The following is a 72089-nucleotide window of genomic DNA, read 5'->3' on the forward strand; positions in this document are numbered from 1 at the left end:
GTCTTCTGTATCTTCTCCTCCCGTACCCTCATCTGATGTTAGCCGGACCTCAAATCGATCTTGGAAAACCAAGATGCGCCCTGAAGTTGGTCAAAAAGATCATCAATCCTCGCCAAAGGGTAACGGTTTTTCACCGTCAGCTTATTCAGTTCCCGATAATCAGTGCACATCCGACGCGAACCATCCCTCTTCCTGACAAAAAGGATCGGGGCTCCCCAGGGAGAACTACTCGGCCTAATGAACCCCTTTCCCAACAGCTTCTACAGCTAAGAGGATAACTCTTGCATCTCATGAGGTGCAAGACGGTACGGTGCCATGGCAATCGGCGCCGCACCCGGAATCAGATCGATCAGGAACTCTACCTGCCTCTCAGGAGGCACACCCGATAACTCCTCGGGAAAAACATCAGGAAAGTCACATACCACCAGTACATCAGAAACAGAGGTCGATCCCTTCTTCTTAACCCGAGTATCCACTACATATGCCAGATAACCCATACACCCATGCTATAAACTCTGTCTTGCCCTGGTGGAAGAACAGAAAGTTGATCCCGATCTAGTACCCTCTCCATAGATAGTCAGCACTCCCCCAATAGGATCCCGAACTGTCACTATCTGACGTTCACAGTGAATTAGAGCCCTAAACCGACTCAACCAATCCATACCCGCGATCACACAAACATCTCCCATCGTGATGGGGTTGAGGTCTATCGGATATCCAACACCGAAGATCTCTAATACACAACCCCGATAGACATCAACAGTGATGGGACCCTCGTCAGGTATCGAGACACTCAAGGTCCTGCTCAAAGTCTCTCGCGAAATACTAAACCGAGAAAAAATGATGATGACACAAATGAACGACTCGCACCCAAGTCAAACAACACAAGCACAGTGTAACAGCCCAAATTTCCAATAAAATTTTTCATTTTTTATTAACCAAATCATTTTCATAAGATATAAAATTCCAATCACATTTGTTTTCAAAATCTATCACATCAAACAAATTATTCATAATATTAGAGTGTCCCAAATAAAACGCCAGAGAGTGTATGTCGCGCCATCACGCCGGGCCCTTGCCCTTAGATCCTGAAGTACCTAAAACAACCAACAAACTGTAAGCTAATGCTTAGTGAGCTCCTCAGAGCATACCCCGCATAATCATATAATCCATATCAATCACATAAACCATGCATATAACATATAGGGATGTCATGGGCTCCCCCCAGGGTCTTACTCCAGGATGTCGTGGGCTCCCCCCCAGGGTCTTACACCTATGTGTCATGGGCTCCCCCATGGTCTTTACCTGGAAAGCCATGGGCTCCCCCACATGGTCTGATATCTAAGTGTCATGGGCTCCCCCATGGTCTTTACCTGGAATGCCATGGGCTTCCCCACATGGTCTGATATACAAGTGCCATGGGCTCCCCCCATGGTCTTTCATGCAAATATCATAGAGACAACTAGCATACCACATAGAACATAACCAACTAGTATACCACATATCACTAAATCAACTAGTGTACCACATATCACAAAATGGGTCGGCCTTGGTGCCTTCGACCCATTGGTATGGTGAGGAGACTCACCTCTCAAGGAATGCTGAACTGATACGATCAAATCCTGACTCACAGCTCCGAAATCAACTGCCTACAACCACCATGTAACTAACTTTGTCAAAATTCCGAAATACGAAAGATACCCTTAAAGTCAAACGTGGTCAACCATGGTCAAAGTCAACAGTCAACAGTCAAGGTCAACAGTCCATGTTGACCCAACTCATCGAGTGCACTTGCTGACTCGTCGCGTTCCTTCAGTTCTCAGAAAACCGAGAAAAACCCTAGTAAACTCGCCGAGTTGACAGGACAACTCGTCGAGTTCGCATAGTGACCAGAGGATCGGGGAAACCCGAGTCAACTCGTCGAGTTGGTAGGGCAACTCGTCGAGTTTTCCTAGTCTTAACACATTCAACCACTTTTCCAGCGAGTCCAAAGCCCCAAACTATAGATCTGATCCCCTTGGGTGAAGATACCACGTAAAGTTGCTAACTTTACGTCCATGAATGGCATTAAGGGGGCTAAAACACTCAATCCTAGCTTATTAAGGGGTTTAGGGCATGAAGGAGGGCCAAGACTATATAAAGATGGCAACTTTAAGTCAATATAGGCCATGAGATGTCCAGATCTGAAGTGATACCTTCATGAGATGCTCAAATCCAAGAATAACCCCAAGATAAGCTAAAAAATGACCATATACTTTCATAGGAGAAGATCTAAGCAATAAAAAGCGAATGTATCGACTTTATACCTTAAAATGGTTGCCACAACAGAGTAAACACCGGATCTACAACCTCTCCCTTCAGTTATGCACCAATCACTTCAAGCTTCTTCACATAAACACCAAAAAGGCACTCCTTAAGCTCTCACACACTCAAAATGGTAGGAAAATCACGAACTAGGGTTTCTCTGGACAAAGGGGGCGATAAGGGAGGCTAACAATGAAGCTTAAGGCCTTTAAATAGGGTGTAAACCCTAAAAATTAAGGTTTTCCTTTCCAGCGTCTACTCGTCGAGTTGGGGCTGCCCAACTCATCGAGTCGAGTCCATACACGACGAGTTGGAGCTCGCCAACTCGTTGAGTTCCATCCCAAAACCCTAAAATGTTGAGACATAAATGATACATGGACCAAGCGTTACACACAGACACAAAATTCATTACAAAAGTACCTACACAATTAATAATATAAGCAGCATAAATAAATCAACAATAATATAAGCAGCATAAATAAATCAAGAGAAATATAAAGAACACATACTAGCCATGATGTCTGGAACTGTGTAGGTCTCCTCTGCTCTCAACTGAAATGCTCTGGCCCGAGGCCTCGGTGCCTCGGCCTTCCCCTGCCGGCCATCAGTGATATGCAGGGTCGCTGGGGGAGGAGTCTGAACCGCCTTAGATGCAAGTCGAGGACAATCTGCCTTCACGTGGCCTGTCTGGTTGCAGCTGAAACAAACCCAAAATCCCTTGGGGCAATCCCTAGCCATATACCCCTCCTTGCCACACAGGTAGCAAGCCGACCTAGACCGACATGGTCCCTCGTGCCCTTTGCCGCACTTTCCACAAGTGCGGACCTTCTGGCCTCCAGCTCTCTGATCAGCGGGCGTGGCCCGTATAGTCACTGGTTGCGATTGCACTGGCCTCCTGTCTCTCCCCTTGGTCTCCCTCTCCTCCCTAGCCTGGGTCTCCAGATCGATCTCTCTCCTCCTGGCATTGGTCTATAGCTTAGTCAATGTCCTATATGTGGTGTCGCCACAAACTCCCTGATATCCCTCCTCAGAATACTCAAATATCGAGTCACATGAGCTTGCTCCGTGGATACCTGCTCACGGCAGAACAAAGCCCTGTCATGAAACATCATGGTGATCTTAATCACCGTCTCAGTCTTATGCTTGAGAAATAGGAACTCCTGGGCTAACCTTTCCCGCTCAACTGCAGTTGCAAACTCATCTCTGAACATCATAACAAACCTCTCCTAAGTCATCGCAGCATGCTCGGCAAGCGTGTAGTCAGCCGTCACAAATTTCCACCAGTCCTTTGCTCCCAAGCGAAGTAGTTTCAATGTGAATCGAACCCTCAGATTCTCCGGACAGGAGAAGGTTTAGAAACACCCCTCAAATTCTCCTTAGAACCACAACCATACGTCTAGACACTAGCCCTAGACTGCTCCCAGCACTGCTCTGCCTCACGAGATCTCCGCTGCCCTCGCTATTTGCTTCGTGTATGCCAATTGTACATAATACGAGACTCGATAGACACTCTAATAAATGATCCTACCTCAAATCCACAACCAAACAAGGAACAAGAAGAAAGGCTAACTCAGACATTCTAAGGCTATAAAATCCTAACTATGTATAACTATGTAGCATACACTAAGCAAATAATAAAGACAAATGTAATCTCATAAGGGATGGACTCCTAAGCTAAGGCATCATAAATCAGGCAACATTTTCACACTAACTCCGCAAGATTCCTTAGCCTACCCCTAGCTGCAATTATATCAGCTCATAATATAAACATGTCTGCTCTACACTATTCAAAATGTAAATTGAGGTATTTTAGGAAACTGCCGCTCGAGCGCTGGTCGATTGTACACACTTCTTCTCTGGGTTTTTCCTCCTGTAAAAGTCTTCATTTCTTGTTAAGTTCTTAAACATGTTTAGATCCTTAGTTTGAGTTTGGAATCACCCAGAGGTTCATCCAAATCCCTCAAACCAGGGCTCTGATACCAAATTGTAACACCTCAAATTTTAGACCAAAATTTTCATTTTTAAATTACCAAAAATCATAGTTTCACAACCAAGTTATCAAACATAGGATCATCCCAAAACAACAAATATCATAATTATCAAAGTATATAAAACATGTCCCAATAGTAAATTCCCTAGCGCATGTGTACAATCAGACCTTTGCCTTCCCACGGTCCAACGAAGTATCTGTCACATATAACTCAACAACTGTAAGCACAAAGCTTAGTAAGTTCCCCAAGATACCACATATAACACAACATAAATAAACCACCATGGGTTATCCACAACCCTAGGGCTATCAACAGTCCCGGTGAGCTAACAACATGCTCGATGGGTTATCAGCAACCCTGGTTGGCTATCAGCAGCCTCAGTCACATATAATTATCATAACGTAACATAACATAGCAGCTAGACCTATCTGGTCATCATAATACAGCTATCCTACCATACAGGTAAGAGTTAGTGAGGAGACTCACCTGATACTGATGACACGAAAAACCTAACACCAGAACTGTCGGATCTAGACTCCGCCTAGTCAAAAAAATAATTAACCCTAATTAATAATTAAGGTTCAAAACTCACTCGCGATCCCAAATCCCTCATCTAAATCTTCTAAGGGCAAAAGGACCACTTTTCCCTTCCCATGGTCCAAAACCCTAAAACTTGACCAAGGGTCAAAGTCAATGAAAGTCAACCCTCAGCGTGTACGCTGAGCGTACCACTCCATACGCCAGGGATACAACTAGGTCAGCATGCATCAAGGAGGAATCATGCTACGCTACACGTAGCCATGAGTACGCCCGACGTACTCCATCAGTCTCCAAATCCACTAAGTTTGTGTCTTAATCCTTTAAGACAACCAACCTAAATACAAATCTGACTAATATATATGGCCTCTTAATCCATAAATTCGTGGGATTTAAGCCATTGCATGGCTAGGAAAGGCTCAAAGCATCACTTCATCCATTCTAATCTACTTTACTCATGCATGAGACAAAGGGGAAGATCAAGCAAGCATTTTTATCAATCTAGATGTCTTAATATGCATGAAAAGACAGCTTAAACCATCTGCAGAGTCCCAAACTCAAAAAGGTCCAAACTTGGGGACTATTAGCTCATAAATCTTAAACCAAAGATATCTACAAGAACACTAGACAAGGTATAAGCTTTATACCTGGAAATGATGCACAAAGGTGGGAAGTTTCTAGATCTTCAAGCTTGCTAGCACCTTCTTCTTCTTCTCTAACCTTCTTCTTCAACTACAAGAGCCAAGAACACTCAAAACTTGCAATAACACACACACAATCCACACACACAAGATAAGGGTTTATGGGAGGGTTGCAGGTTGATAAGGGTGGCTAGAAATGAAGCCATAATGTTCCTTAAATAGGGCAACCCTTAAAATTAGGGTTTTACACCTGAGTTAGTACGCCCAACGTACCACATGTGCGCCCAACGTACTAGCTGGCTCTCCGCGATCATGCAGGTTGCATGAGTACGCTAAGCGTACTCATATGTACCCCCCGTGTAACGCCCGTAGATCCGGGCTAGTCAATTTAGAGATAATAGGGGTCGAAAATGACTTTTCGACCAAAGATTATTTAGAATAAATAATCTTAACCAAGTTGTAGAATATGTCTCAAGGTTTCCGTACATATAAATAACGCCGAAATCCGAGTTATAACGAAGAAGTTATGGCCCGTCGAAGTTTTTCGGCAAAACCGGCACGGCACCGGGAGACGTAAATAGTGAATTTACAATAGAGGACTTTTTAGCCTTAGTAATCTAAACAAAAGTTGTAGTATATGTTAAACCGAGAACATCCATAAAAAGAACGCCCAAATCTGACTTCGTATGAGGAAGTTATGAATTTTCTAAGATTTGGCATAGCAGTGCACGGTCCGAAACTCGAATTTTAGTTCGAGAGGTTTTTGGCTTACGCGACCTAAATGAGAGTTGAATATCTCATTAATAGGAACTCAACGGTAAAAATACAGACGAAAACGGAGTCCGTATGAAGGAGTTACGAATTCTTCGTGGTCATTTAACAGTCTAATCTCATCCTACTGTTAAATTTAAGATCGGTCGAGAATTAGCCGATGGAGTCTAAATGAAAGTTGTAGATCTTGTTTTTACCTACACGTGGATATAAAGAACGTCGAAAACGGAGCTTGTATGCGAAAGTTATGAATTTTTGAAAATCGGCTGATTTCCACCATGTGTGCGATGCCACGTGTCAGCACCAGGCTGTGACTTGGTGCCCAAGTTGGCTCACGACGTGAGCATCATAAAACTCACGACGTGAGTGACCCTCCAGCCTCCTATAAATAAGAGGTGAAGCCTCCATTCTTCCTCACACCTCCCATCACTTCCCTCTCTTTCTAGAACTTCTCTCTAGCCCCGAAACCCCCCGAAAAGCCTAGGGAACCTCCCTAGCACGAGGCGGAAGCCCCGGAGCGCCCGACGGCTCCGAGAAGAAGAGACTTTCGGCTCGGGAACGCTGCTCCAACGGAGCCCGGTTTTGAGAAAAACACGCTGTAAGTGAGCTACGCCTAACCTATCTTTAGTATAACTTATGTTTTAATATAGTAATGTTATTAGGACCTTAAAATAATTATTTGGGCTATTATTATGAGTTATATAAGAGTGTTGCATAATGCTTATATAATAGTAATAATAGCTAGACTATTAATTAGTCGCGGTTAACGTTAGACTAAACCCTAGTGGTATTGGTACTAGGTTTTGTCGAATGAAATTGTTTTAAGAGTAACGAAGTCGTGTCCGAGTGCCAAGTCACCACCTAATCAGGTGAGTGCATAGTCTCTTTCATCTTACACATAGATATGAAGTATTTAATATAAATTACGTGATGTGAGTGCATAGTTACTTTCATCTTACACATAGATATGAAGTATTTAATATAAATTACGTGTTATGTGTGCATATTGTCTGTATACTTGCTGTCTATGCTGGGTGAAAGATTTTTATACATGCTTTAAATGATTTAAAATGTATATATATTTTATATCTACAAAATATGTTGGGTAAAACATGGGTAGATGAAATATGAGTCGGATGATGAGGTGAGAGGTGGAATAGACCATGAGGCGAGGGTGAGAGGTGGACGATGTAAGAAGCCTTGTACCCAAATGTTGGCCCCGTCATCTAGCAGAGTATAGATGACAACCACAGACTATTCTAGACAGTCCAGTGGAACACTAGCAGGCTCGCAACCTGTAGGTGTTGTGAACGATGTGTTCACCGGTGTACTCTAAAAACCCATTGACATGCATTGTGAGTGGATTCTCGGAAACGATACTGTCGATAAACGAGATAACCCTGGCAGCTGCGCCTAAAGGACAATACCGATAGATGCGCCTCGTAGAGAATGTCACAATTTTGGCAGATGCGCCTAAGTGATAGAACTAGCAGCTGTGCTTGATAGATGTGTCATTGACAACGATGAAATTCGTACCTATTCCTTAGGATAATCCTTAGGAATGAATGAACAAGAAATAGCTAATTCTTAGGGTAGATCCTTAAGAATAAAGAAGATAATGGGGATGGGTAATTGGGTTAACTGTTTGATGATTAAACATAATAATTATATTATTGTGGGTTGAAAACCCTATGTACTCACCAGGTTTCCCAACCTGACCCACTCAGTTTATTTGTATCACAGTTGTCGATATGAATTTACATTACACTGAGAGATTAAGGAGATATAAATCACTAGTGATAATGAATGTAAGTTCTGTTTATGCTTATGTTTCTGTATTGACGATGACATCCCAAATGTTTTAAAATGAATAAAAATACATTTATTCAGAAATGCTTTAATAACGTATTTATCATGTTTTACTGTGAACAAATTCCGCAACATTTTTATTAAAAAAAAGTACTTTGATTTTTATAAAGCATAAACAAAATCGGTCTTTTCTGGCCGTGAAAATGGGGATGTCACAGTTGGTATCAGAGCATTAGTTTAAGCGAACTAGGAATATGGATTTATTTCTAGACTTAAACTTAGAATGCTAAGCGATGATTGTGAGATGAGTGTCTGCTATATTTTAGACACGAGCACTAGTTTATTTTAGGAAAGATGCCTAAAATGTTTTATGTGCTAAATGTTTTATGTTATAGCTATAAAGATGCCTTATATGTTATTATTGGTTCGGATCTATGGTCTATTGCCGACCGGATCTGGAAATTTTATGTGTTCAGATTTCTAAACGTTTAATTACGATATTAGAACTGGCATGTAACTTTTCGGAGTAATAGGGAGATTTATACGTCTATCGTAAATAAAACTTTCCTATCTTAAATTCTCGCCTCGGTACACCGAATGTCTGCTTTGGTGTACAAAACGTCATGGTGAAGACAGACTAGGAAATATCCGAGGAAGATAACAACCTGAGCCAAAGAATGTGATGGGTCATGCATCGGTCGTTGCGCCTGCACCCGAACCTATCACAATGGCAGAAGTTCAGGAAGTGATGCGAACCATGATAGAATGATAAAATAGAGGAAATAATAAGGCTTACGATAGTGAATGATACCTATCAGAAGATATCATAAGAGAGGTATCTTGCCTTTAGAATGCGTCTAATAAATAATACGTCCAGTATGGGAGAAGTACACTTTCGATTGGCAGAAAGAAAGAATTTTTGGTATAATCCATAAAGTTATCCCATGGTCTTGAATTTCCAATACCAACCAAGTTGAAGCAGAATTGATGATTGAAGATGTGCATGGAAGAAGTCCTAGTAGAGTCTAGGGAATTTTTTTTTATTTGGACACACTCGTATGTGTTAAATTGTTTTGTGATTTTAGGACTTGGGGACTGCGAGACAATACTTGGGACGAGTATGAGTAGGTGTGAAAGGTAGTAGATGCATATACTACCGGAAGCACAGGACTCACGCATGGATCAGGGAAAGTCACAAGGTTACCAAGGAGCTAGTAATTCATTTCGTTTTATTCAAGTATGTCGTTACCATCGTTTCGGTAATGAATAAGAAGATGATTGTTATTCCGACCCTAGTGGTCATATCAAATTGAGTCCGACTACGCTGAGTATGTTATGTGGTTCACAGAATCAAGTTCGATGTAGCATCTGACTTAAGACGGAAGATTGAAATAAAAAGCGATCAGTAGAGGTATCACGATAGTTTCTTGTAGCTAGAAATGCTACCTTTTAAGATGTGATTATATCCCATTAGAACAATAAGGAAGGTATAGTCTGTTCTGGAATTTGACTCTAAGAGACCTGAGTCTAAGCGTTGCAACATACGATGATATGTCATTAGAATATGACACATCGGTCCATTGTAGTAATAAAAGAACTTATCTTAAGTTCGTGTCCAGTGAGGATCGAGATTGTGACTTGAAGGTCATAATTTGGAGTATAACATGAGATAGGGAGCAAGTGCAAGATCGAGCACCACCTGCAGACAAGGAGTCCAAGAGTTAGATACTCATTCGAAGGAACATAGAAGTTACGATTATGAAGAGATGACGTATGGAGTCATTATACAGCCCTGTTTTGTTGATGATTCCGGGACGTAATCATCCTAAGGGGGAGATAATTGTAACGCCCGTAGATCCGGGCTAGTCAATTTAGAGATAATAGGGGTCGAAAATGACTTTTCGACCAAAGATTATTTAGAATAAATAATCTTTACTAAGTTGTAGAATATGTCTCAAGGGTTCCGTACATATAAAGAACACCGAAATCCGAGTTATAACGAATAAGTTATGGCCCGTCAAAGTTTTTCGGCAAAACCGGCACGGCACCGGGAGACGTAAATAGTGAATTTACAATAGAGGACTTTTTAGCCTTAGTGATCTAAACAAAAGTTGTAGTATATGTTAAACCGAGAACATCCATAAAAAGAACGCCCAAATCTGACTTCGTATGAGGAAGTTATGAATTTTCTAAGATTTGGCATATCAATGCACGGTCCAAAACTCGAATTTTAGTTCGAGCGGTTTTTGGCTTACGCGACCTAAATGAGAGTTGAATATCTCATTAATAGGAACTCAACGGTAAAAAGACAGACGAAAACGGAGTCCGTATGAAGGAGTTACGAATTCTTCGTGGTCATTTAACAGTCTAATCTCATCATACTGTTAAATTTAAGATCAGTCGAGAATTAGCCGACGGAGTCTAAATGAAAGTTGTAGATCTTGTTTTTACCTACGCGTGGATATAAAGAACGTCGAAAACGAAGCTCGTATGCGAAAGTTATGAATTTTTGAAAATCGGCTGATTTCCACCCTGTGTGCGATGCCACGTGTCAGCACCAGGCTGTGACTTGGTGCCCAAGTTGGCTCACGACGTGAGCATCATAAAACTCACGACGTGAGTGACCCTCCAGCCTCCTATAAATAAGAGATGAAGCCTCCATTCTTCCTCACACCTCCCATCACTTCCCTCTCTCTCTAGAACTTCTCTCTAGCCCCGAAACCCCCCGAAAAGCCTAGGGAACCTCCCTAGCACGAGGTGGAAGCCCCGGAGCGCCCGAAGGCTCCGAGAAGAAGAGACTTTCGGCTCGGGAACGCTGCTCTAGCGGAGCCCGGTTTTGAGAAAAACCCGCTGTAAGTGAGCTACGCCTAACCTATCTTTAGTATAACTTATGTTTTAATATAGTAATGTTATTAGGACCTTAAAATAATTATTTGGGCTATTATTATGAGTTATATAAGAGTGTTGCATAACGCTTATATAATAGTAATAATAGCTAGACTATTAATTAGTCGCGGTTAACGTTAGACTAAACCCTAGTGGTATTGGTACTAGGTTTTGTCGAATGAAATTGTTTTAAGAGTAACGAAGTGCTGTCCGAGTGCCAAGTCACCACCTAATCAGGTGAGTGCATAGTCCCTTTCATCTTACACATAGATATGAAGTATTTAATATAAATTACGTGATGTGAGTGCATAGTTACTTTCATCTTACACATAGATATGAAGTATTTAATATAAATTACGTGTTATGTGTGCATATTGTCTGTATACTTGCTGTCTATGCTGGGTGAAAGATTTTTATACATGCTTTAAATGATTTAAACTGTATATATATTTTATATCTACAAAATATGTTGGGTAAAACATGGGTAGATGAAATATGAGTCGGGTGATGAGGTGAGAGGTGGAATAGACCATGAGGTGAGGGTGAGAGGTGGACGATGTAAGAAGCCTTGTACCCAAATGCTGGCCCCGTCATCTAGCAGAGTATAGATGACAACCACGGACTATTCTAGACAGTCCAGTGGAACACTAGCAGGCTCGCAACCTGTAGGTGTTGTGAACGATGTGTTCACCGGTGTACTCTAAAAACCCATTGACATGCATTGCGAGCGGATTCTCGAAAACGATACTGTCGATAAACGAGATAACCCTGGCAGCTGCACCTAAAGGACAATACCGATAGATGCGCCTCGTAGAGAATGTCACAATTTTGGCAGATGCGCCTAAGTGATAGAACTAGCAGCTGTGCTTGATAGATGTGTCATTGACAACGATGAAATTCGTACCTATTCCTTAGGATAATCCTTAGGAATGAATGAACAAGAAATAGCTAATTCTTAGGGTAGATCCTTAAGAATAAAGAAGATAATGGGGATGGGTAATTGGGTTAACTGTTTGATGATTAAACATAATAATTATATTATTGTGGGTTGAAAACCCTATGTACTCACCAGGTTTCCCAACCTGACCCACTCAGTTTATTTGTATCACAGTTGTCGATATGAATTTACATTACACTGAGAGATTAAGGAGATATAAATCACTAGTGATAATGAATGTAAGTTCTGTTTATGCTTATGTTTCTGTATTGACGATGACATCCCAAATGTTTTAAAATGAATAAAAATACATTTATTCAGAAATGCTTTAATAACGTATTTATCATGTTTTACTGTGAACAAATTCCGCAACATTTTTATTAAAAAAAAGTACTCTGATTTTTATAAAGCATAAACAAAATCGGTCTTTTATGGCCGTGAAAATGGGGATGTTACACCCCGCGTACAACCACTTTTGCCAACTTTTTCTATTAGGGACCAAATGCGACACTTTTGATAAAGATTCAAAGAATGATAAAATGTACCTTATTTCCGGATGTTGCATAGAAAAAACATGAATTAGGAAAAAAAATAAAGGACAAACAACTAAAACTACAAAGAGAGATAGATATGTTTGGTGGTCGTGACCCGATGAAAGTCTCTGCAATGTTTGTGATCCTTTGGTATGAGCTTATGAATGCATGACCAAAGTGGTTCGTGATCCTTTGGTTGGTGCTCATGAATGCATGACCAAACATTGTGTGTAACACCACTTCTAGTCCATTCGATCCAATTTCTAGACTAATGTCAGTTATAAATTTTGCATTTCTTTCTTAGCGTCTAGGACATTAATGAGATTTTTTTACTCCTTTACTATGAATCATAGTAGTTGTACTAGTAAGAGCATCTCCAGTGAGAACTCGTTTTCAGAAGTGAAATATTAATAATCAATCTAAAAATTTAGCTTTTTATCATTAAATTGAATTGCTTTTTTGGTTAATAATACAAAAAAGTTTTTTTTTTCTTATTTTGAAAGAGATTATTGAGATTTAATCAGAGGAATAATGCAACATCCGGATTCTTGGAGGTACTTAGTTCTAATATATTTCAACTTTGGAGGTGAACACGTCGTGGTGAAGGCATCCCACGACGTGGCAATACGAGAAGATTCACGGATCATTTAATGATCCCCACGACATGACATCTATTGGCCACGATGTGGCGACCTTGTGTCATGATAACCCTAATTTTTTTGGGTATTTAAAGGAAAATGGGGAGGCTAGGGTTGCCCATCTTCAGCCTCCATCACACTCAACCCAGAGACCCTAACCCTAACCCTAACCCTCCTTGGTGCTCTTGTGCTCATTTTAGTAAACTTGTGGTGGTTTTGAAGGTAGAAGAAGAATTAGTGCTTGGTTCAGTATGTAATTCTTTCCTCTATGTGTGTGCATCTTCAGGACTCCTTGTAAATCCTTAAGCTTCAACCTTTTGGTGTTCTTCTTCATAAATCTGGGTTTTGGAGCATGTTTGGTCCTTTTTTTGGAGTCGCCTGAGTGATATTAAGAGATAAAGTATGCAACTTCATGGTTTCTCTATGTCGCTTGAATGTCATATCTTATAGATCTGTAATTTTGTAGTAAGATGAGATCCATGCATGGATTTTGGGTCATTTTGTTCCTTTTTGACCTAGTTTGAAGAAGGACATGCATAGGTCATGCATGCCTATAAAGTTTGGATTTTTATGCACCATTAGGAGTCCTAGAAGCATTCTGGAGAAGTTGGACTAAGGACTTTCGGGATTAAGTGCTTAATGGTTGAGTCCTTGCCATTTTTAGCCTTTCGGACAAAAGACTTGTGATCTAGACCTCTTGGCGGGTCTCAAGGGATAAAGGTGGAAAATTTATCCATTTGGACAGTAGGAATGATCATATCTGGACCTTGGAACCTTTGGAATTGGAGTATTCGGCTTAACCTATTAAGACATTTTGAACCTAGTACCCACGGTGTGGCCTAGGTTTCCACGACGTGGCGATTGGGGAAAGTGCATCTGTTTTTTAGTTTGAAGGCCTCGACGTGGAGGGTTAACCTTGACCGTTGACTTTTTCTTTTGACTTGTGTTGACTTTTGGTCAAACGCCTAGTTTTGGATAGGAAACTAAGGTTACTTTGAATGGCTGTATATGTGGTTTGTAGCATCTGTACTCGCGTCAGTAGGAGCAGTAGTAGTTGATCATCGATTGCTAGGTGAATCTCTTCTCTATACATGTGGGTAAAAGACACCAATGTAAGCCCACTGGATTATGTTTGTAGGATGATAGTTGTCTTTATGACACTTGCTGATATGTCTGTATGTGCTCGTTGTCTTTGTGACTCTTATTGATATGATTATATGCTTAGCTGTAGGGGTGAAATAGACCCAGTACCTGTTGAAAGAGACCGAAAGGGGTGAAATAGACCCAATACCAGTTGAAAGATACTGAAGGGGGGTGAAATAGACCCAATATCGGTTGAAAGATATCAAAGGGGGTGAAATAGACTCAATTTAGTTTTGAACTGTTATGTATGCATGGTATGTGGTATTCTGCGGAAACTCACTAAGTTTTGTGCTTATAGTGTTATGTTTATGGTATCAGGTACTTCCAGTTTGAAAGGGAAGAGTCCGGCATGATCGCACTGCATCCACCAACATTTCGTATTTTATGACATGATTTGTACTCTAATAACTATTTTATACATCATCATGTTTTGATGGGTTTTTGAAACGAATGAATGATGCTTCTGTTGGTTTTAAAATGAAATTTCACTTAGTAATTTTTGGGACATTACAAATAATTATACCAAAAAAGTTAGATTCTACTAAATGTTTTTTTTGATGTTTTTTTTGACCGCTAAAACCCACTTTGATTAATAGGAATATTGACTTTTTTGAACATGGAAGTCTTAAAATTGTCATCATTTGGCCACTAAAAGTTATAATTGTCGTCACAATCTAACAATTGAGACATGCTATAACAAATTTATAGGTTTCTCCGTTTATGTGGCATGTCACATAAACAATTTTGACCCACCATTAACCACATGATGCTACATAACCACATGACGTGCGTCCACGTTGATTTTTAGATTTTTTTAAACATTTACACTATGTGTGTCTACTTCCCTCCCCCTCCTTCCTCTCTCTTTCTCTCATGAGTTACAACCTCCACAATTAATACTTAACGGAAGGTGCAAAAGAGATGAAAAAATATATTCTTTATATTAGAAATTGCTCAAATTACTATCTTTTTGACTTGTATCAACATTATGTAATGGAGTAGTGACGATCCACATAAAATGTAAGTGAATGATACAAAAACAAGTTGAGATCAATTAGAGTTTATGACAAATAGTTATCCCGGTTCAAACACTCAATCCTAAAGCAAACCATGTAAATATAACTTACTTTCAAAATTCCTAACTTAAAAACACAGTGTGATAAAAAAGGAATATCAATCAATTCAAAACACTAAATTGATCCATCGAGAGGGATTTTAAAATCGCCTTCACCAATCTCTTTTTATATATCATTTGGATCCTGTTCATGAACGGTACATCCACTCGAAATGCAAGTTTTGAGGAATTCTTTCACTGTCCATGTCAACTTCATTGTCATTGACCTCAATCTCATTACTTTCGCAATCTCAATGACATTGTCTAGGGATATGTCGCCATAATGCTTGATGTTTTTCACATTCTTACGGTCACATTCCGACTCGTTCAAGGTTATGATGACTAAAGCGGTGGTGGAGGGGACAACAAAAACTTTAGCCTTGCGATTTCGAATAATGAGATTGCGTTAGCAAACCCTCAAATCCTTGGTTGCTTCTTTGGATATGTCTTCTCTGATATTCTCACGGGAGAGACCTAGTGGTCCGATTTTGGGGGCGAGTGAAGAAGCTGCACCGATATTAAAAATCGATGTAGATGCCACATCAACGCCACATGGATAAGGGTGAGTCAATCTGTCGATGTTGCATGCCACATAAACATGAAAACTTATAAAACTACTATAGAATATTTCAATATTTAAATGATAACAAAATTGAAAGTTAAAGATTTAATTAGGACGAGTAAAATTTTAATGGTAAAATAATAACAATACTCCTAATTAACTTTAATGGTAAAATTCATACTTTCATAGTAAAAAAATAATACTCCTAATTAACAATGTTTCATTTTACCTTTATTTTATTTAACCTTCAAAATATTATTATTTTAACTGTTTAGTTTTTATCATTTGAATTTTTAGTATTAAATGTTAAATTCGTAAATGATCGTATGATAAAAAAAAATTGTATGAAAATAAGTATAATATAACCGATAAACAACTTATGTATTATCAAATATTTTTAGTTTGCTTAATACTTTTATATAAATAAAATTTTATATAAATTAAAACTATGATTTTTAGTTTAAACACCAACAACCAACTGAACACATGTCAACAAAAACTTTAGCTTTTCTTATAAATTAAAATATAATCAACCAACTTGTATTAGGATCGATGTTTTGTGTAAATTTTGTTGTTGTATTAGGATCGATGTTTTGTATATATTTTGTTGTGTAATTTTGTAATTGGAGTTAGAGATGATATATGCGTACAAATCAGCAATCGGAGTTGCAAGAATGAAGAAACCGAGTAAAAAAAAAGCCTGTCTATTCAACATTCTCTCCACTCCCTTTAATCTTTCATTGGGACCCTCATTGTCTTTATCTGCTTCTTCACTGGCCTCTTTATTACATCTTCTCCCCCCATCATCCATTTCACTCACTCCGTCCCTTTCAACCCGCCGGCATCTCCTCTCCTCCGACATGGATAAAGAAAACCTCGCTTTTCCCCATCACTTCGCCTCTCCGTACTCCACCGAGTCTGAAAGCGACGATGAAGATGTCGTCGCCTTAACCCGTCGCTTCTCTCGATCTGCCTCCTTTACAGAACCCCTTTACAATAATCTCAAGGTTTGTAACTTGTAAGTACTAGTGGTGTAAAGATGGTGCGTAACATAACCAGTATTTTATTTTTCTGATTTGTTTTTTTGATGGATTTTAGGAGAAGAGGGTTTTCTCTGGCTCGCCGGAATCCACTCTTGGATGGTTGGGTTCTGTTCATTCTCAGGCACCTTCGCTACCACAGTTTGTGAGAAGTGATGAAGATGCTTGGAATATGATCTATGCTGCTGCGGGTCAAGTTGCACGAATGAAGATGAGAATGAGCTTGAGCAACAGAGGTTTACCTGGAGTTGTTCCTTACTGTGACGGAGAAGAGTTTTTCCGGCATCAGCAAAGTTGTCGGAACAGATGTGTTTCGGGAAGCGAAAGCGTCGGAGGTGGATGTGGTGGTCGACCACCGAGTTTTCCTCAGACTGCATGGCCTCCGCCCCAACAACGCCTCCAACATCGTTCAAATCAACAAAAACCATGCAATGCGCCGGTCATGAAAGGAGTTGTTATCGGTGGATCTGGGGGCGGTTGTGACGGTGGTGGTGCTACGGCGGCGAAGAGGGAATGTCCCGGAACTGGTGTGTTTTTGCCCCGCAGATACTGTAATAACCCACCTGAATCTCGAAAAAGACAAGGTAAATTTGTCGTATTCATCTTCGCGTCAGAAATTGCAGAGTCAAACTGATTATGTATTCAAAATTTCTTCATAATTCCAGATCTTTGGTTGTTTCTATTCGATCGAAACTAATCACACAATTAATTAATTTTACAAATATTCCTTTAATCGATTCTTCTTGCAGCATGTTCACCTGCTAATCTGCCAGCTAAAACGATTCAATATTCCAATAACACCCTTGTCCCCATTACCGGGCAGCCTCAAACTCAAGCACGCATCAATGTCGGCCTCGTTCCTCATTATGGTAAACTAATCCCACCAGATCTTATTCTCCCAACATTAGAATTTATATTATTAATGTAAGATTCTTCACAAAAACATGATTAATTTTCAGAAATGTTAATGGGTCGGAGGAATGCCATGAGTCTAGCTGCTCAGCAGCTGCGAAGCAACATCCATGGCCACGGCGGCGTAATGGACTCACCGGTGAATAACCCGGAAATGCTCCTCCCTCAAGAATGGACCTACTGAAACTCCGTTTTTTGGAGAGTAGATAGAAGAAAAGGTCTATAAGTATAAGTAGTAGTGGTGGAGATATGATTTTGTTTGATGTTGATTATCTAAGTACAGTGATGAAAATAAATGAGAAGGGTATCCGAAGACTTTTTAGGATTTTTTGTTGGAGAATTTGAAAATTCCATTTGTTTCGAGATTTTAATAGATATGAATATATAACGACCAGTATTTTATACATAAAAAGTTTACCTTATGTTCAAAAAGCCAAAAGGGCCGGTTAAATAAAAGGTATAATGGTAAAAAATAAAAACAAATAAAAAGGGCTAAATGCAGAAAAATCCAACTATTTATATATTTTGTTTATATTAGAAAAATCATTATATTTTTATTTACTTTTCAGATTTATCTTATTTTTTTTATATATATAGAAAAACCATTATATTTTTATTTATCTTTCAGATTTATCTAAATATTTTTTTAAGAAGTCAGTTGTTTTGTGTCATAGCTATCTTGTTTTTTTAGGTTGACATAGAAAAAAATAAATAAGTGATGTCATTTATTTTTGGTTGAATAAATGGTCTTGAGCAAATGACTAAATGGTATATTTGTAACGTTTTAAAAACCATAGTAAACACTTTTTATTTTAAAAAAAAATAAAAGTTGTTCGCCATAAAACCAAAAGTCCTCCGAACAATTCTTTCACCACATGACATAAAATCAGCTTTCGTCTTGTCCCCGATTCTCAGAAGTAGCTGAAACATTTAAATACATAATTGTAAGTCAAAGCTTAATAAGTTTCCCAAAATACCACACAACAATATACATACAATGCATGCACCCAATGCCTACATCAGACAATTGGATCGCCACCGAGGCCTTCAACACAAAGTTGGATCGCCCTCTTGGCCTTTAGTACAAAATCGGTCCGCCTTCCGGAGCCTACAATATCAAGTTGGACTGCTCCCCTTGGGCCTATAATAGTGAACTGGACTGCTCGGGTCTCTTGGCCAACAACACACAACTGGACTGCCTCAACCCAACCATAATATGTCGACATGCAAATAATAATAACAAGAAAACACATATAATCATATCAGATCTACCAGTCTAATAGATTACTACAACATATCAACATCCAAACATACAAATGATATATATTGTAGTATAAAATATAGTGAGAAAACTCATTTCACAGACGAAACAGAAATCCCTACAACCCGTCACACGCAATAAACCCATACCACACCTACCTAGCCAAATAACGATAAATAATCAATCTAAGACCTAAATCCTAAAGTTTGACCTCAAGTCAAACTTGGTCAAAAAGTCAACAGTCAAAAGTCAACAGTCGAGTCACCATGCCGTGGCCAACGCCATGACCGCGTTGTGGTGGCTAAACGCCAAAACAGTCGCGAACTCCCTCGTCACCACGCCGTGGCAGCAACATTGCCACGTCGTAGAATAAAACCTAACTAGCTTAATTCATTAAGCTCTTAATCCTTATTTTCAGATCTCCAAAGCTCAGATCTGGATCGATTAAGGCCATACATGGATTAAGTTTCCAACTTTATCTCTTCTCTAACCTCAAGAAGCCTAGATCTAAAACCCTAACTCAAAAATGGACCAAATGACCTAGAAAACTCATACATGGTTGATTTATGATCAAGATACAAACTTAATGGGATCATAAGGTCCAAGAACTAGCATAAATCTTATCCAAGGTCATGGAGTTACTTCAAACTCCAAGTATTCATTTTCAAAAGCCAAAAATGGACTTAATCACATCATAAGCAACCCATATAATGGAACGTGTGAATTTTATACCTTATGGAGCCTAAGGATAGATGTAGAAGTAACCCTTAACAACAACAAGTCACACCACAAGCTTGAATCACCCTCACCTTCTTCAATGAACCTTGAAAGGCCAAGAACACACATTTTTTCACCAAGAACACACACACACACACACTAAGGTATCTCTTAAAGGGATGAAAGCTGGAGTTGAGAGCAAACCCTAGCCATGAAGTTGTTTAAATAAGGCTCAAGACCCAAACTTAAGGTTTCTCATTCTGTTGCCGTCACGTCGTGACCATTACACGACCACGTTGTAGTGAATGAACGATGTGAGTTCCTTTTCTATTGTGACAACGTCGTGGTCACCAAAAATCTCACATTTTGAGAGTCTAAAATGATATAATTCCCAAAAGAAATGTACCTGGAATGGGTGTTACAATATTTCTCACGTTTTACCTTAGATAAGAGGCAAATCACTTATTTTATTTTTAATGTTAACCTAAAAACGAAAAAGATAAATATTATGTCATAAAACAACCAGTAATTTCTTTAAAAAAAACTAGATATGTGGGTTAATGTGAAAGGTAACTGAAAATGAAGGGTTTTTCTGCATATAAACAAAATGTAAGGATTTTTCTAAAAGTTAGAAGATAAATAATTGTGATTTTCTGCATTTTACGCAAAGAAAAAAGAGTAAATTATAGGAATGGTTTATGTGGTTTAGGGTAGCCTAAATGTTTGTTTTTATTTTTTTTTTAAACTCTGACCATTGATGTGGTTTGGTTTTGATGTGAGTTTTGTTCTGTTAGATCGAAAACGACTAATTATCATTACTGAATTTTTTAACTATATTATTATTATTTTTTACAAGAAATTTATAAATATTCATGTGGGTCCCATAACAAGCCTACTCAACATACCCAATCCTAACCTTCAATTTCATATTCAAACTTTTAAGAATACGCTTCGTACAGAGAAATGGAATTACAATAGATAATGAAAATATTTTCTAACTATATTATTATTATTTTGTTATAGAAATTTATAAATATTCATGTGGGTCCCACAAACCCACCCATCATATGCATTCCTAACCTTTAATTTCTACGTCAAACATATATGGACACATTTGATACAGAAGAATAGAATAATCACAAAAAATGAAAATATAAAGAAAGAGAATTATGATGGGAAAGAAATTTGATTCTACAGTTTAGTAAAACAAAAAATTCAATAAAGAAATGCTTTTTAGAATTATTTCATTTGTTTGGTTGTATTAAATAATGACATAAAATGAGTTTTTTTATTATGTTTATTCATTTTTAAGCAACATTTTTTTTTATAAAAATACATTATGATGTACATCTTAATTTGTCAAAATATAAATAATCGAAACAAATAGATCGAAACATAAAGAAATATTAAAATCACACTATTTAAAAACTATGTCTAATATGTCCAATAATGGATGTGCAAAAGATCAAATTTAATATCCGTAACAACTGTAAAAGATAACTTGAAATAGCCTACTTATACTATCGAGCCATCCGCAATCATTTCCACGTAACAAATCTTTTCATTTTCAGCCATCTAAAAAAACTACCGAGTGCGAAAATGATCTTTGTTAAATATGTCAATCGCCTTCATTACTGTTTGACATTAATATTCAACATACGTTGTATATCTTCGATAACTTTATGTATCATATCGAACACTTCTTTATTTTCTTGCCTTCCTATATCGTTTATTGTCTCAGTAAGTTTATCACCAACCTCTTTTATAGTCCTTTTCATTTTTTTGCCGCTTCCTTATAATAGCTTTCTTCTTCATCAATTTTAAGCTTTTTACGTTTACTATTGTCGCTAGCAGTTGGTTGTGTCTCTTCAATGATATCTTCAGACCCTTCCACAATAAGTGAGTTTCTTTGTGTCTCTTGTTACATATTCTTTTCCAAGAGCAATAGCTCTATCCTTTCTAAAAATTTTACACTGGTTATCAAATTGCAAAAATGGTTAATTGCGGAAACATGCAACACCTTTATGAGTCTACAAGAAAAATACAAAATTAATTCTATTCATGTTTAACAAACATTTTTATATTTATTTTACAAAAAATGTTTATGAAAAGATTTACAAAAATAATAATTGTACAACCTTATATGGGTTATATATTTAAATATTTGTGTTAAAAAAATAATAATTATATAACCTCATCTATATTAAAAGAATAAAAAATAAGGAATATATGATTGTAAATGAATTAAGTTACGAACTATGATTACAACGACCATGAAATCTTTAACAAATATAAACAAACAAAACGTAAAAAAGAATTAAAATATATTCAAACAAAACATCAAAAAAACTTAGAAAAATATAATCGAAAAAAACATTAGTTAATGTATTCGAACAAAACATCAAAAATATTAGAAAAAAATTATTCAAACAAAACATCAAAACATGTAAGCGAAAATATTAAAAAAACATTAAACAATTCATATAAACAAAACGCCAAAAAAATTAAAATGTAAAAAATATAAATAAAGTAATTAAAAATGATAATAAATAATAGACAAAATTACATAAATGGTCCTTATGACATGAACAAATTACATAAATGGTTACATGAGACTTAATTAGAAAACTTAACACCGTTAGAAAAGTATACTCGACGTCGTTCATTACAACCCTACTGATCTCGATTTGTCCCCAACTAAATCAAAGCCACCGCCGCCATAGTTATGGTTTGCAGAACGGAGTTAGGGTTTGCAAAATGAAAACGATGACGACAATGTTAGGGTTAGGGTTCAACGATTGATTTTCTCTCGCTCCTTCTCAATCAAAAAATTCATTTGTCCACTATTTCTTCACAATCGATACCACTCAATGAGAAATCCAACCCGTCCGTTGCTTTGCTAGGATCTTTTTTCGGTGAACATCTCCAACATAATCACACCTAAATTGTACACGTCGATTTTCTTGTTTGATTTCTTTATCTTTGAAATCGATTCATATGTATGGGTAAAGATGATGAACATAGGATCCAAGTTGATTGAAATCAACATATTGAGCCACACCGACATCGACTAATTGATTGAAAGAGTCAAATAGGTCAGGTTGATAGAAGACGTATTGTGTAGCTACAATTTCTAGAGTTTCTTCATGTTGATGTTGGTGGTGGGGTTTGGGGTGGATAATTGGAGGTGAGTCTTGTTGGGATATATGGGGGTATAAATTGAAATATATGATATGGTTGAGGATGGAGGGAGATATGGAAAGTTTGGACTGAATCACATCGTTTTGGGACTTCTCCTTTTTGATCTTCTAGTTTATTGTGGTTGGGTAAGTTGTTAGTGAAGGGAATGGTTTCAATCACGAGATTCAGGAAGACGAAGAGGACAGTGGGAGTGAATGTGGAGATTTGGGAAGTCTAAAAGAGTGGGATGGACTGATGGAGGATGAATGAGTTCATATGGCTATGTTTATTTGTGTATGAAACGGGAGATAAAGAGAGTGGGAGAGAGAGAGAGATAGCCCTACCGGTGTGTAAAATTTAATTCTACTTCATAAAAAAAACAAAAAATTCATTAACGGTGTATTGGTAATTTCACATAGGTTTAACTAGACAATTTTAACAGAGTTAATTAAAAGGACCATTATTGGGATAAATTTAAAACTAAAAAGAGGACATTTGTATACAAAGTTTGCTCTATAAGGACCATCCATACAAAAAGAGTTTCATAAGGACCATTTTAGGGACAAACTGAAAACCTTAAGGACGATTTGTGAAATTTTGTCTAAAAATAAGATGAAATAAAGAATAAGAAAAAGTTAAATGACAAAATCTCAAATATGGTCCTTAAGCTTTTAAGTTTGTCCCTAAAATAGTCCCTACACAACCTTTTTTGCATAGATGGTCCCTACAAAGCAAACATTGCACACAAATGGTCCTTATCGTGAATGTCAGTTAGATTGATCCGTTAAATTGAAAGAACTTTGTATAAGGACAATTTCTGTGATTTTGTGATACTTGCCTAAGGACCATTTGTGAAATATTATCCAAGGACCATTTGTCTATTTTAAATAAGTTTGTTAAATCTTGTATTAATTACCATAAATCAAATAAAAACCCCATTAAAAACAAAAACATAGAAAACGTAATATTTATATAGATAAAAAATTAAAACTTACAAATTTTAATTATCATGCAAATATATATTATATAATTAATAAAAAACTTTTGTTGTATAGATTTTATCTAAAATATTCAAACTACAATGTATCATTGAATATTTTCGTTTTCTACTTTTTATCTAAAAATATTTGAAGTATAAAACATCATTTTATTACTTTTTAATTTTTACATGATGTAATTTTTAAAATTTATCTTTATTTTTCTTATACAAATATATTTAATTTTATGAAAAAATATGATGTGTTATTATAAAATAATACAAAATAATAGTACTGCTATTTTCTTTTAGAAATATAAGTATGCATTTTTGAGTAAAATATTAAAATATGTTTAGGTTTTTGTTTTCATAATATAAGTACGATAAATTTTATATTGATTAGATATAAATTTTTGATATTAAGTTTTAAAAAATTATTTAGTTTTATCAAATTTTGAATATATACCTTAATAAATACATAAACATTTCAAAGAAAAATAAAAAAAACATTTGTTTTCTAATAATTAACCACGTTCCTACATATGCTAAAATAACTAACCATATGAATAATATGACATTAGTTCCTGTTTAATTCATTTTATTTGATGGAGGTAAAAATATTTTATATGTTTAAAAAATTCGTGTTTCAGAGAGAGAGAGAGAGAGAGAGAGAGAGAGAGAGAGAGAGAGAGCCACCATTGCCATCGCCACCGCCACCGCCACCACTTCTTCCGATACCAACTACCACTACCAACACCACCAACAAATCACCACCGTCGCCACCGTTGGCCTCCACCATCGTCAGCATAATTGCTACCAACAACCAACACCGTCGCCACCGTTGGCCTCCACCATCGTCAACATAATCGCCACCAACATCCGCCATCCACCTGCCCGTACCACTACCGCCACCACCATCAACACCTCTGCCACCTTTACCACAACCATTTCCGCCAACGCTACCACCACCACCATCACCACCGCTAACCCTGCTACCATCACCAATTAGTATAAGCATATATTAATAATTACTTGTGAATAGACACATATGAATAATCATATGTGAATTTCTACGTAATATTCATATATGAATATATATACTTATTCATATATAAATATTATCTTTTCTGTCGTCCCGATACACTCGAGCGCTTAAACGGCAAATGATGAAAAGTATGGCCCAAATTAATTCTTGCATTATCAATGTTTTTCTTCCTTAATTGGACATTCCTCTCTCACACACACACTCTCTCTCTCTCTCTCTCTCTCTCTATATATATATATATATATATATATATATATATATATATATATATATATATATATATATATATATATTACGTAACGTTATTAATTTAGACCTTATTTGGTAAAAACTAGTAAAGAACCCGCGGCTATGCCGCTTTTGGGGTAATATGGAAAAAATCGGCAAACTTTAAAAGATATGTGCTGAAATTGTAAATCACCATAAATAGGGAAGAAAGTCGACAACTCCTAAAATTAGATATCAAAAGTGTACAACGAAAAAAAAGGACACTGGTGGAGAAAATCCAAAATGTTGTGGCAATAATATTAAAGTTATTAACGTTGGGAAAATATGTTGGCAAAATTTTAAAGGAGGTTTTTTTGTGTTTTTTATGTCAAAATATAAAACTTTTGACTACAAGGACAAAAAGTGTCAAATTCATTAAAGAATTGTGGCAAAAATACCAAAATATAATACCTTTGAATATAAGGACTAAAAGTGTCAAAGTCATTAAAGATTTGTGGCAAAAACCTTAAGGCACAAAAACTTAATCAAAAGGCAAAAATGTAAATTTTTTGACTTTAGGGACTAAAAGTGTCAAGTTCAGCAAACTTATGTGGTAAAATCCTAAAGGCTAAAAGAATACTATTCCTAAGCTCCTTTGGATTTAATATATATATATATATATATATATATATATATATATATATATATATATATATATATATATATATATATATATATATATATATAATAAGTTAGTTTCTAAAGTTATTGTAATTTAATATTTAACTAGATTGGTAACCCCCGCTTCGCGGGGGCAGAGGGACCAGATGTGTTCCTATGATATCGGTTGTAACCTTTGTTCAAGATATTTCGTATCTATTTAAGAATCTGTTAATAGAGCAGATAATTATATTAGGGAATAAGGATCAAAAAATATCATTCATTAGAATTAGTGGTAACAGATAAATATATTAGGTGATAAGGATCAAAAGATATCATTCATTAGTTGATATTCGATTACAAAAGTGTCCATTCATTAAGGGATGACTACTGGACATTTGATTACAAAAGAGTTGGTGTGGTATGCTTCGTCATGGGGCTTGGTGGCCGTGAATGATTTTCTTGCAGATGTCTGTTGCTGCACTCATGTTCTCCTGCATCGCTTGGAACATGTCGAGCATGAGCACGGTGTCTTGGTCGAGGTTGTTGATGAAGGATTCGGTGATGACAACGTGCCTGTATGGCATTTCCACTGGAGCTTCTTTTATCATATTCTGCCTTGCTTCGTTGATGTTGGTGTATGTGTTTTGGACCATGGCCAATGATTCCTTCATTGTCTCCAGCTGGTTTTGCAGAAAGAACCACACTGCCAGCTCTACAGCAATGAGTGTACCTTGCATGAGCAGCTGTAGAAATATTAAGAGCCCTCTCCACATACCAGAAAAACGCACCACAATACTCACATATCCAACTACAATCACCACAATCAACGTACTGGGGAAGCACAGAGAGTCCATCAAGACGCCGCCACTTCCGTCGACCACCAATAGGAACAACAGCAGACGACGAAGCACCGTCATCACGGGTCCGCTTCGACGGAACCGACATGACATAGATACACGACGACACAACGGAAATAAAGCAAGCAAAAAAACTACAATAGAGGAAAGATAAGAAGAACAAAAGACTAATTTTACCTTACAGAAACGAAGAGTGAGGTCGAGAAACGAAAGCAGATGACCACCAAGAAAGAGCAAAAGGAAGTTCAGCAATTGAAAACCAAATTAACACGAAGAAGACACATGCAAATCGGTAGAAATTGACACGTAACTGGGAACACATTAAAAAAACAATAAATTGACCACTCTTCACCGATTACGAAGAACATAAAGAAGAGAGTCGATGCAGGAAGAAAATAAGAAAAGTGACTAAAGTGGGAAATTAAGCAAAATAGAGGGACACAAAGTTAATATAACTTGAGGGACCGCTTTTGACAAAATAAGGGAACGAATACTGTTACAATCTTTCATAATGTATTTTGGTTTTTTGGTAATGAAATTAGAAGAAATTGCAAAAAAAAAGGGAAAAAATAGTTATAAATGCAAACTGCATTGCTATTTAGTGCATTTTACCCCTAAAAATGGAAAATACACCTAATGGCAATGTAGTTGGGTTTTTGGAAAACAAAAATCAAAAGAAATAATACGAATAGCAGGGAAAGAAACGTTTAAATTCAAAGTACACTATCATTCACTACACTTACCATCTAAATATGGAAAATGCACCAAAATGGCAAAGAAACAATAAAATCGAGATATTTGAGCCCAACTTTAGCTCATATGAAATATTACAAAAAAAATAAAGAAAAAAAAAACTGATTATGATACTCTAATGAAGACAAAAATCATTTATTTATATTTTTCTTCCCAAAAAATAAAGAAAATGATACTTACAGATACATCTTAAGACTTGTAGTGTGTGTCAGTTTCTAAAATAGTGGACCGGGAGTCTGCCAAAAAATTAAAAAAAAAAAACATGTTTAAAATGGGATTTATGTCGTAATTTGGCAACCAAAAAGAAAAGTATTTAGTTTAAAATGAAAATATTAGGAAATCATAATATTTGGAAAGGAAAATGATAATAATCATGAAGAAAAATAGAATATAACCTCAAGAATTAATTAAATCTTCTTTATACCGGTCGAATTATAGTTGTGGTGATTGCATGCCAACTGTACCAGCATAAAATTGCATCGACAACATAAAACGCAACATGTATGAGATCATATATTCCTGAAATAATCATAGAAATGCAGTAAGAATATAGATGCTCTGTTGCGGCCCTTGGTCAGATGAAGAAGAGGTACACCAGCCTTACAATTCTTAGCTTCTTCGCAGTTGCCCATACTCGAACAACCAACTAAATCATTATGGCAAACCCTCCCTTCCCTTGCAACTGCTTCAAAATCTAACATGATTGCCACAGGAGCAGTTGTTGACACCAGAATATTAGACGATAGATTTCTCATCCAACACGCTAGATCACAAATTGGCTGGTAAAAACAAACCTTTTAAGGATAAGAAAACAAACTTGTTAAATTTTCAGAAAAACTGACACAGATACTTGGGAAAAAATAGCATACATCTATAAAAACTTTCTTGCTTCTTGCTTTCAAAAGACTGTTTGAGGGAGGTGGGGGGGTCAATTTCAAAGAGGAACATATTAACAAAAAAAATAAAAAATAAAAAAAAAGATTTTGGTCCTATATTTTCCTGTCAAATGGACCATTTCCCTTAACTACAGACCTGAAAGCCTTCAATGAAGTCAAAATACCATGAATACTTATGTTATCTGTTACCATTGGCAACAGATGTGTGAAAATGTTTTATCGATGATATAACATTTTAATAAATTCCTAGTACCAATCATATAAGTTGAAAATAAGTCTTATACCCCTTACAATTATATGGGGGAAGCGTAATATCAGGTTAGGGTAATAGCATTTTTTGTGACCTGCTCAAAATCAACTTTTTTTTGTTTATGTTAATGACAATCTTCGCCCATATATTATCGAATACCTGCAGAAATGGTAGACGGTCCCTATATTATTAGTTATAACTTATAAATGTCCACAAATGCAAGACTCAACAGAAAATGATTTTTAAGATTAAGAAAGAAGCAATATGTTACCTGAAAAGTATGAAAAGTAAGAAAAAGATGAAGCTTCTGCAGTTGTGCTTCACTGTTATATGTTTTTAAACTTGAAACCTAACTAAATTGTTTAAAAAATATGCTAACATTGAATAAAACGGAATAAAAATTCAAATTTTATAATAAAATGAAAAAAGTGGAGTAAACATTTACCTTCATGCATCGACAATCACCAACAACCCCTTCAAATTGGGTGATGGAGAAATCAATCGTTCATTGTGGGGAAATCATCAACAAAGGCCATGTCACAATTAGAAAAATTAACTTCAGTAAAATGGATGTCGATGTACGAAAGAGCAAAACGATGCAGTAGAAATTCCATGAAATCTTAGATCGAGGAAGCGATGTTATTTTGATGATACCTTGCGGAAGAACTGGCAGGTGAAGGTTGACAAAAGAGAACTCGGAGGTCTTTCAGATTCTTGGATAATTGTCCGATCCATGCCATTTTCAATCTCCGGTTTAACTGGAAACAGTGGTTGCGTCGCAAGAGTAGATTTTGTGTATACCTTTGTTTAAGTGAGCAGCTTTATCAAAAGCACAAAGTAGCATGTTGAATTGAATTGAGATAATCTAGTAAAGGAAGATAAACAATGTCATCTAATTACATAAGTAAAGAAATCTAAATAATTATTTCTTACAATAAATGAGGAAAATAAAGAAATGGTGTCACAAATTGAACTTTATTTCCATGTATGGCAGCGGCCGGAAAACCAATCCGGAAAATATAGACCATTGCTTTTTGTCCGTTAATGTGAGGGTAATTTGGTCTTTTCAGGTAGTAGGGACTGAATTTGTGACCACGGGTAAACCATATGGACCATTTATGTAATTTTGGCGGTGGCGGTGGTCGTGATGGCAGATGATGGGTGGCTTTATGGTATTGGGCTAATAATGATATTAGTAATGTCAATTGACACCCAAGAGTCTCTATTCTTTTTCTGGTCAGATGTAGAAACATCAACACACCCTACTTCATAGGAATCTTGGGACGTACAGCTCCTTGTCATTGTTATGACATTACAAATTTACCTCTTGTTTTCCATATGAATGTCCCACCAGCCACTGACACCCGCATTTGTTTACAAAAAAACAATTGGTTCATTTATTTGTGCATATTACACCATTCTACTTTAAAAAATCTACCTTATAAAATTTACACTCATATAAATTGGTAGATTTTTCAAAATATCCAAAGCAAGGGTATGTGGGGGCTGTAGTCTAGCATACCCTTCCCCACAAATTTTTTTTAACCAAAGTTAACCTTAGTGTGAAATCTACAATACAAATGATTTGTTAATAACTTGTATGAATTTATTTAAAACACCTAGTAAATCAGCAATTTACTTTGGGTTCCGCATCTTCTACTACATATTCATCTTCAATATCAGCATCATCGTTAAATTCCTCTAAATTGCATGATAAGATGAGAAAAGAATGAAATGATGCCTCAATACGAAAAAGAATAAAACTATAGTATTATAATAGAAACAATGAAAGTAAGATGCTATTATAGTAGAGACAATGAAAGTAAGATGCCGAATAACTACATGTTTTGAAATTTGAACTACAATCACTATAAGTTAATCAAAAGCCAAATTCAATGAAATACGTTTCATATTTTTAAGTAGATCAACTTCTTTTGGTTTGCAATAACTTACTTGTAATCATGCCTGCCCATCAAATTGGTTCTCGTAGGTAAGTGTAACCTCTATGTCCTAAATATTGTGGAGATTAGGGTTAGTTAAATGCATGAAAGAGCAATGTAGTTTCTTTGAGTTGCTTATCGTAGTCATATAAATATACCTCAAAATATCATTCACCAAAGTTGCCATCTTAAGTATTTCTAAGGGTTAGTAGTCTCCATATTACTTCCCTCTGCAATAACAAATTTTATGACAGAATTAGATATGGAATATAACAAATTTGCATTTGAAAATTTGTACGATAAAAGAGGCTGAGCTAAAACTGTTTTTCAATATATATATATATATATATATATATATATATATATATATATATATATATATATATATATATATATATATATATTAAAAATCTGAAGCAGACTCTAACTACTTATGGGAACCGTAAAAAGAATAAGCATCTTAAATTCACAAAACACCACTTTCATGACAGCTATATAACTAATTCATATGTACACGCGTCGTTAATTTCTTCTTCTGTTATTGGCGCTATATTTTTGCACTATTGTCCACCATAATAAGAAATGGAAATTAAAAAGCAATACTTCTTCATTTGAGGAAGCTACAAAAGGTTTAGCTTATTGTAGGTAACTATAAACTTTATCACTTCTTAGCTACACACAAATTTTATTCAGCATGTAAAAATGAAAATCCAACATTAATTAATTAATAAAATCATATATCATAGTCAACAAATGTATCTATATTTTATTTTTGTTGTTAGAATTATTTTTGTGTTCAATAGTAAAGTATCTTGTAATAATTATAAACTCATAATATGTTTTTATTTTTAGTATTTATTTTGCAAAGAGCATGTAAATGTTGATGTTGATGGTGTATTGAAGATATTATTTTTTCAATATTTTGAGATTGAAAACATTTTTTCAGTTTTGCAAGCAATTATTGTTATATTAGGGAGCGGGTTCAAGCATTCAACAGATCAACATATGTTTTCTTATTTTTACACATCTTTAATTTATGTTTACTCCTCTTACTTTGAGTTATGTTTATTATAGACTTAAGTGTCGATATTTATAGGAAAAGATTTGAGTGAAGTAAAATATAGATGTTTGCTATTTGGATTTAACAGAAATTTAATCCAATTAAACAGAAAACTGATTAAACCGAACCTTATTCGGTTCGGTTTTGGTTAATAACCAAAAAACAATAATATACAAAAATTTCTTGAGATGTATTAAATAAAGGATGTTCATTGGTAGTACACAAAACACCCTGGATAGAAGTTCTTTGTAGTTAAAGAACTTCAACATATTTCAAAATTGTCATATATGGTTTAGAAGTTACCTTCACATGTTAGCCAAAAAATAAAATCAGAAGTTGGCCTTGACCTCAATGTGCACCTGTAATGGTTAAAGGGAAGAGGAATATCAACAATTTGAAGAATATCCCCATCTTTATGTTTGCATGTAGTATATTCAAGTATTCAATCCTTGTCAATCAGTGTTTTCTTACAGTCGATGGTAACACCAAAAGAGGTCGTTGGAACCCATTGAAGCTCGAATACCCGCATGATTTCATACACATCACCACTTGAGTCATAAATTGAGTTAGAAAATGTAACTGAAATTGGATTTGAAATAAAAACCGACACAATAGTTTGTTTACTAAAAGGTTGTTTACTAATTCTCATTCTAATCACCCGAATACAGTATCGTCAATCTTTGGACTTTCTATAACTCTTCTTGTTATTCAAACTATCTGATTATACACAAATGACGTATCTTGAATTTTAAAACCCTTGACCAGAAGCTCTTCCTTGTCCTCAATATCGAGCAATCGAAACATTTAAAAAATCTAATTTAAAATATAAAATTATTAAGTATACCATCCCACCTAAATTGAGAATTGAATAGCATGATCAACCGATAACCAAAAGCAAGCTGTACGGTTGCAAGTTTTGGCACCGCGCTCCGTCAATGTCTATTTTCCATGTAAAGGTGAAGGAGACGTATGGGTTCGTCCTGACCTTGAGGAAGTATCGATGAGGTTGGTTTCATGGATTTGAGAGGCAATAAAGTGACGGTGAGTGGCGGCAACAGGAGTCTATCCAGTAGTTGAGGCGGTGGAATAACTCTGAAATTCGATCCAAGTCTTGCATTTTAGAACATAATAGAATCAGGAAGAAGGCAGAGAAGAATGAATGATAAAATGGGATGCATACATCCAACTTCCTACAAAAGAGAAAACAGAGTTTAAATATAATCAAAAACCAAATACTAATCGTTCATTTTTAGGTTGTATTATGATGGCAGAAACTTAACCAAATAAAGTCACTAAATTGAAACTAACCATTTAACTAATAAATAGCCAGACCATTCTATTCAAGTACTTGCACGGATGTTGATCATCATGAACAGTAAATAAAGATTATAGGGAAGACCTTCCCTGATACATTAACATATTACATATACAATACCAAAAGTCAAAACACATTAATGAAGGAAATATTTGAATGATATAAGAATCAATACTCACCTAAAACACCAGCACACACTTGTATGGATCCGACCTTTTCCAAAATCTGATTCACATACTGGTCCCTACCAATGAAAAATGTAAAAAAAAACCTAAAATTTCAGTGTTGGATTCTAAGCATTTTAACAAACAGTTGGCGGGTATAGGAAGTAACCAAAGTTAATTTACCTCAGCAAGCCGTAGGAATCTTCTTTGGGTTCGAAATTACAAAAAATATGTTGTCTTCTTTCTGTGGCTGTGAAATATAAACAAAGACAAAGAATCGTAGGTATGTGCATCTGATAACGCAAAGAAAAGAAAGAGATAAAGACAAAGCACGAAACCTAAAAGAGGATAAGTTAAAGCGGAGCAACCCAATACAAACCTAAACCACGGGAAATACGACAAAATAGAAGAACATAAAACAAAGAAAAGAAGAAAGTCGGAAGAAGACCTACGAAGATGGTTGCCGTCGACGCCGCCAGCTGCGTCGCACGCCCTTGAATGATGGCACAATTTTGTTTCGTCCTGCTTCAGTTCAATCGACTGCACAGAAAAGGAAACTAATTTTAGAAGGCATATTATTTGGAAATTAAATGGTAGATGGAGAAAGGCGTCGACAAAATTGAAGCAGGTGTGGAGGGGATCGTGTATGGCACCGATTGATGTTTTTGCGGGTTCATCTGGGTCAACCACGACGGGACCAACAGTTTTTCCCACCTCCCCTTCGCGATCCGCTACCGGAGCAGCCACTTTCTTCCATCACAGTTGACGAAAGCTCCTGCTGAAGCCTTCGGAAGCAGCAATGGACAACGGATGGCTGAAGATATTTGATAAGGATGCGGTCGGAAGGATCGAGATATAAGAATCTAAATATTTCCATAAAATGCCCAGTAAAACTGTGACGAACGTATGTTTATAGTTCAGGGACCATTTATGCCAACATCTTAGGAACTTTACTGCTCCTTTTCTTCATAACTTTAATATATATATAATAATAAGACTATATAAATAGTTGATGGTATAAGCTAGTTTGCAAACGTGTTCTCTTGATGATTTGATTTGTACTCTCCTTTGCTTTAGGGAATTCATGCCATAGTGATTTGTACTTTGATGCATATGAAAATGCCAAAATGGTGATAAACTGATATTTAGGCTAGGAGTAGTGGACTCACCATACACCCTCGCTAAGGCTCACCATGGACACAGAACACCGCCCCCTAGCACTCGCTAGGGGACTCACCAAGGAGAAGACGATGTGGAGGTAGCGAGAGGAGAGAGAAGCGGGAGCTTGGCTGTGACTGGAGAAAGGCGCTGACTTGATTTTCTTCAAGAGGTTGTTGAAGGTTTTGTTTTCTATAAATACCTTACCTTAAACGTTATTTCAACTTAAACTGAGCTTGGAGCCCTAGATTCACCATTTTCTCAGCCGCCCGCCTCCGGTTTCAACATTGACCGATTCAATTCGAGGCTTTAAACAGTTGAACTTGTTTCTTTCATAGTTGTTTGTCTCTAAATTGTTAATCTACTATATTGATTTTTATTTTTTTTGATTTGTGATTTGTGATCGGGATGTTTAAAGGAGAAGATGATTGATTGCTTATTCTGACACCTCTTGTATGAGAATGGTCTTTAAATGTTGTTCATTGAGCACATAAAGCAACCTTCTTATCCGAACTTTAAACATGTATGAATTGTTGGTTTTATAAAATTCAGGTTTTGACTGTAATGATGGTTGGAACCTCACTACTATATAGAATGGCCATAGTGCAGCCTTACTTTGTTATGATGCACATAGTATGAAAAATATGGAAATGACTCTGATTATGAAAATTACATTGGATTTTACATAATGCATCCTTGATGTTCTAAGATTAAATGGGTTTCAATGAGATAAAATTGCTTAAAAGTATATGTGTCAATATGCCCACCAAGTGTTTGGTAAAATGCCTAATTGACAAAATCATTCTTTTGATACTTCTTTCAACACTTTTAAATGATATAGATTGAAGTTCCTCTCTAGCCCATTGCATCATCTTATAAATGGTTTGATGGTTGTAATATTTAATTAAATTTGAAAAAAAATAAAGTGCTAGGAGTGTTACCATTCCCTACCACATGCTAAGAATAAGATGCTAAGAGAGAAAAATGACATGACACCCAAAAAAGGTAATGTGACAAGGTGTTAGGAGTATTACCACTCCCTCCAGCCTTAGTAGCACCGAACTCATTATATATTGTTTGTTGGGTTAATTTCAATGGAACGAATTGTTTAATCTCATAAACGACAGAAAACGATTTGTACCAGTATACAAAATATAAAGTTTCTATTGTATAAGTTATGTTCATTTGAGACCATAAGTATTTTGTGAGACATGAGGACACAATCCTAAACATTAATTTTAGAAATAAAAAAAAAATTAAAAAGCAAAATAAATGAAGATTTTTGAGTTTTTTTATCTTTTTATTTTTAAATTGTAATTTAGATTATCCAAAAAAATTAAAAAATAACGTTTTTTTTATGTATACATGAAATATTCTAAAAGAATATTACAATATAAATATTAAAAGAAAATTGTTAGAATATGCAAATATTCTCTTAAAATATTAGAATATAAATATTCAAAAAATTCTAACAGAATATTAGAACATTCAAACAATTCTAGTAAAATATTAAAATATTTTAACATATATAACAATTTTAGTCGAATATTAAAATAATTTAACAAATTAAAAATTTTATTTGAATATTTACAATTTAATATTCTGTTAGAATATTTTATGTACATTTGAAAAAAGGTAGTTTTTTTTATTTCTTTTAATTTTTTTGAGCAAATTAAATGACCAAATGATATTTTTTTTTAGAATTTTCCTTTTATTTCGCATTTTAGATTTTTTTTTATTTAGTTTTTGATCTTCAAGATGAGTGGCTAGAATCGCGTCCCCATATCTCACAAAATTAACATGGTTTCAAGACAAACTCTATATATATATACACACACACACACACATACGTTAAGTTTTTGTAAAAACTTAAAGATTTGTGAGAACTCGAAAACTCCTAAATCGTTTATCATTTATCAAAAACTAAGGCCTATCATTTTTCTTCAAAATCAGTAACTAAGCCATATTCAGGCTAAAAAAAGATTTTACTATTTATTTAGAAATGTGTATGTATGCACATTTTAATATATATATATATATATATATATATATATATATATATATATATATATATATATATATATATATATATATATATATTAACCATTTTCAAAACCAACACAACAATTGAGATTCTAATACTTTGAAAACATAAAAAAAGATAGAAAACAAAAATATGCATGCATGCATATTTAGATGTGTATATATGCACATTTCAAAATAAATAAAAAATTGTCAAATCATTTTTTTTGACCTTGGATATTTCTTAGTTGTTGGTCTAGGAGCCTAAGTGTGTTTTCGGTTCTGAAAAATGATGTGAGGATTAAGAGTTCTCGCAAATCTTTAAGTCCTCAAAAGAACTTTTATATATATATATATATATATATATATATATATATATATATATATATATATATATATATATATGGCTTAGGTTATTCTATTCTAACTAATTATTGTGCGGCCGTATTCTATCAGAATGAAAATGAGTGAAAAATGATGTGTGAGTGAAAAACGATGCGTGAGAACAAAAATAAATAATAATTAGCGAGAATGCATGAAAATGACGATAGTTTTGTAAGGTTGAACGTATTCGCATTGTTAAACAACTTATTATCTTAGTAATTTTCATAGAATAACATTGTCCACACATCTGCACAATAATTAGTTAGAATACTTGAACCTAGCTCATATATATATATATATATATATATATATATATATATATATATATATATATATATATATATATATATATAGTTATGGTGAGGTTCAATAAAGAATCATTATTAGCAACGAACCAAAGAACCAATCGTGAGCGTCATAAATTAAAACGATCAATGGCCAAAGAAAGGGTTGTAGATTTTTATATTGGACTCGCATGCAGCAGATTATATCAAAAAATCCACTTCATTTTTTCGTTTAACTTTTTTGGACAATGTTTGTTATTGAAAAAAAAAATCCGAAAAAAGTTCACTTCTTGTTTCTTTAGACATCATATTGATATATAATTTTTTTTTTTTTTTCGAATAAAAACCCAATGATTTTGTTTTTTTCCCAATGTTCAGCCGTTCAGGTTTATTTTTTTTCAAATAAAAAATACTAAATATTCAAAAATTCTCAATTTTTTGTCTTCAATAAATAGACATTAACTCTTTCGTTTGCACCTGCATAAACCTGAATCTTTAGGTTTAGGTACTGGCCACAGATGTGACCCATCTGTTTACAATGATAACAGACCTATTCAGGGCTACTACAATCCACCAGTTTGTGGCTTGGTTTGCCACAACGCCTACAAGTGACAGTAATTCTACTACACAACCCTTCGTGCGAGAGTGACACTTCTAAAAGAAGATCGAGTTGTCACTCTTCAAAACCTGATGACCATTTTTCTTTTTCTTCTTCTTCTTCTTCTTCTTCTTCTTCTTCTTCTTCTTCTTTGAGGAATCAGATTGGCCCTCTACCTTTAGTTTTCTCACACCATGTGTGACGTCACGGTTCCAAGCTAAGAGATCAACCTCGGAATTGTGCGCTTCAAGTTTCACAGTGTCCTTTGTAGTTTCAACCTCATCAGAAAGCAGACCTGCAATTCATAGGACCTATTACATCTCCTCTCTGAGCACCCTGAAACTTATTCTTTTCCTCTAGTTTCTCAAGGCATGTAACCATGGATGAAATATGAGCTCCCATAAGCGGTCATACTTGAGGTTCTCGATCTAGCTGAAGCATTTGGGACACATACCCTACCTGGTAGCTTTGGTCGCTATGACCGTCTCTGGTACCGATGTTCTTTCGCGACAAAGACATACTTATGAATGACAAAATGAATTGAAATTTGCTAGATAACAAAAGGAATGATTCTAATAAAATAATGAAGGATAAACGGTCTGAGGGTGATTAAGCTACTAAGCACATAAAACACTCATCACACACTCTTCCCCCTTAAGAGTCTAAAGCAACCTAATTATCTATACTGTGAGTCTTAACATTTTCCTCTGTATTCATTTCGCTCAAACCATGACTCTTATACCAACTTGTAACATTGTGATTTTTCACCAAAAAGTTTTTATATTTTTAAAACGTCATATAACCACATAATGCAACAGAAGCCTTATTAAAAGTTTATTTGAAAATCACCAATGTTACTTTATTACGAAAAACAACCTTCATCAAAATTAAAGTTCATAAAACCAACCCAAAACAAATTCTCAAAAACCGAATTAATTAAACTCAACGACATGTACAAATGGTATCATCACAAAAGAGTAATGCATAACTACCCAAAAGATAAATTCTCCCAATCTCACATGGATATCAAATCAAGCTACTTATACCGATGCAACGCACAAGGAACAAGCAAAGAAACAAGTGTTAGCATATGCTAAGTGAGTCAATCATAAGTACAGTGTTATGGAACGTACATATACAAAATGGATCAAACGAAACATCATAAAACACACATTCAAACATTCACATAGCATGACATAAGATGCATCATATAAACATGTACTTAAACAATCACATGGCATGGAATCAAATAAATCATAAAAACATGCATTCGAACACTCACATAGCATGACATCAAATACATCATAAAAACATCACAATAGTGCTCAAATATCATTCTTCTTTAGATCCTTTACATTTATTTACACTTCATTATTCATCTTTGTAGCTAGTTATTACTTTATTCATAATTATAATATTATATGATAATATTATTCCTCATTTTCATCATTAATAATTACTTTCCTTTAATCACCTTTGTAACTATTATCATAATACTTCCTACTTACGGGTCTATATATTCATCAGTAACCCCAAGGTAAGTATCCCTTTCACTACTAACATGATCTGCACAACCCAATGCACTAAGTGATGCACGACTCTCACCCGTAATATTGCCTTCGATTCGTTGTGTTCGCTACTCCGATGTTGCATATACACGTACACGCGTTATCGTTAAGGATTGGTACAAGCGGTGCCAATTCCATCATGTTACACCTCCTAAATCCTATGTGATGTTTGCGTCGACGTTCCAACACTCATCACCACCACTCCAGTCTTGGCAACCGTGGACCATGCCCCGAGTGGTTGTCTAGAAAAACCACCCGCCATCTCTTTGGCTTAATATTTTATCCTATAGGCATGTTCCAACCTATTAGGCCACCTCACAATCCAGATAGGGTACACACCTATGTCTAGGTTGCTACCCTTAACCCCGCTAAATGTATTCCCTTTTTATTAATATATTAATAATTCTTCACTCAAGGAAATACATTTTAAACCACACTAAGTAACCATGCTCATTGTAATTATATTTAAATTCATATTACTTACCAAGTTACTTCTTATGTAAACACGCAAACTAGTAAATACAAGTAAAACATTTTACATCAACATGCAAATTCATACACATACCAGCAAATCGTTATTATGGTTTATCACATCACTAACATGCTTTGTCCTAAACATCAGAGACAAATATTTACAAGTAACTATAACATGCATACATCACATATAAACAACATAAAACTCTCTTTCTATCATGGACCTAACACACATCTCACATCAAAAATAAGAATCTAGCATATAATGCATCCTAAATTCTCATAGATAGAAATTATTCATTGTTACCAATAAGATATCATTCACAATAGGGGTACATGCAACTTATAAAACCTAGGTTCATTCCAATCCCTCTAAGATATGGAATTTTATAACAAAGTGCTTAAATTTCCTTAAAATTGACTCATATTTGTCACAAAAAAGTGGAATGTTACAAGTTGGTATCAGAGCATTGGTTTGAGGGATTCGGGCATACTCTCGGGTGTGTTTGAACTCAAACTGAGGGTTTGGTAGATTTTTCATAAAATAAATGTTTTATTAAAGGATTTTCTAATAAAAGAAAGGGGCAGTGCGTTGTGACAACCCGGAATTTCGATTCTGTACAACCACTCACTTCAATAGAAGTCAGAATTGTTTCTGCTAACTTTTAAGCTTTTTGGAGTCAGTTTGAGTGTTCTAAAGCCTAGTACTGCAAGAGATAACTGGAGAGAGGATACCCTAGGGTTTATTGTGCATCAATAAAGTCTCAAAACTCCAAGAGTTTGGAGTTTACGGCCCAAACATGGTGTTTACGGCCGTAAACTCTAAGGAGTATAAATATGACACTTAGCCATTTTTATCACTTTTTCACCATTTCAAGCCTAGAAAACTCATTTCTCTCTCAAGTATCATCCGACTTTTCTTCAAGATCTTCAAGAAAGTAAGTGTTTCTTGCCTTGTTTAGTTGATCTCTTCCTTAATCTAGTGATCTTACATGATTTTATCCATGAAATCATTCCATTTGTGTAGATCTTCAAGTGTTCTTCATTTCACCAAGAACACCAAGAACACACACTAGTGTTCTTGGACTTTAATCACCCTTACAAGCTTCTATATAGTAAGTACTCTTACCTTGGATTGTTAGAGGCTTGATACACTTGTTAAACAACTAGAAAACAACAAAGAAACACAAGATCAAAGGTGTTTACGGTCAAGACATGTTCTTGGACCGTAAACCCTAATGAAAGGGCCATTGTGAGCCCTAGTCCCTTACCAAGCCTTGGATACTAGTCTAGATCACATCCTTGAAGTGTTAAGGACCTTAAACATCAAAAAGATCAAGAACCATTAGAGTTTACGGCCGTAAACTCATGGAGAAATGGTCCATGGGCCGTAAACTCTATAATGTGGTGCAATGGTGCCACAATCACTCCCTAAGGCTTAGACTTGAAGTTAGGATACTTCTTTATGACTTAGAAGACCTTAAAACACAAAATGGTAGAAGTTACCATGGGTTTACGACCGTAAACCCATTGGGACCGTAAACCCAAAACTGTAAACTCCAAAAGAGTTTACCCTTGGACCTTAAACTCAAAAGCAAGGCCCTACAACCCTTAGATGCAATCCTTGGTACTTATAACACTTGAATCAAGTGTTTTTCATGTCCTAGGATGTCTTAACTTGGTTAATTAGTTGTTTAATGACTAATTGGATACATATATGTGTTATTATATGTTAACTAGGATCCTTGTGTGTGCTCAAGTATTCACTTGACACTTAGCATTCTATAACATCCGTTCATCCAAATCACTCACTACATGTGAGTTCATACCCCTTAATCAACCTTTTAAATGATTTTAAATGCTTTTATGGGGGGATACAAGTTGAACTATTATAGTTATTATATCAATCACATGTGATTAATAACTACCAAATAAGTGGATTTCTTACTTTTCAAATTGTGTTATCAAACAAACTACTCCAAACTGTTTTACAAACTCTTTTACATGATTAAATACTTTTATTAAACTATTTTAAACTTATATTCTGTTAAATGTGTATCTGTATAGATGTACTTATATAAGTAGGATTGAAAGGACTTAGGACTGATAGCTCACCTTACCTCCTGTTCCTTGTTTGGTTGTGGACTTAGGGTATCGGTTGTTTGTCCGAAAGTCGTTTGAATCCTAGTTATATATTATGTATATGTATATAGATATAAAAGTTCCTTCTTTCTATTCAATACCTTTGGGTAGCAAGGGTATACAAACATGTTCATACATACAAACAACACTACTAGTAAACTATAATAGGTATAGTTTAGGAAGTTACAATACTATTACTAGAACAGTGAAACATACAATGAGTCAGTTCATACATGAGTCAATACATACAGATAGAGAATACTATGACGAGAAACAAACAATAACATACAGAGAGAACATACATACATACTAGACAGAGAGAGAACATACAATACAACTAGTACATACTATACATTATACAAGAGAACATACTATTACGAGAAACAGAGAGAACATACATACATACTAGACAGAGAGAACATACAATACAGCTAGTACACACAATACATATACAAGAACACTACTACAGTTATGTGAGCCACGTAACGGGGCATGGCATCACCTGTCATGGCTCGTTTTGTATCCAGAATCTCCTTAAGTGGAGAGCGTTGAGTTTATGTATAGATCTATACTGGATTCACTATCCTACACCTTGCTGCTCACTACAGTGGGACTTGCAAGTCTACGGGTGCCAAACGTCATTTCTTCCGACGTCTTACATCGTCGTGTTTCTAGTCGGTAGTATGGTATAGGCCGATCACATGGTACTTTAAATAACAATTGGTTTAAGGTAGTTAGTACAACAATAGTTACTTAATACAACACTACAGTACTATTTTATTTCCCCATTGCATTCACTTTGTGATCTTCACACAAGGAACAGTAATGTAAAAACTATATTTTTGGTTAATGATAGTCAGATTTGGGAAAATACATACTCTTACAAGAGTCTTACATACAAACACTTGATGCCTTGGTAGAAGGCTACTTTTGGTAGAAAACATAGGGTTTTCTAGGAAAGTTCAAACACTTACAAACCTTTACAAACATTTACAAACTTGTACATCACATACTTACAAACACTTGATGCCTTGGTAGAAGGCTACTTTTAGTAGAAAACATAGGGTTTTCTAGGAAAGTTCAAACACTTACAAACCTTTACAAACATTTACAAACTTGTACATCACATACTTACAAACACTTTCATACAAACACAGACACTAAAATACTTATGATCTCACCAGCTTTAAAGCTGATAAACTCTTTCAAAATAACTTGTATTCTCAGGCCACCAGTAGACAGGTACCGGTGCCAGGTTTTGAGAAGTTGGAGCTTGTTGAAGACTCATCTTTTATTTTGATTCATATTTTTGGTGTCTATTAACTTGACAGAACACACTTGTATTAAATTATATTATTAATTAAATGGATGATGTTGTTGCTTGTTTACTACTATTCATTGTTGTGATACTGAACATGACGTCCTCCACCCCCGAACGATTCCGCCGTTCCGGTTTTGGGGTGTGACAGATTGGTATAAGAGAATTGTTTATAGTGAATCGAGTATATCAACCCATAAAAGATATACGAACTATAAACACAGCGGGATTTAAAAATACTCTGATAAAGAGTTTATACTTTTAAATAATAAAATATTTAACCAAGTATACATACCTGCATTCATACTAAAATCAGTGTCACTAGGACAGAAAAAAAGTATTAAGATTGTTGGGCAGCACAAGTAGACTTAGAGACATATAGTCAAATCTGGGAAGATATAGCTTGATCAACTATATTATCCGAGGATTGACTAGCATGTGCCTAAGTGTGGTTGTGAGGTTGCAACAAGTCTAAAAACTTACCAACACTACTACAATGAAAACATTAGAACAGAACATAAACCTAAAATACTATAGGAGTATTTTGTGTTACTATAAATTACTTATGTGCTTATTTCTTATACCCCCTTTTCTCGCATAGATATCATGGTTGGATTCCATCTTCCCGCAGACCCGTACTATCCCAACCACGGCAATGCTGGATGGCTCGGAGAAGAGCCAGAGGATGATCATCCCATCCCTTTGGATGATCACTATGCTGAGGGTTTTTCTGATGGTTCTGACTCAGAGCCAGAAGTCAACAACCTACCCCCATCTGCTCAAGACCCAAACCCGAACCTTCGTCCAGCATTTCAAGGACTCACACCTTTGTTGGCCACAAACTTGAACAGATGGAGTCAGGAACAGGGTCAACCCATGCCCTACAATGGAGACAGAAGCTTTTAAAACCTCACCGAGGGAGGTTCAGCTGATCGTGTCCTGCCCATCATGGTCCGTAGGATTTCTCGGAACGCCGAGCAAGGTCGAGCAGCTATCGACCGAGTCGTGGAGATTGACGCCAACTCTGGCGTTAACACAGTTCGCATTCGTCAGCTAGAGTCTGCTCATGAAAGGACTCAAGTCCACAATGCAGCTCTGCAGAGAGAACTTGCTGAAACCCAAGCTGAAGTCAGGGAACTTCGATCTCAGCAAGTAAGATCCGAAAGGCGCATGAGGGACATAGAACGCCTTCTATCAGAGTCAAGAACCCACTCTAGTAGTTCTCGTCGCTGATAGAGTCTCCTCGACTTCTCTTTTGGATATAACCTAGTTTATGTAAAAACTCTAGTCTAATTTCCTACCTTTGCTAGAACTTGGAGATGTTAGGTCTTGATTAGGTCGTAGATCTGTCAAAATTTTCCCATCTTGGTTTGATGTAAGACCTACTTCTAGGTCATTTTTCCCGAACTGGTTACATCTGTAATACCAGTATTATTGACAGATATCTAATCTCATGGAAATTATTATCCAAATGCTATCATCTGTTAGTACTAGATCTACATTCAATCGTTCTATTCAATTGTGCTGTTGGACTAAGGAGAGTTAGTCCATGAGGCATTCTCATCAAATTCTCCCTATTAAATCCTTATCAATATCTTCATCTTTGTAAACTTATAATTGAAAGATGTCTCCACGTCGATCAACGAGACGCAATCCTCCGATAACTGCAACACCACCTGCTCCTCAAATCGATACGACAGCTCTAAATGCTGCAGTAGCTGCGGCTGTGGCAACAGCCATGGCTCAATATCATTCTTCTGGTTCCACTGGAGGAGGAACCCCTGTTCAATCTACTCATGGTGAAATCCCTGTGCGCTTGAGAGAGTGCTCCTACAAGGACTTCACCAGCTGCAAGCCACTGTCCTTTAAAGGGACTGGCGGAGTCATTGCCCTCTCGCAATGGTTCGAAAAGACAGAGTTGATCTTCGAGATCTGCTCGTGCCCGGAGGGAAGCAAAGTCAAATTTGCTGCATGCACCTTCGAGGCAAAAGCCCTGACATGGTGGAATAGCCATGTCAAGTCACTATCTCTAATAGTGGCAAATGCTATGGGCTGGGAAGCTCTGAGAGAGCTAATGATTGAAGAGTACTGCCCGAGGGGCGAAATCCAAAAGCTAGAGTAGGAACTGTGGAGCCTAACCGTGAAAGGCTCCGACATAGTCTCCTACACCGCCAGGTTCTGTGAACTGGTGGCCCTCTGTCCCAACATGGTTCATACATAGGGAAAGAAGATAGAGAGATAGATATGGGGGCTGGTGCCTCCATTCCAGGGAAATGTGTTGGCTTCAAACCCCACTACATTCGATAGTGCCAAGCGATTGGCACAGCGGCTTATTGACCATGGGGTTCGTACCCCGGACGCAACAACAACCCTGGCCATCTCAGAACCCGCCAAAACCGTTGACTCCAAGCGGAAGTTCTGGGATGACAAAAAGAAGAAGAAGGCTGCCAAAAAGCAGCAGGTCGTGGCAGTTCATGCTGCGATAGCACCTGCCGCTGCTGCTCCGGTAAGGCAGTATGCTGGAAGTTTGCCTAAGTGCAACCAGTGCAACTTCCACCACATTGGAGCCTGTCGTGAAATGCAGTGCTCTAACTGCAGCAGGAAGGGGCACACTGCCCGCTTCTGCAAGGCTCCAACAAAACCAATCACCCAAGTCCCCGGCGCTGGTGTGGGCCAAACTTGCTACGGTTGTGGCGAGGTGGGCCAGTTCAAGAGGAACTGCCCGAAGGCAGGGAATGCCGGCGGAGTGGGAAGGGTTCTGGCCATAGGCCACGAGGAGGCGGTTGCCGACCCCACAGTGGTCACTGGTACGTTTCTCGATAACTCTTATGCATGCATACTGTTTGATAGTGGAGCGGAGAGGAGTTTAGTGAACCAAAAATTTGCTCATTTACTTAAGCAAAAATCACGAGCACTTAAGGAACCGTTCACTGTAGAAATGGCTAATGGAAAGACGGAGAGCACTAGCAGTATATTCATAGGGTGTACCCTAACGCTAGATAGCCATTCATTTTCGATCGACCTCATGCCGGTCTCAATTAAAAGTTTCGACGTCATTATCGGCATGGACTGGTTGAGTCTACATCGTGCCGACGTCATGTGTTATGAAAAGGTTGTCCGCCTTAATCTGCCGTCTAGCGAAACTCTAGTAATCTACGGCGACAAACCCGTCACTAACCTTCGTATCATATCTAGCATTCAAGCCCAGAAATTCTTGCGAAAGGAATGTCGCGCATTCCTTGCTCATGTGGTCGATGTGAGCCAAGAAACGAAAGACATCCAGAACATTTCAGTAGTACGCGACTTTCCCGACATTTTTCCGGAAGAACTCCCAGGATTACCTCCGCAACGTCAAGTCGAGTTCAGAATCGACTTAGTTCTAGGGGCTACCCCTGTAGCCAAATCGCCCTATCGTTTAGCACCTGCAGAGATGCAAGAACTATCCTGTCAACTTAACGAACTGCTCAGCAAGGGCTTTATAAGACCAAGCTTCTCACCCTGGGGAGCTCCAGTCCTGTTCGTCAAGAAGAAAGACAGATCGTTTCGTATGTGCATCGACTACAGGGAGCTCAACAAACTGACCGTCAAAAATCGTTACCCTCTGCCTCGCATAGACAATTTATTTGATCAACTGCAAGGGGTGAACTTCTTTTCAAAAATCGATCTAAGATCCGGATATCACCAACTACGAGTGCTATGGGGGGATGTTCCGAAGACAGCCTTCCGAACTCGTTATGGGCACTACGAATTCGTAGTGATGTCATTCGGATTAACCAACGCGCCCGCGGTATTCATAGATTTAATGATTAGGGTGTGTCATCCTTACTTGGATCAGTTCGTCATCGTCTTCATCGATGACATACTTATCTACTCTCGTAGTAAGGAGGAGCATAGTCAACATCTGTGACAGGTCTTCGAAACACTGCGTTCGGAGAAACTCTATGCGAAGTTCTCGAAATGCGAATTTTGGATCCGAAGAGTCGAATTCTTAGGGCACATGGTTAGCAAAGAGGGAATACACGTGGACCCTTCCAAAATCAAAGCCATTGAGAGCTGGTCAGCACCGAAGATGCCTACCGAAATTCGCCAATTTCTAGGCCTCGCTGGCTACTATCGCAGGTTCATTCAGAACTTCTCACGAATTGTAAAACCTCTCACGACTTTGACCCAGAAGGGCGTGACCTTTGACTGGGAAGAGATGCAGGAGAGAGCGTTCCAAACGCTCAAGCGAGCCTTGTGCACCGCACCAATACTATCCCTCCCCGAAGGGATAGAAGACTTCGTTGTCCATTGCGATGCGTCAAATCAAGGGCTCGGCTGTGTTCTGATGCAATGAGGTAAGGTCATCGCCTATGCCTCGAGACGGCTCTAGACACACGAGGTCAACTACACCACTCACGATCTTGAACTAGGAGCAGTTGTGTTTGCTCTGAAGATCTGGAGACACTACCTGTATGGTACAAAAAGCACTATCTTTACAGACCACAAAAGCCTACAACATATATTCGACCAGAAGGAGCTCAACATGAGACAACGACGGTGGGTCGAGCTACTCAGTGATTACGAATGCGAAATTCGTTATCATCCGGGTAAAGCCAACGTAGTAGCTGACGCTCTAAGTCGGAAAGAATATTCTGGTCGTAGAGTCAAATCTTTTACTATGACTATCCATTCACACCTGTCCACGCATATTAAGGAGGCTCAGCTCGATGCTTTGAAACCGGAAAATGTGGAGGGTGAATCCCTGAGAGGGATGGATAAGAACTTGGAAGTTAAGGGTGGCGGAGATTTTTATCTCATGGATCGGATCTCGACACCGAAACACGGTGGTTTCAGAGAGTTGGTCATGACCGAGGCGCACAACACTCGTTATTCCGTCCACCCAGGCTCAGATAAGATGTATCTGGATCTTAAAAAGCTATACTGGTGGCCTAACATGAAAGCAGAGATTGCTACCTTCGTGAGTAAATGCCTTACTTGCGCTAAGGTCAAGGTCGAATACCAGAAATCCTCAGGTCTACTACAACAACCGGAGATACCGGAATGGAAGTGGGAGCGGATCACTATGGACTTCATAACCAAGTTGCCCAAGACAACGGGTGGACTTGATACCATATGGGTCATCGTCGACAGATTGACCAAATCCGCACACTTCCTGCCTATCAAAGAAACAAACAAGATGGAGAAGCTTACAAGAACCTACATTCGGGAGATTGTACGATTGCACGGTGTTCCCATATCCATTATCTCGGACGGAGATAGTAGATTCACTTCGAGGTTCTGGCAGTCGCTACAAAGTTCCCTAGGAACTAAGCTGGACATGAGTACATCCTACCATCCACAGACCGACGGACAAAGTGAGAGGACTATCCAAACCTTGGAAGATATGTTGCGAGCCTGTGTGATCGACTTTGGGAAAGCATGGGATACTCATTTACCCCTTGTCGAATTTTCCTACAACAACAGTTATCACATGAGCATAAAGGCTGCTTCATTCAAGGCCCTCTATGGCCGAAAGTGCAGATCCCCTCTGTGCTGGGCTGAGGTGGGTGATACCCAGTTAGCTAAAGGACGAGTTCCTGAAAGCACTCTCACGGGTCCGGAGATCATTCGGGAAACGACAGAGAAGATCGTTCAAATTCGTGAATGATTGAAAGCCTCTAGAGACCGACAGAAAAGCTACGCAGATAAACGAAGGAAACCGTTAGAATTCCAGGTGGGCGACCGTGTTCTATTGAAGGTCTCACCCTGGAAAGGCTTGATACGCTTCGGAAAGCGTGGAAAGCTAAATCCAAGATACATAGGGCCTTTCAAGATTCTCGCAAGAATCGGCCATGTAGCTTACAAACTTAACTTACCCCGCGAACTCAGTAACTACATTCTACTTTCCACGTCTCGAACTTGAAAAAGTGTCTGTCCGACAAGACTCTTGTAATCCCACTCGACGAGATCGAGATCAATGAGAGCCTCAACCTCGTGGAAGAACTTGTAGAGATCATGGACCGGGAGGTCAAGCAAATGAAACAAAGCCGTATCCCGATAGTGAAGGTTCGCTGGAACGCCAAGCGACGACCGGAATTCACTTGGGAGCGAGAGGATCAGATGAAACTGAAATATCCTCGTCTTTTTACTTAGCTATTTGTAACTACTTATTTGCTTAAACTCTAATTTCAGGACGAAATTCCTTCTAACGGGGGGATGATGTGACAACCCGATATTTCTATTCTGTACAACCACTCACTTCAATAGAAGTCAGAATTGTTCCTGCTAACTTTTAAGCTTTTTGGAGTCAGTTTGAGAGTTCTAAAGCCTAGTACTGCAGGAGATAACTGGAGAGAGGATACCCTAGGGTTTATTGTGCATCAATAAAGTCTCAAAACTCCAAGAGTTTGGAGTTTACGGCCCAAACATGGTGTTTACGGCCGTAAACTCTAAGGAGTATAAATATGACACTTAGTCATTTTTATCACTTTTTCACCATTTCAAGCCTAGAAAACTCATTTCTCTCTCAAGTAGCATCCGACTTTTCTTCAAGATCTTCAAGAAAGTAAGTGTTTCTTGCCTTGTTTAGTTGATCTCTTCCTTAATCTAGTGATCATACATGATTTCATCCATGAAATCATTCCATTTGTGTAGATCTTCAAGTGTTCTTCATTTCACCAAGAACACCAAGAACACACACTAATGTTCTTGGACTTTAATCACCCTTACAAGCTTCTATATAGTAAGTACTCTTACCTTGGCTTGTTATAGGCTTGATACACTTGTTAAACAACTAGAAAACAACAAAGAAACACAAGATCAAAGGTGTTTACGGTCAAGACATGTTCTTGGACCGTAAACCCTAATGAAAGGGCCATTGTGAGCCCTAGTCCCTTACCAAGCCTTGGATACTAGTCTAGATCACATCCTTGATGTGTTAAGGACCTTAAAAATCAAAAAGATCAAGAACCATTAGAGTTTACGGCCGTAAACTCATGGAGAAATGGTCTATGGGCTATAAACTCTATAATGTGGTGCAATGGTGCCACAATCACTCCCTAAGGCTTAGACTTGAAGTTAGGATACTTCTTTATGACTTAGATGACCTTAAAACACAAAATGGTAGAAGTTACCATGGGTTTACGACCGTAAACCCATTGGGACCGTAAACCCAAAACTGTAAACTCCAAAAGAGTTTACCCTTGGACCTTAAACTCAAAAGCAAGGCCCTACAACCCTTAGATGCAATCCTTGGTACTTATAACACTTGAATCAAGTGTTTTTCATGTCCTAGGATGTCTTAACTTGGTTAATTAGTTGTTTAATGACTAATTGGATACATATATGTGTTATTATATGTTAACTAGGATCCTTGTGTGTGCTCAAGTATTCACTTGACACTTAGCATTCTATAACATCCGTTCATCCAAATCACTCACTACATGTGAGTTCATACCCCTTAATCAACCTTTTAAATGATTTTAAATGCTTTTATGGGGGGATACAAGTTGAACTATTATAGTTATTATATCAATCACATGTGATTAATAACTACCAAATAAGTGGATTTCTTACTTTTCAAATTGTGTTATCAAACAAACTACTCCAAACTGTTTTACAAACTCTTTTACATGATTAAATACTTTTATTAAACTATTTTAAACTTATATTCTGTTAAATGTGTATCTGTATAGATGTACTTATATAAGTAGGATTGAAAGGACTTAGGACTGATAGCTCACCTTACCTCCTGTTCCTTGTTTGGTTGTGGACTTAGGGTATCGGTTGTTTGTCCGAAAGTCGTTTGAATCCTAGTTATATATTATGTATATGTATATAGATATAAAAGTTCCTTCTTTCTATTCAATACCTTTGGGTAGCAAGGGTATACAAACATGTTCATACATACAAACAACACTACTAGTAAACTATAATAGGTATAGTTTAGGAAGTTACAATACTATTACTAGAACAGTGAAACATACAATGAGTCAGTTCATACATGAGTCAATACATACAGATAGAGAATACTATGACGAGAAACAAACAATAACATACAGAGAGAACATACATACATACTAGACAGAGAGAGAACATACAATACAACTAGTACATACTATACATTATACAAGAGAACATACTATTACGAGAAACAGAGAGAACATACATACATACTAGACAGAGAGAACATACAATACAGCTAGTACACACAATACATATACAAGAACACTACTACAGTTATGTGAGCCACGTAACGGGGCATGGCATCACCTGTCATGGCTCGTTTTGTATCCAGAATCTCCTTAAGTGGAGAGCGTTGAGTTTATGTATAGATCTATACTGGATTCACTATCCTACACCTTGCTGCTCACTACAGTGGGACTTGCAAGTCTACGGGTGCCAAACGTCATTTCTTCCGACGTCTTACATCGTCGTGTTTCTAGTCGGTAGTATGGTATAGGCCGATCACATGGTACTTTAAATAACAATTGGTTTAAGGTAGTTAGTACAACAATAGTTACTTAATACAACACTACAGTACTATTTTATTTCCCCATTGCATTCACTTTGTGATCTTCACACAAGGAACAGTAATGTAAAAACTATATTTTTGGTTAATGATAGTCAGATTTGGGAAAATACATACTCTTACAAGAGTCTTACATACAAACACTTGATGCCTTGGTAGAAGGCTACTTTTAGTAGAAAACATAGGGTTTTCTAGGAAAGTTCAAACACTTACAAACCTTTACAAACATTTACAAACTTGCACATCACATACTTACAAACACTTGATGCCTTGGTAGAAGACTACTTTTAGTAGAAAACATAGGGTTTTCTAGGAAAGTTCAAACACTTACAAACCTTTACAAACATTTACAAACTTGTACATCACATACTTACAAACACTTTCATATAAACACAGACACTAAAATACTTATGATCTCACCAGCTTTAAAGCTGATAAACTCTTTCAAAATAACTTGTATTCTCAGGCCACCAGTAGACAGGTACCGGTGCCATGTTTCGAGAAGTTGGAGCTCGTTGAAGACTCATCTTTTATTTTGATTCATATTTTTGGTGTCTATTAACTTGACAGAACACACTTGTATTAAATTATATTATTAATGAAATGGATGATGTTGTTGCTTGTTTACTACTATTTATTGTTGTGCTACTGAACATGACGTCCTCCACCCCCGAACGATTCCGCCGTTCCGGTTTTGGGGTGTGACATGCGTGCAATCAGCAGAGCTCAAGTAAGTGATTCCCATAATACCTATACATGTTGGTTATGTTATATGTTATGAGAATTGCAAGATAAATTAAGGCTAGGGATCTGCTCATGATTTTATGCTAGGAGAAATGCCTTTATATGCCTGATTGGTTGAGCTTTTGAGTTGCATTCTAGTATGGATTTCAGATGATTGTATGGATTGGCCTGATATGTGATGCTTTGTAGCCTGAGAGGAATTGAATGATGTTTTAGATTCGAAATCTTTCTTGATAGGAAGTGAGCTTGAGATGTCCTCTGTTTGGCTGTGGCTTGGAGTGTTACTGCATGAATGCTGCTTGGTTTGTGCCTTGTGGGACTCATGATGATGTGAGCTAACTATTAAGTGAATATGTTAGGTCACATATTACATGGGTTAAATAATCTAAAAGTTACGGTTTTGACTATACTGCGCAACTCTCGTTTGAGTCTAACCGTTGTGGGGATGTGTCTCTTACCGGAAGGATTATCTAAGCTTTGTTGCATGTGATTGTATTCACGGAGTATTTAACTGACATTATTAGGAGTTCTTCAACAGCTGATGGCAGGGTGAGGTCGGGAACCTAGGAGAGCCTAGGATGTGCTGTAGTGGGTTAGTTGCACTACTTAGCGGGTATATGGAATATCTGTTTGAGAAGGTGACTTGGAGGATTTGTGATGATTGTTGAGGAAAGTATGGATAGGTGTGTAAGGTAGTATTGGGCCCATACTACTGAAAGCACAGGATCCATAATCGACTCGAGGAAAGTCACGGAGAATCTAGGAAGCCGGTGGGATGAGGATTATTTGGGTATGTTTTGATCATGTGTATGATTGCTTTTTAGAATGGTAATGAGCACGAATGGAGAAGGTTCAGGTGTTAGTTCAGGGTCAGGTATAGGTTCTGGTAATGAGCCAACTAGTGGGGGAATGTATGAGTCCTTCACGTCATCCGCTGACATAGTTGTATATCAACTCCCTAGGGATGGTGGGTGGACTGCCAGGGTTTTGAGTTCACATTGGATCGAGGAGATGGAAGGTGTATTCCGCACTAGTCCCTATGTCGTAGGAGAAAAGGTTCAGTTTTCCTTGGATCTCTTGCATTATGCGACAGGTAGTTGTTGGGAATTGATTGCGCAATCTATTATGCTTGTTGATTTGGAGACTATGTCTTGGGAAGAGTTTATGACCCGGTTTAGGGTGGAGGTTGCGCCAGCTAACATAGTGCAGCCATTGGTAAGGGAGTTTATGAGTGTGTCAGGGTGTAAGACCATGAATGATGTGATTGATGGATCATGTGAGCGGGAGATTGATTTGTAGCACCTCGGGTTAAGGAAGGCAGAGCAGGTTCAGACAGCAGTGGGCCAAAAAAAGAGTCCCATGACTCAGGATTCGCATTTGGGAGGCCTTCAAGGCCGGTGCTGTTGTGCCAAGTGTGGGAGGACCCATGTGGGAGGCTTTCAGGAGACAGAGAGGGGATGTTTCAGTTGTGAATAGAGGGGTCATTTCAGTAGGGATTGCCGTCGAGAATCGGTTTCGATATGTTTTTATTGTAATCAAGTGGGCCACAAGAAGGCTGACTGTCCCAGATTGATAAGGGGAGGAGTGAGGGTACCTACTCTAACTACTCTGATGAGTATTGATAGTCTCGAGGTGAGGAGTCGAGCATTGCAGTCCCAGGCTGTAACGCCCGAGTTTCGGGGCTAAGCATTATCAGATGATGTAATAGTCTAGGTCACCTATTGTAACTCTTTTGAGATAATAAAGATGAAATATTTGAGTATTATGTGCCTTTATATGCTTATTATTTATTTATAAGGATATAATAAATAAAGGATAAAAATAAGCGTAAAAAATAAAGTGTTATATAAACTCAATATCGATGAAGAAAGTTGTATTGGTCGTGACAAGGATTCCGTAAATATAAAGAACGCCGAAATCTGAGTTATAACGAAGAAGTTATGACCTGTCGAAGTTTCACGACAAAACCGACACGACGCTGTGTGACGTAAATAGTGAATTTACGATAGAGGACTTTTTGGCCTTAGTAATCTAAAACAAAGTTGTAGTATACGTTAAACCGAGAGCGTGCATAAAAAGAACGCCCAAATCTGACTTCGTATGAGGAAGTTATGAATTTTCTAAGATTTGGCTTAGCAGTGCACAACCCTAAACTCGAATTTTAGATCGAGCGGTTTTTGGCCTACGCAACCTAAATGAGAATTTAATAGGAACTCAACGGTAAAAAGACAGACGAAAACGGAGTCTGTATGTAGAAGTTATGAATTTTACACGGACATTTAACAATATAATCTCCTCATTTTCTTCACACCTTTCCCATTCTTTCTTTCTCTCACTAGTTTCTCTCTCTAAGCCCCCTAACCCCCCCTAAAGTCTAGGTAAACCCCCTAGCACCCGAAGGAAGCCCCGAGGCTCCCGGAGTCCCGAGAAAAAGGGTCTTTCGGTTCGGAAACGTTGCTCCAAGTGAAGCCCGGTTTTCTATAAAACTCGCTGTAAGTGAGCTACGCCTACGCTATTTTTAATATAGATTTTATTTAATTATAATAACGTTATTAGGAACTTATAATAAGTACTTGGGCTATAATTATGGGTTATATAAGTATTGTTTAACGCTTATATAATAGTAATAATAGCTAGACTATTATTTAGTCACGGTTAACGTTAGACTAAACCCTAGTGGTATTGATACTAGGTTTTGTCAAGGGAAAAATTGTTTTGAGATAACGAAGCGCTGTCCGAGTACCGAGTCACCACCCTAACAGGTGAGTGCATAGTCACTTTCATCTTACACATATATATGAACTATTTAATATAAATTAGGTGCTATGTGTGTATATTGTCTGAATACTTGTTGTCTATGCTGATGAAAGATTTTTATACATGTTTTAAATGATTTAAACTGTATATGTATTTTATATCTACAAAATGTTGGGGTAAAACATGGGTAGATGTAATAGACGATGTGTGATAAAATGATGAGAGGCCTCGATGTTGTTGTTGTTGATTCTGTCATCTAGCGGAGTATGGATGACGACCACAGACTCTTCTAGACAGTCCGGTGGAACGCTAGCAGGCTCGCAACCTGTAGGTGTTTGTGAACAATGTGTTCACCGGTGTACTCCATCCCCCTCATGGTTGACTTAAGGACAATTATTGCTGAGGAATCCCCTTAGCAGTAGTGTCCATCCCGATGATGATCCTTAGGATAGGTCCCTTATGATAGGTGTTTAGGGACGTAAAGTGAGGATAACGGGAACGGGTAATCGGGTTATTGTTGGTTGATGAAATTAAATAATTTATTTATTGTGGGTTGAAAACCCTATGTGCTCACCAAGCTCCCAAGCCTGACCCACTCAGTTTCTTGTATTACACGTAGTGGTGCACGAATATAGATATGATGTTTGGGATGAGAGATTACGGATATAGGCCTGTAGATATGAATAAATGTAGTAAGGCTTATATTGTACTGTTTATGCTTTTGATCTGTATCGAACATGACATCCCGAGATTTTAATGAAATACATTTCTACGGAAATGCTTTGATAAATCTTTATCATATTTTATTTTGGAAACAAATTCCGCAACACTTTTATTTAAAATGTTACTCTGATTTTTAAATAAAGCATAAACAAAATCGGTCTTTTCTGGCCGTAAAAATAGGGATGTCACAGTTGGTATCAGAGCATTAGTTTAAGCGAACTAGGAATTTGTAGGATTTCTAGACTTAAACTTAGAATGCTAAGCGATGATTGTGAAATGTGAGCACTAGCTTATTTAGGAAAGTATGCCTAATATGCTTTATGTGCTAAAAGATTTATGCCTTATATACTGTTATTTGTTCGGATCTATGGTCTGTTGCCGACCGGATCTGGAAACCTTATGTGTTTAGGATTCTAAACGTACGCCTACGATATTAGAACTAGCATGTAAACGTTTTGGAGAGATAAGGATGATTTAAACGTCTATCCTAAATAAAGATCTAAATTCACCTTATTTGGTGTATAGATCAAAATGGCAAGAACCCGCAGTGGAGCTGGGAATGCAAATGGGAATAGGAATCAACCCCTAGTAATTCAGCAAATACCTGTTGTAGCAGATGCTCCTGAGCCAATCACGATGGCCGGAGTACAAGCGATGATCCAAATGATGTTGGATCGTCAAATGGAGGAAACCAGACATTTGCTTCAACAGAATCGAGAGGAAGCTACAATACTGGTCGAACAGCCCGAACTGAATGATGGCCCGTCAGAAGGAGGGAACTACAGTGGGACTGTTGGTCAAGCCAACCCACCGATAGTTAGACAAAATAACCAGGATGGAGGAAATGATGGACGTGGATGCAAGTACAAGGATTTCATGGCATCCAAACCACCGTGTCTATCTGGAAACCCGACACCGGTGGAAGTCATGAACTGGATCTCCGAGATGGAGACAATGTTTGAGAGTTGCGAGTGCAGCAACATGCAGAAGACCGCTCTTGCGGTTCCCCTGTTAAAATCTGGAGTACTAAGCTGGTGGAAGCTACTACCTGATTCAATGCCCAAGGGTGAAGCTAGTAAGATGTCTTGGGAGGATTTTCTGGTGCAGCTGAAGATGCAATACTACTCTGAGCAGGATCTGCTGGAAATCAACAATGAGTTCCAGAATCTGAAGAAAGGGAGAATGAGCGTTACTGAATACGCTGCAAGTTTTACAGAGAAAATGAAGCTTGTTCCTCACCTAGTCCCAACCGAACTCTCCAAGGTTAACAAGTTTGCCCTAGGATTACCAGCAGACTTCGGTCCAATGGTCAAGCAAACAACCACTCTGAAAGCCGCCATCTGGGCTGCTAAGAATGTAGAGACCCAGATACGAGAGAAGAGTCTGGAAAGAGCGGAGGTGGGAGAGAAAAGGAAATTTGATGGGTCGTCGAAATTCAGCAAGAAAAGCAACTTCTCAAGGTCTGGTTCGCAGAAGTCTAGAGGAGGTGAATCCAAATGGTGTGACAAGTGCAAGAAGAAGCACCAGGGGAAATGTGACGGAGGAATCACCTGTTTCAAGTGTGGAAAGCCCGGACACTATGCCAACGAGTGCACGTTCACTAAAAAGGTATGTTATGAGTGCAACGAGGAAGGGCACATATCGAGGGACTGCCCGAAGAAGAAGGAGGCAGGAAGACCCAACATTCCACCGAAGCCGAAGGCAAGAGCCTTCCAGATGACGCTTGAGGCTGCGAAGGAGGCAACAAATGTCGCTTCAGGTACCTTTCTTGTAAATGGTTTGCCTGCCAATATACTGTTTGATTCCAAAGCAAACTCCTCCTTTGTGTCACATAAGTTTGGTGGGAAACTGGCATTGCCCGTAGAAAAACTTGATAATGCCCTGATTGTAGAAGTTGCCAGTGGCAAGTTCGTAGCTGTTAGTGATCGTTTTAAGAACATAGTCATCGACTTAAACGGAAACGAATTCCACGAAGAGTTGTTACCCATAGAGTTGAACGGTTTTGACATCGTTCTGGGAATGGATTGGCTTAGCGCCAACGATGCTGAGATTCTTTGCAGGAAGAAGATAGTATGGGTGAACCCACCCGCAAAAGACTCATTTATGGTGTATGGGGACAAACACAGAGTAAATTATGGAATCATCTCCCTGATGAAAGCCAGGAAATGTTTGTCCAAGGGATGTGCATCGTACTTGGCATTCGTGATCGATGCAAAGAAGGAGAAAAAGGAGGTGCAGAATATACCGGTCGTGTGTGATTATCCGGAGGTCTTTCCCGAAGATCTTCCTGGATTACCGCCTGATAGACAAGTGGAGTTCAGTATAGATTTGTTACCAGGAACAACACCGATAGCGAAAGCACCATACCGATTAGCACCGACAGAGATGAAGGAGCTTATGACACAACTTCAGGAGTTGTTGGACAACGGTTTTATTCGACCTAGTTCATCACCCTGGGGAGCTCCGGTGCTATTCGTAAAGAAGAAAGACGGAAACATGAGAATGTTTATAGACTACCGAGAGCTGAACAAGGCAACGGTGAAGAACAAGTATCCATTGCCAAGGATTGATGACCTATTCGATCAACTGCAAGGTTCGAGCTATTTCGCAAAGATCGATCTTAGGTCAGGATATCATCGGCTGAAGGTGAGAGATCAGGATATTGAGAAGACTGCGTTCAGAACGAGATATAGACACTACGAGTTCTTGGTTATGTCATTTAGACTAACCAATGCTCCAGCAGCATTCATGGATTTGATGAACAAGGTTTGTAAACCATTCCTCGATAAATCCGTGATAGTGTTCATAAATGACATTCTCATCTACTCGAAAAGCCAGGAGGAGCATGGCCAGCATCTACGAGAAGTGTTGGAAGTCTTGAAGAAGGAGAAACTGTATGCAAAGTTCTCCAAGTGTGATTTTTGGATCCGAGAAGTCCAATTCTTGGGTCATGTGACCAGGAGGGGATAATGGTTGACCCAGCAAAGATCGAAGCTGTGATGAAGTGGGAACGACCAAAAAGTCCCACGGAGATTCGAAGCTTTCTAGGATTAGCCGGATACTACCGACGATTTATCCAAGGCTTTTCTTCGATAGCTGCTCCATTGACTGCTTTGACCCATAAAGGAGCTACTTATACATGGAGTGAGAAACACGAAGAAGCATTCGAGAAGCTAAAGAAGAAGTTATGTGAAACACCGATTCTTTCTCTACCCAATGGAGTTGAAGACTTCGCGGTCTATAGTGACGCATCTGGAGTCGGGTTGGGTTGTGTTCTGACCTAAAGAGAAAAGGTAATAGCATACGCATCTCGACAATTGAAGGAGCATGAAAAGAACTACCCCACTCATGATTTGGAGTTGGCAGCGGTAGTATTTGCCTTGAAAATATGGAGGCATTATCTCTATGGTACGAAGTGCAAGCTTTTCACTGATCATAAGAGTCTCCAGTATCTCTTTAATCAGAAAGAATTGAACATGAGACAACGACGCTGGCTAGAGATACTCAAGGACTACGACTGTGAGATACTTTACCACCCCGGTAAAGCAAATGTTGTTGCTGATGCTCTAAGTCGAAAAGTCAATATTGAAAGAAAAAGGCCAAGAGCGTTGAGAATAGAAGTTGTCTCGACCATTGTGGAAAGTATAAAGAAAGCCCAAGAAGAAGCTACAGAGAAGAATGACCGAAAATAAGAACGTTTGGGTAAAACGTTGGTGTTCGGTACAAACAGTCAAGGACTGAAGGTATTCCAAGATAGAATTTGGGTACCTAAGACGGGAGGGATACGAGATCTTCTGATGGAAGAAGCTCACAAGATCATGTACTCGATTCATCCCGGTAGCACTAAAATGTATAGGGACCTAAAACCCTACTACTGGTGGCCGATGATGAAGCTCGATGTTGCAAAGTATGTGGCCGAGTGTGTAACTTGTGCAAGAGTTAAGGCACAACATCAGAAACCGTATGAGAGTTTAGAACCCTTACCTGTACCCATGGGTAAATGGGAAGACATCACCATGGATTTTGTGACTAAACTGCCCAGGAAGAAGAACGGTCACGACATGATTTGGGTGGTCGTGGATCATTTCACTAAGAGTGCACACTTCATAGCAGCCAACGAAAGGTGGTCTATGGATAAGCTCGCAAATGCTTACGTGAAGGAGATAGTAAGACTTCACGGTGTTCCTCTAACGATTGTATCAGATCTTGATAGTCGTTTCACGTCACGATTTTGGAGAAGTCTACAAGAGGAATTAGGTACGAAGTTGTGTTTGAGTACATCTTACCATCCGCAGACTGATGGTCAGAGCGAAAGAACGATACAAACACTAGAAGATATGCTAAGAGCATGTACCCAAGAATTCCAAGGTAACTGGGATGAGCACTTACTTTTGGTAGAGTTTTCCTACAACAACAGTTTCCACTCGAGCATCAAGATGGCACCCTATCAAGCCTTATATGGACAAAAGTGTCGTACGTCGTCTTGTTGGCTTGAGGCTGGAGAAAAGAAGTTTATGGGCCCCGAGATAATCCATGAGACTGCTGAGAAGCTGAAGGTGATCAGGGAAAGGATGTTAGCAGCTCAGGATCGTCAGAAGAGCTATGCTGATCAAAAGAGACGACCGGTGACCTTCGAACTTGGGGATTCGGTTTTGCTTAAAGTCTCACCGTGGAAGGGACTTATAAGATTCGGTAAACGAGGAAAGCTAAGTCCAAGGTTTATTGGACCGTTTAAAGTTCTTCAGAGAATTGGGAACCAAGCTTACAAGCTCGAATTACCCGAAGAACTAGATGGTATTCATAACACCTTCCATGTGTGTTATCTGAGAAAGTTCACGGGAGAAGTTCCCGACATAATTCCAATCTCAGAGTTAAGGATGGATGAGAATAAGAGGCTAATCGAAGAGCCTGAGGCAATTGTTGACCGTAAGACTAAGAAGTTACGACGCAAGATGGTCGATTTAGTGCTAGTCTGATGGAAACATCCGAATGGGCCGAATCTCACCTGGGAAATAGAGAGTGACATGATGAGTGGTTATCCGCATCTGTTTGCTGATGCATGATTCCGGGACGGAATCATCCTAAGGGGGAGAGAATTGTAACGCCCGGGTTTCGGGGCTAAGCATTATCAGATGATGTAATAGTCTAGGTCAACTATTGTAACTCTTTTGAGATAATAAAGATGAAATATTTGAGTATTATGTGCCTTTATATGATTATTATTTATTTATAATGATATAATAAATAAAGGATAAAAATAAGCGTAAAAATAAAGTGTTAGATAAACCCAATATCGATGAAGAAAGTTGTATTGGTCCTGACAAGGATTCCGGAAATATAAAGAATGCCGAAATCTGAGTTATAACGAAGAAGTTATGATATTTCGAAGTTTCACGACAAAACCGGCACGACGCTATGTGACGTAAATAGTGAATTTACGATAGAGGAGTTTTTGGCCTTAGTAATCTAAACCAAAGTTGTAGTATACGTTAAACCGATAGCGTGCATAAAAAGAACGCCCAAATCTGACTTCGTATGAGGAAGTTATGAATTTTCTAAGATTTGGCTTAGCAGTGCACAACCCTAAACTCGAATTTTAGATCGAGCGGTTTTTGGCCTACGCAACCTAAATGAGAATTTAATAGGAACTCAACGGTAAAAAGACAGACGAAAATGGAGTCTGTATGTAGAAGTTATGAATTTTACACGGACATTTAACAATATAATCTCCTCGTACTGTTAAATTTAATATCGGTCGAGAATTAGCCGACAGAGTCAAAATGAAAGTTGTATATCTTATTTTTACCTACGCGCTTGGATATAAAGAAAGTCAAAAATGGAGCGCGTATGTGAAAGTTACGGATTTTAGAAGTCGGAAGTGTGCTGTGCGAAAATGGGTGACGTGACACAATCTTGACCATTGCTTTCTCCCCAAGTCTTGCCACCAGATGGTGACATGTGGCACCAAGTTCAGCCATATTTCACCCTATAAATAGAACCTCTCCCACCCTCATTTTCTTCACACCTTTCCCATTCTTTCTTTCTCTCACTAGTTTCTCTCTCTAAGCCCCCTAACCCCCCCTAAAGTCTAGGTAAACCCCCTAGCACCCGAAGGAAGCCCCGAGGATCCTGGAGTCCCGAGAAAAAGGGTCTTTCAGTTCGGAAACACTGCTCCAAGCGAAGCCCGGTTTTCTATAAAACCCGCTGTAAGTGAGCTACGCCTACGCTATTTTTAATATAGATTTTATTTAATTATAATAACGTTATTAGGAACTTATAATAAGTACTTGGGCTATTGTTATGGGTTATATAAGTTTTGTTTAACGCTTATATAATATTAATAATAGCTAGACTATTATTTAGTCATGGTTAACGTTAGACTAAACCCTAGTGGAATTGATACTAGGTTTTGTCAAGGGAAAACTTGTTTTGAGATAACGAAGCGCTGTCCGAGTACCGAGTCACCACCCTAACAGGTGAGTGCATAGTCACTTTCATCTTACACATAGATATGAATTATTTAATATAAATTACGTGTTATGTGTGCATATTGTCTGAATACTTGCTGTCTGTGCTGATGAAAGATTTTTATACATGTTTTAAATGATTTAAACTGTATATGTATTTTATATCTACAAAATGTTGGGGTAAAACATGGGTAGATGTAATAGACGATGTGTGATAAAATGATGAGAGGCCTCGATGTTGTTGTTTTTGATTTTTTCATCTAGCGGAATATGGATGACGACCACAGACTCTTCTAGACAGTCCAGTGGAACGCTAGCAGGCTCGCAACCTGTAGGTGTTTGTGAACGATGTGTTCACCGGTGTACTCCATCCCCCTCATGGTTGCCTTAAGGACAATTATTGATGAGGAATCCCCTTAGCAGTAGTGTCCATCCCGATGATGATCCTTATGATAGGTGTTTAGGGACGTAAAGTGAGGATAACGGGAACGGGTAATCGGGTTATTGTTGGTTGATGATATTAAATAATTTATTTATTGTGGGTTGAAAACCCTATATGCTCACCAGGCTCCCAAGCCCGACCCACTCAGTTTCTTGTATTATAGGTAGTGGTGCACGAGTATAGATATGATGTTTGGGATGAGAGATTACGGATATAGGCCTGTAGATATGAATAAATGTAGTAAGGCTTATATTGTACTGTTTATGCTTTTGATCTGTATCGAACATGACATCCCGAGGTTTTAATGAAATACATTTCTATGGAAATGCTTTGATAAATCTTTATCATATTTTATTTTGGGAACAAATTCCGCAACACTTTTATTTAAAATGTTACTCTGATTTTTAAACAAAGCATAAACAAAATCGGTTTTTTCTGGCCGTAAAAATGGGGATGTAACACAGGCCGAGGGGATTCGAGTTCCATCAGTTGACATCGTAGGTATGTGTTGTAATCACTTCCTTCATGCTCTTATGAAATGTGTTTATAATTATATGTTGTATGTGAGACGCTATGTGTGGTCTATCTAAGTCTCCACCTAGAAGTTGAGTTTTCTTCAGGATGATCTTGAGAATCTTCATATGCCATTTTGCATACCGTGGGCCGTGTTTAGAAGAGGCTTGAGTATTCCGCTTAGGAGATCAGCAACCGGTCAGATCTATAGTGGTATCAGTGAGAATTCAAGGAATCTGCAAGGTAGGTATGCCTGGTTTGAATAAAGGACATGTAGGAGTGTTCATGGTTTTGAGGAAGTAAGGATTTGGTTCGGTTATGAGTGTAAGATCGTTAGTTTTCAAGTTCACACCTTCAAAGCAAGGTCATTTGTAGGTTGCATGAGAATTGCTCTAAGAGCAAGTAAGTGGATGAGCAGGTTGGGTACTTGTTCGATATTGATATGTTGTTCCTCATCAACCGATCAGTTGACAAGGACTTGTAGTGGATTAATCAGAAAGTGCTTAAGGATTTTGAGATTCGTTGAGGTATTGGGAAGGATCACCCGGTCTTGGAATGTATAATCGGTATGCTTGGCTGGTTAAGGAAGCTAGCTATTTTAAAGCCCAAGTTGTCGATTGCTACTGTCAGTAGGGATTGAGTAGTGGTAACATATCAATCTTAAGTAATAGGAAAGTGTTGTTCGCATGGGTTATTTCAGCCATTGGGATTGTCAGCATAAATCAAATGGTATCTATTGGCGAACTTTTAGTACATCGATCATTCTGCAGGTGAGTTGTTGAATTGATGATCCGTATGTTCTAGTCAAGGGTTATAGTTCTATGCCATGAGCTGAAGTGGCTTAAGGATTTGGAGTTGTATTATGGGAAGTACTTGGAATTATTGAGCTCATTGTGATTTCAGAAAGTATTCATCTGGTTTTGGAGTGTGTGTGTGTGATCGTTAAGGTTGGATAGTAATGGAATGCTAGTTCTTGCAAGCTCATGTTGTTGACAAGTTTGAATTGTAAGGTTGGGAGATGGATTGGGAATCCATCAATTTTTTTGGTGGATTGGAAAAGCGCAATCGAATCCAAGTGGGGGAGAATCGTTGGTCTAAAGGTTGCACAAGAGTAAATATTCAGGTTTCAAAGCGCATCAGTAATGACGCATGGTGGGTATGTGGATGGATCCAGGTTGAGGGTTGTTTTAGAACCTCTCTGCATGTTCTTGTCCGATGAAGGATTTGGGATTCGAAGCATAACCCGCATACCTGATTGGGTTATAGTCGGATGCGGGTTCGACTCATGATGAATATGATTGGTATATTAGTTGGCAGTAAGACCATGGGTGGGTCCATGGTAGTGTGGAAGTGTTGTAAGACTACGAGGTAGACATAACATTCACCAAATTGATAGGCAATTATGGAAGTGTTGTTAGTCTGCGACGGGATCGTAGCATTCACCAGTATGAGGCAGGCCATGGTTCGAGTGGTCAGTTGGACTGAGGAAAGATCAACGCATGCCTGGGTCGAGGCGGATAGTATTGATGGGGGACCACTCCTTGATTAGTATGAGGATTGTTGGATTTAAGGCAATGTGGGGCCCGTTCGATTGTGTAGTGTGGGTGAGATCCGATGGGGTTGGTTTGAGCAAAGTATCGGGTCGCGTTTAGTGTGAGATGACTCTGGGGTCATTGGTTGGCACCTGTGTGGTGGTTAGACTTAAGTAGCTCTTATTAGTTGGACTCTCAATCAGAGTCTAGCGGATGGAACATGTGTGAGTCTATCAGCCTCTGCGGTGGGTTGAGGGTTTTATATTTCAATTCAATGAAAGGTCGCCCTAGAATTGGAGGATTTCAGATAGAATGCAAGTGTAAATCTTTAGATTTCGGGATGGGATTTGTGTCCCCGGTTGACGCAAGGGGGTTGAGACTTGCGTTGGGAGTCACCCTTGATCTCAATTGAAGGATTCAACAGTGATGAATGGTTGGTTATGTTATCTTTGGTTGGATTAGGAGGGCTGTTGGAGCCATTATGCCAGACAAACTAGGACTGCTCTTGCCAGATAGACACTCGTTCAGGAGTCGCATGGTGCGACCGTGTTAGGCTATCAGCCTCAACATCCATTAGGAATTTCGGTATATCGGTTAATTCGTAGGTAAGTACGAGACCAGGGAGGTCTCGGTTGCATCGGAATTATAAATATGGGACAACAAGATGAGCCCGAGATGGTATTAACGTTGGAGACTCATGTAGGGAGTCTCATGGTTATCGAGTGAAGGGTTTTTGCAGCAATGAATGGTTTGGGATTCTATTCCTTGTAGAAACAACGAGGTAATCCAGGGTTGGAAGGGTTTATTCTCAGTTTGGATTGCGAAGTGGAGTCGAATTGGTAGTGATTCAGAATGGTCTGTCTGTCAGGGAGTAAGATAAGGTCTTAGGATTTCGAATTTCGGCATAGTAGTGTTGTTTATTATTCAGTGGTTAATGCTTGTGGGGTAAAGATCTGTTCGTCGGCAGGATTTGAGAGCCCTGCTAAGGTTGTATTCGGTGATGGTTTTAGAAGGCCGTTGTATGTACGAGTTGACTCCTCAGTTCGTATTGGGGTTGTGGGAGTATCGCCCAAGATGTAGGGCATTTATGGAAGGTAGTAAGGAGTGATTTTAAGGACGAAATCTAATTTAAGTGGGAGAGAGTTGTAACACCTGTTTTCCAGGATGAATCGAATTAGGGTTTCAAGGAGTCAAAAGGTTGGATTTCGGAAGAAAAGAAGCCTCACAACGTGAGACATAGAGGATCACGACGTAAGATAGGTTGCATGAAAACTTTTGTTCGGGATTGGTCTCACGACGTGAGACATAGAGGCTCACGACGTGAGACATAGAGGCTCACGACGTGAGAGCTGCTACGACCCAAGCTCATGATCTTTTTGGGTTTCCTCCGTGTTTAAACACATCTAAACTTATTTTAGGGTTTCTTATCAGCCCCAAACCTTCTTTCACCTAAGAAAACCCCTAGTCTTCATCATTGCTTGATCTTTGGTCATTTTGGAGCTTTTCTTGGCTAGGAAGAAGGAGAAAAGAAGAAGAAGAAGGTGATCTTGTGTTGAGGTTGTAAGGAATAATCATCATCATTATCTTACAATGTTTATGGACCATTGCAAGTATCAAAGATTCCTCCTTTATTGTTCTATGAAGCTAGATCTAGGTTTTGTCCCATATTTCCTCTTGGTTGTGCAAGTTTGATGAATGGACACCATAAAGTTGGCAACTTTATGTGTTATTAGGGTCTTAAGAGTGATATGGAGTTCAGATCTTGTGAATGGTTGAGTTTTGGAACCTTGCATGAAAGTTGGATGTCTTTTCTTTAACTTTTGACCCAAATGAGATCTAGACATGTATTGGACATATATGTATCAAAAGCATCGACTTTCCAATGTATAATAGAGTTATAAGACCCTCTAGAAAGTTAGGGTTCAAGGCTTAATGGGTTAAGGACTTAAAATTTGGACTTTTGGCTTCAGATTATTCTCACGACGTGAGGGTTGAATAAACTTATTTTTGGTTAGCTTCTTGGAGCTCACGACATGGGAGGAGGCTTTTCACGACGTGAGGTTAGCTCCAGTGACTTTTTATGTCTGAGTTGATTGAGTTGGGGCGGGCTGAGTTGGAATCAGACCGAGTGGGATCTCACGACGTGACCAAGGACTAGTCACGAACTGAGGATGAATAGTTGGCATTTTGGGCTTTTGGTTGGGCCTTTATGGAATTGGGCCTGCATTGGGCCTTGGGTGTCTTTTGCATTTGGGCCGGTTATTGGGCTTTTAGTGCCATTGAGTTTGGACCTTGCTCTTTGGGCCGGTTGAGGGGAAGAGTAAAATGGTCTTTTACCCTAGGAGTCGGGATTAGTGATTAAGTCTCGATTATGGTTATGCATGATTATTGATCATGATTGTATTTGATTGGTTAACACGGGGATTCTCTGGTCCAGTAGCTCGATCATCTATTCGATTGTTAGCGGACTGAGGTGATTTTGCTCACTACACTGTAGGACACTAGGATTGTATGTGCTTGTAGTCTTTGTGACTCCTGTTGTATGTACACTACTAGAAAACAACCATTTATTGACGCGCAAACAATGACACTCGCTAATAGAGGACGCATATTTGTGCGTGCCCTAAAAAATAATGTCAGTTTTGCAAACTTTGAAGGATAGAGGACACGCATTTGTACGTGCCCTAAAATTAGTGTCAGAAAAAGAAAAAAAAGGAAATGCGGAGGGCGCCTTTCATAAAATGTGTGTCGTTAAGTGTGTTGCTTTATAAATTTTTAATGAAACACGCGTTTTTTAAGGCGGGATTTCACCCGCCTGTTGGATCCCAAAAATTAAAACCCCCCCCCCCCCCCCTCTTCCAATTAGCAAGAAAAAGCCCTAGGGCCTTCGTCTTCATAGCAACATCGCACCACCACCCAACCTCCGATCTCGCACCGCCAAGTGTCTCCGACCATCTTCTCCAACCATTCTTTCCTGTCGCACTACACCGATAACAAAACCCCCCATCATGATATGCTAATGTTTGTATTTCTATCAATTGAGATCAAATCATTCATGTCACAGGTGCTCATGCTTCACGTTCGTATGATAAAACCCTAATCGTAAAAACCATCATTCTCTAGGTCGAGAGCAACGATTCCATCAAGAATGTCAAATACATGATACAGGTTCCTCTTTCTCCTCTATTCTTACCTCTAATTTTGATTTTGAAACTTCTCATCTTCTCCTCTATAAAACCCTAACCGGAAAAATTATACGAGTTTCAATTGTGATTTCCTCCGCCATACTCGATCCCTACTTCTACTCTCTACGCATCTCAGTTAGGATCCATTCTTTCTCCCCTTTTCTCCTTCTTTTTCTTTGTTTTCTCAGGTATGACATCATTCTCCCCTACTTTTCTACTTGTGCATCCCATTCTGATACTTTTCTACTTGATACAAATCATCGGCGATTCAAAACCATCAAACGCTTCAGCATCTATCGTATTCGGGTAATTCATCCCAATCCATTAACCCCTTTCATTTTTCATAAAAAAACCCTAATTGACTTGGCAAGTTCATGAACCAGATGTAGCACATCCCAAACTGGGGATTTAACCAAACCCGATAGAGTCATTGATGGAATCTTTGGATTCGGACAACAAGGACTCTCTGTAATCGCGCAACTTTCTTCACAAGGGATCGCTCCAGATGCTTTCTCTCATTGTCTCGTCGGAAACGGTGGTGGTGGTGGGATTTTGGTTCTAGGTCAGATAATCGAGCCAACCATGGTGTATACTCCATTAATCCAGTCACAGTAAGTTCTCTTTCGCTTATCTCTTATCATAAAACATTAACAATGGTGTACAGTCTTCTTACCCCTTTTCTCCCTTTTCTGCAATTGCTCAATCTCCCTTTTCTGTTGTATAGGCTACGATGGAACTACCAATGATTGGGATGACTACTCAAGATATGTGAATCCTGATGGAGTTGATTTATCTCATGTAAGAACCTGTTTCCTTCTGTGAGTTTTGTCTATATTTTGACTTGAAAACACGTTTATCATTGTATATTGTTTTTGGTTTCATTACAGGGTGTTTATGGTTATGGTTATGCACCATATGGACCTTATTCTCCCGCTGGCTCACCTAATTAGCCAACAGTAGGTCAATACGGTGAACTCTATGGGGACCAACATTACCAGTACCCTACTTCTTACTTCCCACCTATAACCCCTACAACCCCTTACTCTCCTGCTCCTCCAAAGGGTGAGATCACAACAACTAAAGAGGAACCTGCTTTATCTTTGGACACAACTAAAGGAAACCCAAATGGTGTGAAGAGGAACACTGCTTCTACCCCTATGAGGCCAACTTCATATCAAAATTTATCTTTCAATCCAAATGGAACCTATGGAAGAGGTGCACAAACTGGATATCAAGATCCAAGATACACTTGACAGTTGATAGTTTCTCAATTTGCTTCAAACAATCTTTTCTTTTCTTCTCTTTTAATCATTTGATGTTAATATTTGAGGCAACATATACAAAATGGCAACATATTTTCATTTTTAAATGATGTATTGTATCATAAACTTGCAGTCTATTACTAGAGCATATGGAAGGGTGGATGCAGATGGTTCCAGGTATCTACTTGGTGACCATCTTATTAGTTTTGTAAAAAAAATAAATAAATAAATAAACTGATTAAAGTAGAAGTTATAAATACAAATGTAACAGAAGCAACTATGTAAATATACTAGTTCCATTAGGTTTTCAACATACAAAGGAATTGCAAGGGAAATATTATAGCTTAAATCTTAATTACTTCCTGTTGCATAGATTCTGATAGGAGTTCAATCACCCAACATTCACTACATTAAACTATATAACTATTTATGTATTTCATAACTTATTCATTTGAAAAATATCAAATTTGACACTTATGTTCAGGTTTTTGCTGTTTGCAGCCTCAGGTATAAGTTAAGAGTTTTCCAGCAGAAGCAATCAATTCTCTTGCTTGCAATACTGATGGTACTTACATAGTAGGAGGAGGAGTTTCAGGTCATATTTACTTGTGGGAGGTGAGTTGTAAATTCATTTCAGTTTTCTACTCATAAAGAATACAGGGTTCTTTTGCCGATTTTGAATTTCTCTTCAAATTATATTGAAAACTTTGTTATTCTGATTTACTGTTGCTCTTTGGTTCCAACAATTCACTGTTTTTCATAATCGGATTAACTATCTGTGAAAAAATCATATAAAAACTGATCTTATTACAAGTCTTTTCTTTATTTCTTTTGATTTATTATAGGTTGCAACTGGTAGATTATTAAAGAAATGGCATGGTCACTATAGGCCTGTTACTTGCTTGGTCTTTTCTAATGATCAGTCACTTTTGATTTCTGGATCTGAGGATGGAACTGTTTGAGTCTGTTCACTTCTGATGTATGTATAATTACTCATTTACCCTTTTACATTCATGAGTTGCAATTTTAGGGTTTATTACTATAATACATTGTCACGGGCTATGGAGGATCCAATGCAATTATCTTATCTGCTTCTCTAGATCGTACTTGCAAGGTACATATTGCATAAATATTCGGAAAAGACATGAATGCCCTCATGAATTTGTTTAAATTGCAGGTATGGAGCCTAACTAGAGGGACATTGTTGAGAAATATTGTGTTCCCTTCAATAATTGATGCAGTTGCATTAGATCCAGGGGAACATGTTTTTTATGCTGGTGGGAGAGATGGGAAAATATACATTGCAGAACTCAATGCTCAAGTCACATCCAACAACAACAACAACAACTATGGTTTGCATATCATTGGCACATTATCTGATCAAAGGTATGCAATACCCAAACTTTTTTACAATATAATATTGTTAAATTAATAATCTAATTCCAACTTTTTTCTTGTATTTGTAATATATAGTAAGGCTATATGCTCTTTGGGTTTTGCATTGGATGGATATCAATTGGTTGTTGGATCAGTGGATGGAATGGTTCGTGTTTGGGACACTAAAACTCGTAATATCATTCGTCTTTTTAAACACGCAAAAGGTAAAGTTTTTTAAATATTATTTTAGCTACTTCTCTTTTAATTACAAATATATATATATATATATATATATATATATATATATATATATATATATATATATATATTTGTTGTGTTGGCACTTGGCAGGTCCTGTTAACAATATTGTTGTTATGCGACAACCAGTAGCGCTTTACCCTCGAACAGTAGCAAATAATAATCAAGGTCCAATGGGAAGAAGACACGTGGCATTACCACCTCCACTGTTAACGCTATAAATGTTGCCACTGTTAACGCTACTCAGGTATAACCAAGGGTATTTTGGTCTTTTAATAAATAAGTTTGACTAACCTTTTTAATTTCCATAACAAGTGCTATTGGCTACTAGAGGTGGCCATCTGGTTTACCTTGAAATTGGTGATTGTGTTTTAGTAGAAAAAAAACACGCATAACTGAAATATGATATCTCATGTCTTGACATAAACCCCATTGGTGAAATCCAAATTATAGTAATCTTGCTGCAGTTTGGATGTGGACTGATATTAGTGTGTCAAGATATTTTCACTACCCGATTTAAATCTCATCACTGAAGAACATCTAGGTGGCGAAATAATACCACGTTTTGTTCTTCTTTGTGCCTTTGAAGGGGTATGATTCTCATCTCATTTTCATCTTTATATTCATCTATGAGGGTAAATTTGTAAAAAGTGTTTAATGTTTAATTACAGATACCTTACTTGTTGTGTGCACTTGGGGATGGGCATCTTTTGAACTTTTTACTCAACACAAGCACATGCGAATTAACAGACAGAAAAAAAGTGTCATTTGGGAAAGAATTAAGAATGTTGTCAGAGGCTGTAAGAGATGCTGGAGCCCTTAGAGAAGCTAAGGACAAACTGGAGAAGTGAGTTGAAGAGCTGACATGGATTAGACTTTGAAAAGCATTTGAGGGTATATTTTTTTATATTTCTTGTATCTAATTAGTTTGTAAATTTTTGTTACAACTTCTATTGATTTGTTTTATCTTTCCATGGAACGATTATTTGTATGACATTAAATTTTATGCAATGGATTGTATTTTTTGTATATGATATTTTATTTTCTATTATGAGACATTAAATACAAATTTAATTTGAAAATTAGTAAATCTATAAATAATATTTTTTAAAACATTTAAAATTATGATACGCAAAAATGTGTGTCATCTTCATTTATGATATGACATGACCTTTCTTGACAGGGGCTTTAATGATACGCAATGCGAGTCGTAAATGCGCGTCGTAAGGTTACGACACAAATGCGTGTCATCTTCCTTTATGACGGG

At 37.8% G+C, this 72089-nt stretch overlaps 1 protein-coding gene, 2 long non-coding RNA genes, 1 other non-coding gene and 1 pseudogene across 5 annotated transcripts; 3 read left to right on the forward strand and 2 right to left on the reverse strand.

The window, feature by feature from the left end:
* Positions 1 to 16486: 16486 nt before the first annotated feature.
* LOC145134789 (uncharacterized) lies at positions 16487 to 18143 on the forward strand. Its single transcript, XM_079069620.1, has 4 exons — positions 16487 to 16873; positions 16965 to 17490; positions 17656 to 17775; positions 17866 to 18143. Exons 1-4 carry the CDS (start codon positions 16502 to 16504, stop codon positions 18000 to 18002), a joined length of 1155 nt encoding a protein of 384 aa, XP_078925746.1. The 5' UTR covers positions 16487 to 16501; the 3' UTR covers positions 18003 to 18143.
* Positions 18144 to 30579: 12436 nt separating this feature from the next.
* LOC145131168 (uncharacterized) lies at positions 30580 to 31979 on the reverse strand. The gene is made up of 3 exons (XR_013717773.1): positions 31927 to 31979; positions 30722 to 30793; positions 30580 to 30633 (listed from the first exon to the last, which is right to left on the reverse strand). It is a non-coding gene; the product is annotated as an uncharacterized LOC145131168 (long non-coding RNA).
* A 951-nt stretch (positions 31980 to 32930) lies between these two features.
* LOC145129512 (uncharacterized) lies at positions 32931 to 33394 on the reverse strand. The gene is made up of 3 exons (XR_013717526.1): positions 33286 to 33394; positions 33118 to 33182; positions 32931 to 33027 (listed from the first exon to the last, which is right to left on the reverse strand). It is a non-coding gene; the product is annotated as an uncharacterized LOC145129512 (long non-coding RNA).
* A 1283-nt stretch (positions 33395 to 34677) lies between these two features.
* Positions 34678 to 34770, forward strand: LOC145135134 (small nucleolar RNA snoR1). Its single transcript, XR_013719612.1, has one exon. It is a non-coding gene; the product is annotated as a small nucleolar RNA snoR1 (small nucleolar RNA).
* Positions 34771 to 69336: 34566 nt separating this feature from the next.
* LOC145130194 (protein ROOT INITIATION DEFECTIVE 3-like) lies at positions 69337 to 71851 on the forward strand (annotated as a pseudogene). The gene is made up of 7 exons (XR_013717754.1): positions 69337 to 69364; positions 69672 to 69802; positions 70033 to 70301; positions 70365 to 70573; positions 70661 to 70788; positions 70916 to 71413; positions 71494 to 71851. The product of XR_013717754.1 is annotated as a protein ROOT INITIATION DEFECTIVE 3-like (transcript).
* The last annotated feature ends 238 nt before the right edge of the window (positions 71852 to 72089 follow it).

Source organism: Lactuca virosa, chromosome 8, assembly GCF_052849685.1.
Source record: "Lactuca virosa cultivar CGN04683 chromosome 8, Lactuca_virosa_CGN04683_v6, whole genome shotgun sequence".
NCBI lineage: Eukaryota > Viridiplantae > Streptophyta > Magnoliopsida > Asterales > Asteraceae > Lactuca > Lactuca virosa.

Bases quoted from the DNA above. Each gene is read 5' to 3' on its own strand.
- LOC145134789 (XM_079069620.1), top strand. From the start codon at position 16,502: ATGATATATGCGTACAAATCAGCAATCGGAGTTGCAAGAATGAAGAAA. The intron at 16,874-16,964 runs GTTTGTAACTTG...GATGGATTTTAG, and splicing joins CCCTTTACAATAATCTCAAG to GAGAAGAGGGTTTTCTCTGG. The intron at 17,491-17,655 runs GTAAATTTGTCG...TTCTTCTTGCAG, and splicing joins TGAATCTCGAAAAAGACAAG to CATGTTCACCTGCTAATCTG.